This window comes from Polyodon spathula, chromosome 13 (assembly GCF_017654505.1).
Source record: "Polyodon spathula isolate WHYD16114869_AA chromosome 13, ASM1765450v1, whole genome shotgun sequence".
In the NCBI taxonomy this organism is placed as follows: domain Eukaryota; kingdom Metazoa; phylum Chordata; class Actinopteri; order Acipenseriformes; family Polyodontidae; genus Polyodon; species Polyodon spathula.
The window spans coordinates 42,722,660-42,794,185 of NC_054546.1; the positions used below are offsets into that span (position 1 = coordinate 42,722,660).

The 71,526-nt window shown below is 40.6% G+C and overlaps 4 protein-coding genes across 8 annotated transcripts; 2 read left to right on the forward strand and 2 right to left on the reverse strand.

The window, feature by feature from the left end:
- Positions 1-1,058: 1,058 nt before the first annotated feature.
- LOC121326017 (leukotriene B4 receptor 1-like) lies at positions 1,059-3,257 on the reverse strand. The gene has a single exon (XM_041269154.1). It carries the CDS (start codon positions 2,621-2,623, stop codon positions 1,637-1,639), a length of 987 nt encoding a protein of 328 aa, XP_041125088.1. The 5' UTR covers positions 2,624-3,257; the 3' UTR covers positions 1,059-1,636.
- A 744-nt stretch (positions 3,258-4,001) lies between these two features.
- LOC121325796 (E3 ubiquitin-protein ligase AMFR-like) lies at positions 4,002-12,578 on the forward strand. Of its 2 annotated transcripts, none has more exons than XM_041268843.1 (13): positions 4,002-4,955; positions 6,174-6,266; positions 6,420-6,584; positions 6,878-7,030; positions 7,229-7,269; positions 7,563-7,695; positions 8,024-8,157; positions 8,267-8,377; positions 8,528-8,718; positions 9,027-9,130; positions 9,230-9,346; positions 9,658-9,848; positions 10,118-12,578. In XM_041268843.1, the coding sequence occupies exons 1-13, from the start codon at positions 4,710-4,712 to the stop codon at positions 10,287-10,289; spliced, it is 1,851 nt and encodes a 616-aa protein (XP_041124777.1). In that variant the 5' UTR covers positions 4,002-4,709; the 3' UTR covers positions 10,290-12,578. The 2 variants fall into 2 exon arrangements, with proteins under 2 accessions (XP_041124777.1, XP_041124776.1); XM_041268842.1 differs by having other exon boundaries at positions 4,003-4,955; positions 9,230-9,364.
- A 3,344-nt stretch (positions 12,579-15,922) lies between these two features.
- LOC121326190 (dipeptidase 2-like) lies at positions 15,923-25,036 on the forward strand. The gene is made up of 11 exons (XM_041269390.1): positions 15,923-16,126; positions 18,657-18,849; positions 19,374-19,500; positions 20,586-20,715; positions 21,021-21,162; positions 21,531-21,597; positions 22,729-22,905; positions 23,505-23,589; positions 23,915-23,990; positions 24,475-24,610; positions 24,794-25,036. Exons 1-11 carry the CDS (start codon positions 16,018-16,020, stop codon positions 24,977-24,979), a joined length of 1,428 nt encoding a protein of 475 aa, XP_041125324.1. The 5' UTR covers positions 15,923-16,017; the 3' UTR covers positions 24,980-25,036.
- A 310-nt stretch (positions 25,037-25,346) lies between these two features.
- On the reverse strand, positions 25,347-51,175 carry LOC121326188 (solute carrier family 12 member 4-like). 4 transcript variants are annotated; one of them, XM_041269385.1, is made up of 24 exons: positions 50,930-51,172; positions 42,044-42,138; positions 41,228-41,356; positions 39,485-39,631; positions 38,602-38,656; positions 38,210-38,340; positions 37,541-37,782; positions 37,002-37,216; positions 36,481-36,645; positions 35,359-35,457; positions 34,743-34,800; positions 33,252-33,426; positions 32,714-32,832; positions 32,083-32,181; positions 31,640-31,759; positions 31,457-31,561; positions 31,003-31,171; positions 30,640-30,835; positions 29,844-30,013; positions 29,432-29,563; positions 29,185-29,292; positions 28,719-28,906; positions 28,022-28,155; positions 25,347-26,415 (listed from the first exon to the last, which is right to left on the reverse strand). In XM_041269385.1, the coding sequence occupies exons 1-24, from the start codon at positions 51,063-51,065 to the stop codon at positions 26,324-26,326; spliced, it is 3,279 nt and encodes a 1,092-aa protein (XP_041125319.1). In that variant the 5' UTR covers positions 51,066-51,172; the 3' UTR covers positions 25,347-26,323. The 4 variants fall into 4 exon arrangements, with proteins under 4 accessions (XP_041125319.1, XP_041125320.1, XP_041125321.1 ...); XM_041269386.1 differs by lacking the exon at positions 50,930-51,172 and adding an exon at positions 44,492-44,647; XM_041269387.1 differs by lacking the exon at positions 39,485-39,631.
- Between the last annotated feature and the right edge of the window lie 20,351 nt (positions 51,176-71,526).

Genomic DNA, 71,526 nt, shown 5'->3' on the forward strand with positions numbered 1-71,526 from the left:
AGTCTGTAGCTCTTGCAAAATTGCCATTGGCCTCTTGGTAGCCTCTCTGATCATTGGAGGGACAGCTTGATCTAGGCAGGGTCTTGGTGGTGCCATACACCTTCTACTTCTTAATAATTGTCTTGACCATGCTCCAAGGGATATTCAAGGCCTTTGACATTTATTAATACCCATCCCCTGATCAGTGCCTTTCAGCAACTTTGTCCCAGTGTTCTTTTGAAAGCGCCTTGGTGCTCATGGTTGAGTCTTTGCTTTGAAATGCACTACCCAGCGGACGGAACCTACAGGAACTGCTGAATCACACAATTTAACACAGGTGGAGGCCACTTAACTTGGTGCGTGATTTTGAAGGCGATTGGTTACACCTGAGCTAATTTAGGATTGCTATTACAAGGGGGGTGGACATTTATCCAACCACGCTATTTCAGTTTTTATTTTTAATTAATGTTCTACAAATTTCTAGAATATTTTTTTCATTTGGAAGTTGTGGGGTAGGATGTGTAGATAAATTAAAAAAAAATATATATTTTAATGCGTTTTAATTCCAGGCTATAAGGCAAAAAAAGGTGAGAATTTTGAAAGGGGGTGTAGACTTTCTATAGGCACTGTATGTATGTGTATATATATATATATATATATATATATACACACACACACACACACACACACAGTGTATATATATATATATATATATATATATATATACACACATACAGTGCCTATAGAAAGTCTACACCCCCTTTCAGTCCCCCCCTACAGTCCCTTGTTGACTCATTTCAATACAAAGAAGAGAAAGATGCTGCCAGCATAGTTTGAAACAGAGAGGAAGAGTTGAGCAATAGCTTTCTTTTGTAATTACTGAGAACTTCATACATGCGACACAATTCTTAGTACAGTGCAGGGAAAATACCACAAACACAGCAACTGTATTGTCAAAGTACTGGAACTTATTTACAAGGTTAGTACAGGCTTCAGTAATCCATGAAAAAATACAACAACAATAATAATAATAATAATAATAATAATAATAATAATAATAATAATAATAATAACGCACACACACACATAACAAAAAAGCAGAATGGTCAATTTACCATTGTACCTACAAACTAGAGAAAGTGCATTTCCATAAAAAAGAAAATCTGCACATTTCCCTACGCAATGCATTTTTAAACTTGTTACAGCATTAATAGATCATGTGGCAATTCTGAAAAAGGCACTGGGTATACATTTATATACAGAGATAAGAGGCTGATTTCTACACTCCAAGTCTTTCTCTGTCTGTCTATAATTCCATGTATGCTCCTAGAACCCCCTTCTCTCAGCACTTTTTAAAACTGTCACTAATTTTGGGATGTCCATTTACCCACTAACTTGAACAGCTGGTAATTGCATTATGTTGTCTATCGTGCACAATATAACAGTTTGGAGTACTGTCTCACCTTCATTGCTAAAATGTCGGATTCTACATTTGGAAAATCTCAAAAAAAAAAACAAAACAAAAAAAAACCCAAAACATGATGTTATGCATATAAAGGGATTTTACAGTATATATGACATTACTGCATGCACTCTAATACATACAATGTTACCCAGTTAAGCATAGTACCTAGTGGTCGGTTTGATAAATTTGTTCTCATGATATAACTGACATTTCGTTTGTCCTTTCGGGTGAGGTGGAGGTGGAGATGTGATGAAAGAGCTTCCTGAATCCTGATTCGCTCAGGCTGCTTCGGAACCGGCGCGCAGCGAAGGCGTACAGCAAGGGGTTAATGCTGCTGCTGATGAAGGCTAAGGCTCCAGCGACCAATGCCCCAGTCTTGGCCACTTCATCAACCCTGTCTGCTGCTTCTGGGTATGACTTTCTTATCAGCACAGATACCACCGTCATCAGGTTGAATATGTGGTAAGGGAACCAGCACAGGGCAAAGGCGATCACCACACTGGCAATCAGCGTAGTCGATTTCTGTTTGGTCTTGAAAGTCATTTGCTTTATACGTCTCCCCATGCAGGCGTAGCAAATAGACAAGGTAGAGAAGGGAATGACAAAACCTACCAAGGTTTCCAGCAGCAGGCAAACGACAACCTGCATGTCTGAAGTGTACTCCTTGTCAGTGCACTGTAGCTTCCTGTCCACATAGTCAACCTTCCGTGGCAGAATAGCAGGGATGCTAAAGAGGGAAGCCAGGATCCAGACGACAGCCAACATCTTGAATAAGAAACCTTTCTTCTTCCATTTCTGCAAGGTGAAAGGGTAGATGATTGCTACAAAGCGATCTACGCTCATCAACGTGATCAGGAACACGCTGCCGTACATGCTGGAGTAGATTACGTACACCATTGCCTTGCAGAACGTCTCCCCAAAGACCCAGGCATCAGCCAGAGAGTAGATCCAAACAGGCAGAGTGATGAGGACCATAAAGTCACAAACAGCCAGGTTGAGGATCAGCACCACGGTGTGGGATCTGTGCTTGATGTGGCGCAGAATGATCACAATGACCAACAGGTTTCCAGGGACCCCAATGAGGAAAGACAAGCCAAGGATCACACAGGCCAGGGGACTTTCTATGTCCCAGAACTCGGAGCTTGATTCATTGCCACCATAGATATGTGAGTTGTTCATCTTGACGGCTGCCAGCACACACTGTCACACAGCTTTTCTCTAGTTCCCTATATAAGACTGAAAACCACAGAGGAAAATGACACTTTCAACAGATTCCGAGTAATACCGTAGGCACGCCTATAGGAGCAACAGAGGTTAATAAAAAAAAAGGCTTACAAGTGACATGCTGGTGGCAGCACCATAAAACAGTGCAAAAAATGAATTTCATGGATAATTATAGAAAGTGTATGAATGGCCCCAACTCCACTTCTTTTGAAGCAGACACCCCTTTTTTTCTTTATTAAAAGTATTGCAACAGATGGGAAAAAATATTTGCTGAGTTCTTGTTCCAGCATCTGTTAACGTTCACTATGGATTGAGCATGTTTACTAAACTCAGCCACCTCCATAATGTCCTGGTTATTTTCAGACTTAAGAAGAAGCAGTCACCTTTAACAAAGAGAGATAGAAATGCAGGCAGATACACAGATGACCAGCCACTCCCCAATCACTGTACAATTGATTTGCTATGGTCCTAACAGTTATTTTCCAGTGTGGGAGCTCTGGTTAGTTTGAGAAGTTGCAGTAATGATGTGCACTCAATTGTATCCCTGTGTTGGAGAAATACAAATAATAACTATATATCAAGAAGTAAATAAAATCACTTTTTTATTTAACACAAAATAAAACTCAGACTGGTAACTTTTTAATATTCTAGCTTTTTTCAAACTGTCACAGACATAAGAATCCTTCATCAGCTAGAGTCCAGTGAATCACTGGGGTTTTCAAAAGACTGAGGACAACCATTAGGCATAAGAGCTGAACCACAGCATACCTTTAGCCGTTAGGAGGTATCAGCGACGTTTTACCAGTTTGAGAGTTTGAGGAATGGACACTGGACTGCCTTACGATAACATCAGGCAGGCCAAGACTAGTGCTCATCATTAGTACTACTGCATCCAGTGCAGGCAACTCCAGATCAGTCTAGGTGAGGTCAGAAGCAACTAGACACTGATGGGGGGCTGTTACAGAGAGTGTTGTGAACGCGGAGTCTGCAGGTGACGGTTTTGTCGCAGATTTCTGTAGATTCGTGCAGATCTGCATGATTATGTGCAGCCTAGCGTTTGTCACAGCCAGTTGAAAGACGTCACACGCAGCCCAAGCAAGCTGACTGTAGAAATATTACAGCCCCGACAGCTCAGCTTTTAAAAGTAGCTGCCTGCGACAGCACAGCTTAAAGAAACGTATTTGATGTCTACTACGACAGCACACACTTGACTGATGCAAAGTGTAGCACTTGCAGCAAGCTTGTCGTTCACCTCACTGCAGGAAGCGCCAAGCGGACTGCAGCCGAAGCCAGCCGGGGCAGCTCGCTCTCATTCTTCAGATCTGAGGAATCTACAAACGATTTAAAACTCTGTGGCACGCTAACCGGAAGCGGGCCTTCAGTGACGCAAGAGTCTAGCCGGAAGAGATGGAGGTAGTTACAAACTGTGAAAGAGAAAACAAATCGAATTGTTCGTAATAGGGACTTCGAGAGAGAGGGGGCAAAAAACAGCAAAACCGGGAAACCTAGTGAGATTAAAAATCCGGTTATATAAAGGGAGCAACGATATAGAGCTAAGAATGATAAACAATAAGGCCAGGCTCTCTGGCCATTGCAGTACATGCAGCACAAAGACATTGAAATAGCCAGTAAGTTTAACTGTGCAAGTGTGGAGTACCAAGCGGAGTTTAATTACGATCAAAAGCTATTGGCGAGTTTGTAATTTATTAACCGCACATTGTACGCGAGAAAGGCAGACCAAAAAACTTCACACACCCACTGTCAATAAAAATAATCTAACTGCCACATTCCGACTGTACTCAGAACTACACGCTTAACATAGAGAAATATGATTGTATTATAAATAGTGTGTCGTACTGTTTTCAAAGTGACAGCGGTATTGTTGCTTTGCTCGTGTAGTTTGTCGGTTATGTTAAGAATACATAGCATTCTTTATTAATAAACTGAGCCTGTGCGTGGTTGGCGTTGATTTTATATTGCTGTTATTAATATTGGCACATAGGCAGTTGTTATTTGGGGTAACCGCATTGCCAGTGGTAGGATGCCGCTACTTTTCTTAGAACGGTGCCCTTCGCCCAGTTTGCAAACCTACACTGGTCTTAGTGCGGTGTTGCTGGTTGGCAGTGTACTCAGCGCCTATCACACAGTGACCGAGCCAGTCCAGGAAGATCTCGGTACCGAAGACAACTCTAAAATTCTGCCCAGTCCGACCACACAGCAAGACTTCGATAGCGGGGTGGCTACAAAGATATTCTGGCACCTCGTTTCAGACAGTTTCTTTGTATGGGTAAGTTTTTAGTTTAAATATATATATATATATATATATATATATATATATATATATATATATATATATATATATATATATATATATACAAAACAAACATAAAATATGCGTGTGTGTACTTTTTTTATTTATTTCTTTTTTTTAATTTTAAATTGAAAGTTCAAATGTTTTGTTAAAGTAAGGCATTAAACACAGGAGTCATCAATCCCTCTACACAGGTTTTGGTTATTATAGCGTAGTGTGAGATGCATTGATTTATTTATTTTGTGGTGTAATTAGATTAGAGGTGTCCATCACCATAGACACTAATTACACGAGGTGGCTGTATAGCTTGGTTTTACTTGTAACCAGTGCGGTGTTCATGGCTATCCTTGTTAACTCTTTGTGCTTTGCACTGTGGCTTATGTGCATGGTTATAAAAAAACAAAACAAAACATGACCATCAAAATGGGAGTACATGTGTGAATATTGGTAGATCTAAGATTTTAATATGTGTGCTTTTTAGCAAATTAGTAGCCAGGTAGGACATGCTTAAACATGTTATATTGGTTTACTGAATGTAATCTAGACTGTTGGCAAATTATATGTTGCACGCTGCAGATGCATCTTCCCCTTTTTAGTTTGAACCAGGCTTGTCAAACTCAGCTCCTGGAGGGCCGAGGTGTCTTCTGGTTTTCATTCCACCTGAGCTCTGTTACTAAATTGGTCTAGTAAGCTGCTTGATGAGATTCTGGGAAAAATAAGCTACTAACAACCAAACGAGCAAGATGGGCCGAGTGGCCCCCTCTCATTTGTAAACTTTATGTTCTTAAATCACTTGTGTATCTATGTAATGTAGCCTCTTCTATACAGTGCATTTACAGAAGTACAAAGTGGCATGAGATATTAAAGGTTTGTACTATGCGTTCATATATTGCATCAGTTCAGGCAAAGGGGTTAATTATATGATTAACCTATACCCCTCTGGGGTAAGCCACAGTATGTAGAGCATTTTACAGCACTGCATCAACCAAGCTGTCAGAAACTACCTTCTGTTTAAGAAACTGACTACAAAGACTCGATACATACTTACACTGAGGGCTTTAATGAATAACATGACCTTGGTAAGCTTTTGGAAAGGAGGCTTTTTTTTCACCCCTTATTTCAAAGTAATAATGTGCAATGAATAATATACGTATGCTTGAGCTATGTCATCTTATTTTGTTTCTCTTCTGACAGGTTCTTGTAAACACAGCCTGTTGTTTCCTGATGCTAATTGCTACAATTATCCAATGCATGGTGTTTGGCCCCTTGCGGGTCAGTGAGAGGCAGGTAAGGATGAAAAATAAAATCACAATTCATTGTCACAAATTCTGTCACTAGGCCATTTATTAAAAAAAAAAAAAAAAAAAAAACACAAGTAGGATACCAGTCAAACGGAACAAAGACGAATCACAAAAAAAATATCCTTCTGTTTGTTTGCAGCACCTGAAGGACAAATTCTGGAACTTCATCTTCTACAAGTTTATATTTATCTTCGGGGTCCTGAATGTCCAGTCTGTGGAGGAGGTTGTGATGTGGTGCCTCTGGTTTGCAGTTTTGGTTTTCTTGCACCTCATGGTCCAGCTCTGCAAAGATCGCTTTGAATATGTAAGTAACACTATTGTAGAAAAAAAAAAAAAAAAAAAAAAATCTGATTGAATGCTTAGCAATCACATTCTTATGAAGAATCTTGGGACTCTTGTAAGTCTGGTTTTGCAAGCCTGGAGACTGGATGTTGCTACATTTGAAATGTAATGCTCAAAATCAAGTTGAGTTGTAGGTAGCTGTTTATAAATTATTTTTATTAGGAGTAAATGCATGGTTGGCAGGTATGTTTTCCAGTCACAGAAATAATCCTTCAATGCTTTAACCCAAACATCACAATCATTTTTTGTATCTAGCTGTCTTTCTCCCCCACCACCCCGATGAGTAGTCACGTCCGAGTCCTGTCCCTGCTGGTGTCAATGCTGCTTTCCTGCTGTGGGTTGGCTGTAGTGAGTGGGGTGGCTGGCTATATCTATGGAATGCACACTTTTGCTTTCACGGCTGCAGAGGTAAGGATATTTTCTTATGGTTGTTTTAGATATGTGGAACTGTAGCTGAAAACACCTGCTTTTAATGTTGTTTTGTTTCTAATAAAAATATGAGTTGGTGCCTTAGGTACTTTCTGAATTCAGAGAAGGACTGTAGAGTTTTATATTATCTGTAATTAAACTGGAACTGATTTTTTTCTTTCTTTTTGTATACTGTAGTGTCTGCTAGTCACAGTCCGAACAGGTCATGTCATCATGCGGTAAGTACTGAATAAACTTTCAGAAATAGCTTGTCTGGAAGTCATTTTTTCCCATTGTATTTGTAACCTTCATATATGTCTTTAACACTCAACACTTGGAAAACACGCTGAACCAGTCAATATGTACAGATGTCTCTTTACAGTATAAAACTGTGATCAGCAAGAAGAAAGCAAGTGTGTTTTATAGGGATTTGTAACACACCTGTACCCAAGTCATTTTACATGAATGAAACCACACTTCTGTATGTCTTGTCTTCATTGTGGATCCTGATTCTTGCTGTTTCTCACTCCAGCTACACTATCCACCTGTGGGACCTCAATCATGAAGGCACCTGGGAGAGCAAGGGTACCTATGTGTACTACACAGACTTCTGCATGGAAGTGTCCTTGCTCTCCTTGGACCTGACGCATCACATCCACATGTTGGTAAGCATAAGGCTGTGTTTTCACAATCAATATATATTGATTTATTCATGATGTTCTGTAACTGTGTTAGGATGCGTGCTGTCTCGTTAATGAAGGGGACCTAAACAGAGCATGCTGAACATGTGATTGATCCATTGTTAAAGTAGCAAGTTTGTTGTGTATTGTAGAATCATGCAGTTATTTGATTTCATTCAAAGCATGTAGTCTTGTAGTATTTCTTTCAGTTTGTCCATGCATTTATTTGACTGGTTCCTGTACCAAACCCTATAGTAGAGTGTTTGTTACAGTCCTCAATCCGTTATTTGTTTTTTGTCTCCCCTTTCTCCAGCTCTTTGGTAATATCTGGCTCTCCATGGCCAGCCTGGTTATTTTCATGCAGCTTCGGTACCTCTTCTATGAAGTTCAGCGCAGGATTCAACGTCACAAAAATTACCTTCGAGTGGTTGGAAACATGGAGGCAAGGTGGGTACAGAAAACTTGGGAGGTTTTGAAGGAATGTCAACTACAGCTGCTAAACTATATAGGAGTGAATGTGGTTTAACTCCTCTCTTGTGTTTATATCTGCTGTCAGGTTTGCCATAGCCACTTCTGAAGAACTGGCTGCCAACAGCGATGACTGTGCAATATGCTGGGATTCAATGCAGGCCGCTCGTAAACTGCCATGTGGACATCTTTTCCACAAGCAAGTATCATATACATGTGCTAAAAATGTTTTGTGTTTAGGGAAACTTCCTCCATTCTGTGTTTACAAATCAAAGTTGTAAAAATTCACATAGAAACAAGTGGATTTCCACGGCTGGCTCTGACTCTGGCTTTTCTTTCGAACCCCTAGCTCCTGCCTGCGTTCCTGGCTAGAACAGGATACCTCCTGCCCTACATGTCGCATGTCCCTGAATATCAATGAGAACAGCAGAGCCAGAGAAGACAGGCAGAGGGAGAACTTGGGAGAAAACATCGGGCCAGTGCCGGGAGCCGAGGCCAGGCCTCACATCAACCACCACAACCACTTCTTTCATTTCGATGGTGGGTTTTATAAAAGGATACTCTAAAGCAAGTCGTTCTCAACTCCGTTCCATAGTCCAGTCTTTTGTTCTAAATCTGTATTGTTTTTCAGTGCACATAGAGGCCATTCACAGACAACATCAAAGACCTGAACTAGTCATTTTTACTGTAATTGTTCTCTGTATTCTTCACATTGTCCATAAGGAAACTGGTTAAGACAAAAACCTGGTCTGCCTAGGGCCCCACAAGACTTGATTTGACAACAGCGGGTGTCATATCTAGTGGTTTGCCTAGAAGCATTGTTTGACTGAATATCTTGTCCCTTGTAGGCTCCCGGATTGCAAGCTGGCTGCCCAGTTTCTCAGTAGAGGTGATGCACACAACTAACATCCTTGGTATTACACAGGCTAACAACTCCCAGCTCAATGCTATGGTGAGTATGGGTGTTGGAAAACGGTGATGTTATAAAATGCATGTAGTTTTATATTGTTGTGCTGAGCTTTACAAAGTCGCATTGTCTTCTGTATTGCAGGCACACCAAATCCAGGAAATGTTTCCCCAAATCCCTTACCACCTAGTGCTCCAGGACCTGCAGTTAACAAGTTCAGTAGAAATTACCACTGACAACATTCTGGAGGGGAGAATCCAGGTGCCTTTCCCCACACAAGCAAGTATTATACCTAAAATGAGCCTTGCATTGAAGTTAAAGGCATTGTTAAAGTTAACAACCTTTTTTACAAACTTTTTATGACAGCGAAAGGTGGTATGTCTGCCCAAACACTGACAGTTTGCAGGCAGTGCTTTCTGAATGCAAGTTGGTATTTTGTTTCTTGTGTTTATCTGTATCTTCTCTTGCTGATGACATTCTTGTTTTAAACTCTGCTGGATATGTTTCTCTTGTTTATTACACTGGGTCCTGTTACCTTTTATATAGGTAACAATGTTGAATTGTTTTTGCAGCCAAGTGAGCAGATACCCCTGGAGCTCAGTCCAGGCACTGATGAGGCTGCTGGAGCCAGTGGAAGCTCTGAGAGTGTACCCAATGAGACAGAGGACCTTGAAGCCAGGGGGAGTCGCTTCTCCAAGTCCGCTGAGGAGAGACAGAGAATGCTTCTGCAGAGGAAGGATGAGCTTTTACAGCATGCACGCAGGTATGGAGCAGTCATGTTAGGATGTGTCTGTATGTATGTATACATGTAACTCTGTTAGAGAACTGCTTATTCAGTTGTGACGAAACTTAGTTATTAAGAGTGTCAGAATCTGAGGATATACCCATACAAATGTGGTAAGGTATGCATCTTACCAACATCTTTGTGTGTAAATAAATCAATCCTGCTTAGACTGTACAAACCTGGGTTTCTCTGGATTCAGTCTGAAATTTTAGTTTCTAAATGTTGTTTTCTGTTCATGTGTACTGTAGGAGATATCTTAGTAAAAGCCCTGATCAGGAGGAAGAGGAGGAAGAGGATGAAGAAAGTATCCTCTTCTCAGGGCGGAGTTCCCCTAATACTGACTCTCTCACAGTGCGGCGCAGAATGCTGGCAGCTGCTGCAGAAAAGAGAATGGAGAGGCAGCAGGACCCTCTGCTATAAGGACTTCTGGAGGGAGATACCATGATGCTAGATCTTTATACCAGCAGCGGCAAGTTCTTCTTGAGTAAACTAACTGGAGCAGTGTCACAGTTAAAAGGGGAAAAAAAAGAAGCTAAAACAACAAAAAAAAGGCAAAAAAGAAGCGCTTATTTTTTTCACATCTCACTGACAAAATAGTTTTTTTTTTTAATGTGAGCATGACACTTTGCCTAAATTGCTTGGCTGTTTTTAGGTTGCTTTAGAAAGACAGACCTTTGTGGGACATATCAAAGACTGTTGCTGTTAACAAAGCCAAATACTGTAGCATTTAGCTTTAAAATCTACATATATATTTTTAGACACAAGCACAGATAAAAAGACAAGGTATATGACATTTGGTTTATCAAATGCAAAGTGATTTAATTGGTTAAAGTCCTTTGCCTGTTTACAGTAAGAGTTAAATTAGCCATCATTTGTCTAAATGATTTAAAACAGAGAAAGGACTTGTGCCTGTTTTTCTAGAGATGCTGGCACTTGTTCTGAGAATCTAGCAGCAGATCAAGTTGCAGATTCAGGAATCACACACCCTTTTAGTATTTGAAAAGATTTTGTACTTGGGAGTGGCAAAACTGTGACCTGTACTGCAGAGAAGCAATGGGGAGAAAGTTCTATCATTCTTTCTGTTTGCCATATATAGTATCGCTTCTAAAGCCTGATTTAATGTTTAACAGATTAGTTTCCAAAATGCGTATTTATACAGCAACATGTTAAACCATCAAAGGAATAGATAACCCAAATTGTCTGTTTACAGCTTTGTCAAAAATGGTATGAGGATGTGAAAAACAACCAAGTTTTACTGAGAAGAAAATCTTGAAGCTGCAGGCGGAAAGCATAACTTTTCATTTATAGTATTTATAATTTTAACATTTTTAATAGTCTGAATAAGCTTGTTTTTGAGTAAAAGATTAAAAGCATTATATTGAGAGCTGCCAATTCAAATTTAGAAGTTGCTTCTGAGGGCCAAGTTTTGATATGTATTCAAGATCAAATAGCATGCCCACAATTTAAAATAGCACTCTGTAATATCAGTCAGTCTAGGTAAAGCAAGAGGCTAATCGAAAGCTTATCATAACAGAATTACTCAAAGAAATAAATGAAATTACAAATGTTTCCATTTTTTCAGTACCTCCTTTTCAGAGACATTGAAGAGACTTGTGGATGAAATGTTTTTCTAACTTCAGCACTATTGAATGTTTAATAGTTCTGGGTGATTCATCCTGAAGACTGTAAGCATTTATCCAAGTCTGTGCTTTTAGCTCCGCTATGATGCTTTACAGACTTTAAAGCAGTGCTAATGCATGGGGATCAGATCTCAAAACAATCATCTACAAGAGAACAATTTTCCCAGATTTATTTATTTATTTATTTATTTATTTATTACTTGTAATAATTTGGCTACAACACCTGAAGTACATTTGTTTTTTTGTAAATTAAATGTTGGGAACCCATGTACTCCAACTAATCAATACCATTAGAGCCACAACATTTAGTAGCACGCCGATGAAATCCAAGTATTACCAAGGTTTTGTTGAGATTGTGTTTGATTCCCTTGGAGGGTGCACTAGCATTTACATTTCCCCTATGTCATAAACGCTGCTTTTTAAAAAAAAGCAAAGCTTCCTATGTAAGAAGCATTTCAGTGTTCCAGACGTCGGTGGAGGTTGAAATGTCACTGTGTTATTTAGTCCTGTTGCACACAAATATCTTTGTAGCAAAAGTTTTGAAGGTATTTGCTAATCTGAACTACAGCTGTGTTACATGTATATTTCTACCATCCCAAAGTATAATATTTTATATTGTCAAGCAATACGCTTCTGTCGTCCATGTTGAGACTTCTACAGATGGCTTTACTAATTGAGAACGTGTTTTATGAAACTGAAAAGGCATAACCTATTTGATGGTTTTTGATAACCCCCAAAGCATTTGTGCCTAAGTAAAAAGAGGACTACAGCATATACATAAATCTGTAGAAGCTGTTTTTGTAATTATTTTTTTAATGACAAAAGACTGATTTTTATTAAACATTTTGCTCGCCCTGCAAAAGGAAACGTAGCTGCAGAGCTACAATAGAAGCCTTTAACCAAACCTAACTTAATTTTCTTCTGTGCAGAGAGCTCCAAAGAGCCTTAAAGTGATGCATTTATTTTACTATTTAAAAAAAAAAAAAGGTTCCATTCATCTAGACTTCAGATTGTCTGCTGTTTTGTTTGAGCTTTTAATTCTTCAATAAATAAACTGCCATTACCCGTTTTTGTGAGTAACACGTTTTATTGTGCAACATATTGATTAGAAGACTTCGGATATTGTGCACGCTTTCACACATGTAGATTTAAGATCCTGTAAAGCACAACTTTGTTTCAACAAAACAAAGTGATGTTTTGAAGAACAAGGATGATACACACTGCAGAGAAGCAAAGAAGCTGAATATATGCAGAAAAAGATCAAGTGTTGTGTGCACGTGGTGGTGTTCCGTGAAACGGTTCTCAAACGCTGCAACACATTAGTACACGCTGTGATGCACCGGTTGGCATTGGACTTTCCACTGGCATTATTAGGTAGTTTAAGATCAGTGTTAATAGGGGTTTGAAAAATCAGACAATAATGAGGTTTCATTGTAATTGTGGCTACTACCCCTGATTTATATTGTTTGACAAGTTTGGAAATCATATGATTTAGGAAGCAAAAAGATACATCTGTTGAATTTAATATTGCCAAGCACGGATCAAGCGAGGACTCGCAAAAGTGACAATTTTCACAGATAAAACATTGTCCATTGTGAATTATAATTTAGCTGTATATTTGTTCAAGAATAAAGAGGTAGATGAGAGGACTGTTACATTCAAAGCATTTATAGAATGCTGTCATACTTCACATTGGTAATAGCCGTAATTGAAAATGGGCTTTTTCATACAAATTACATAAAAATGCAACAGTGTTTACAGTTCTGGTAATGATAATATTGGGATACAACTGTATTTCCCTTTGCGAACAGCAGAGGGCAGAAGATCGTAACTCTGATACTGCTGCACTCATTATAAACATCAGGCGCCGGTTTAGGGCCAGAAAGTGGTACAAGTGTACCGGTTTAACGCCAGAAAATGGTACGCTGTCAATGCTGTGATTAACTACTGCACAAATCACTACGAACAAGACAAACTAGTTCACCAACAAAATCGTATATCTTTACAATTGTAGCTAACCGCATGTGTTGCTCATCAGTTAACGTTACATACATTTGCTGAATTGTGAAAACAAATTATATTAAAAATAACTTTAAGGGCAAACTCAGTACATCGGGCCCTGTCCACACTGCCTTTAAACCGGCTTTAAAAGTGCCAAATGCAGCGTTTAACACCGTACTCGAGAGCACCTCAGAGGGCAGCCTGGAGTCCGGTTCTAAATCAGATCGCATCAGGTAGTGCGCTTTGACACAAGTGTGGACTCTGTAATGGCGAACTGCATTTCCTGTGTATCCTGCAATATCCCCAAATGCTTTGTGGTGTTTGGCAAAATAATAATAATAATCTTTATTTTTTATAGCGAAATTCATACAGCATATCTCAAAGCGCTTTACAGTTTAAAACAATACACATTGATATTAAAAATGGACAGGAAGCAGGTTACACACTAAAACAAGAACAGTATTTGAATCTTTTATTTTCTGTGGGAGAGCACTCCAGAGCTGGGTGCGTAGTAACTGAAGGCCCTATCTCCCATTGACTGAAGCCTAGATTTTGGCACTGTTAAGAGCCCAGTGTCTGCACATCTCAGGTTTCGCACAGGAGAATATACAATTAACAAATCTGAGATATAACGAGGAGCCAGACCTTTCAAGGCCTTATATGGTAACAGTAGACATTTATACTCACCTGTAGTGGTACTATTGGACATTATGGGACTAAAAAGGTTTTAAAGAAACCCTAAAGGATATTTTATAGGACTTGACCAATTTGCTATAGGACTTTCTATAGGTTATTTTTGTAAGGGAATGCAGAGATACCAGGACAGGTGTAATATGTACAAAAGATTTAGACCTTGTTAGGACTCGAGCAGCCGAGTTGTGAACATATTGTAGCCCATTAATAACACGTTTAGAGGCTCCAGCAAACAATGCATTACAATAGTCGAGTCGGGAGGAGACGAAGGCATGCAGGAGTCTGCATCAGGTAGCGAGAGAACAGGTCTTAAGCGGGCTGTGTTACACAGATGGAAAAAAAGACAGCTTTGTAACATTTCGAGCTTGAGCTTCGAAATTTAGGCGAGGATCAAAAATAACACTGAGATTTCTCATTTCGGAACTCGCTCTAATTTCAAACTCATCAATAGCCAAGCTGAAGTTCCCCACGTTACTCAACTGACATGGAGAACCCAGCAGCATAACCCCTGTCTTTGCAATTTAACTGCAGAAAATATTCTTGCTTCCATAATTTGATTTCCATCAAACAGTGTGAGAGTACAGAAACAGCTACTGAGGTATTAGGTTTAGTGTGAAGATAAATCTGAGTGTCATCTGCATAAGAATGAAAACTAACTCCATGGAGCCAGATTATCTGGCCCAAATACTCAAGAGCAGGCGCCTGAAGGACTTGCTATCAGAATACACTGCTAGAGGCGCCCTTCAGGAAGTAATTAATTGGTTAAGTTACGAACTGTATGGTTAATTTATTTTCAAGATGATTAATTTATAAACAGTACGGTTGGGACATTAAATGGCACTGTGAAGAACACCCTCGGGGTCTTTACTGTCATACCCTATACAGAGATTTTGGAGGTTCTGCTATGGCGCTACGTTGAAGGTGTATTATACTGCAATTTTTAATACCATGTGTATTTACCTTTCTATTTTTAATGAATTATTTGTTCTTAATGTATTTTGCTGGCAGTTTATTGTGACATTATAACTGGCATACTAAAAGAGCTGAGCTGGGTTGCTTAGCAACTGATTTAGGGGTCCTTTAGAAACCGCGGTGCAAAATGTTTGAAAACATTTGATGTCTTCTTGCCAGCCTTGGTTGCGTTCCCGTATCCCAGTGCGGAGCTTGCTGCGCCGGCTGTTTGTGGCTGCTGCTGTCTGTCTGATTTCACACGCAGCTTCCACAGAAGCAGACATTTTTGAACGTCCTATATTTACATGAAACAAAAAATGTCACTGTCCACCACCTAAATGATCGTGGCTGGTTTGTCAGAAATATCATAGAAAAGCCGAGTGTCTGAATCTCACATCTACTGTGAATAGTGCCGGACAGACTTCTCTATGAAACATGCGCAGCGTTAGCTCAGCCTTCAGCTGCCAAGTTTCTGAAACGGCAATAGCCCACTTCCAGCAGTTAATTGCAAGAGAACTCACAACAACTCGAAAGAGAAGCGCTAAAGACTGAATCACAACTGGAAAAGGTTACTGGTTACACTCACTGACGTCTCCGCGCATTGATTATTTATTACCTTTTATCGGCAGCTTTAATAAAAAATGCTCAGCGAATACATGACAAGCAGGCATATCCCAAAAGGTGCAGATAAAAGTAATCTCGTTCACAAAAATAAAGGATTACAAAACTCGCATCACTTTTATCCAGATTGCTTTTTTTTTTTTTCTTTTTCAAAACTTGCAGTCTGAGCATTATTAGTATATTTCTTATTTCTGATGTCTCTCTATGTGGATTTACGTATATTTCCATATTTAGATTAACCTATGTTTAATTTATGTAAACTCTGGGTGGAGCAACTGCAAGCAATTTTTTCTCCCCAGCTGGGTTTAGTTGTGGAAGGGCGTCAGAAGTGTGAAGAGCGCCAGAACGACAGTAAGTTTCTTTCTCGTAAAATAGTTGTTATATTGGCCTTACTGTTCCCGAAATAAATCATGTTAATACCATTTACTGGCTGTAAGTGTTTACCTTTTTTTTTTCCTCGCCACATAGGTACATGAAAGAATGTTAAAATTGCATTTGAGAGAAGCACCAGTGGATTGCAGACATACGTGTTGCAATTACATTTTAATAAATGATTTCATAAAGTCTGAATGCATGCTTGTATTTAAGTTAATCAAATGTACAAATAGCGGAACGTGAAATATCTGTATTGGAATATAGGAACAATTGTATGAGTTTGCTTCACCGTGCCTTTTAGTTTTATTACTGTTTCTATCGAGTGAAATACTTGGGCACCGCAGTGCATTATTAGAAACCCTTTAATATAGTCATTTCTATCATCAGTTACTTGTAATTTGCTTCTTATATTTGTATTACTGTAAAATATACTTGTATGCTCTTATTACAGTGCATGTTGATATGATATTATTTATTCATACAATCTTTCCAAGGAATGGGGAGTTCTTTGCAGAACAAGTTTGGTAACATTGAAACTGTGAACTTCATTTTCAGCACTAGTCAGTAAGGGACTGGAGGCAGGTAGTGGACTGTAAAGCTTGTTTAGCATTAGAGCTCTGCAATGTAGATTCTGTATCTGTATCTACCCTCTGCAATGTAGAGTCTGTATCTGTAGCTACCCTCTGCAATGTAGAGTCTGTATCTGTAGCTACCCTCTGCAATGTAGAGTCTGTATCTGTAGCTGGGCTCTGCAATGTAGAGTCTGTATCTGTAGCTGGGCTCTGCAATGTAGAGTCTGTATCTGTAGCTGGGCTCTGCAATGTAGAGTCTGTATCTGTAGCTGCCCTCTGCAATGTAGAGTCTGTATCTGTAGCTGCGCTCTGCAATGTAGAGTCTGTATCTGTAGCTGCCCTCTGCAATGTAGAGTCTGTATCTGTAGCTGGGCTCTGCAATGTAGAATCTGTATCTTTAGCTGGGCTCTGCAATGTAGAGTCTGTATCTGTAGCTGGGCTCTGCAATGTAGAGTCTGTATCTGTAGCTGGGCTCTGCAATGTAGAGTCTGTATCTGTAGCTGGGCTCTGCAATGTAGAGTCTGTATCTGTAGCTGCCCTCTGCAATGTAGAGTCTGTATCTGTAGCTACCCTCTGCAATGTAGAGTCTGTATCTGTAGCTACCCTCTGCAATGTAGAGTCTGTATCTGTAGCTACCCTCTGCAATGTAGAGTCTGTATCTGTATCTCTGCAATGTAGAGTCTGTATCTGTAGCTCTCTGCAATGTAGAGTCTGTATCTGTAGCTACCCTCTGCAATGTAGAGTCTGTATCTGTAGCTACCCTCTGCAATGTAGAGTCTGTATCTGTAGCTGGGCTCTGCAATGTAGAGTCTGTATCTGTAGCTACCCTCTGCAATGTAGAGTCTGTATCTGTAGCTACCCTCTGCAATGTAGAGTCTGTATCTGTAGCTACTGCAATGTAGAGTCTGTATCTGTAGCTACCCTCTGCAATGTAGAGTCTGTATCTGTAGCTACCCTCTGCAATGTAGAGTCTGTATCTGTAGCTGGGCTCTGCAATGTAGAGTCTGTATCTGTAGCTACCCTCTGCAATGTAGAGTCTGTATCTGTAGCTACCCTCTGCAATGTAGAGTCTGTATCTGTAGCTGGGCTCTGCAATGTAGAGTCTGTATCTGTAGCTGGGCTCTGCAATGTAGAGTCTGTATCTGTAGCTACCCTCTGCAATGTAGAGTCTGTATCTGTAGCTACCCTCTGCAATGTAGAGTCTGTATCTGTAGCTACCCTCTGCAATGTAGAGTCTGTATCTGTAGCTACCCTCTGCAATGTAGAGTCTGTATCTGTAGCTACCCTCTGCAATGTAGAGTCTGTATCTGTAGCTACCTCTCTGCATGTAGAGTCTGTATCTGTAGCTACCCTCTGCAATGTAGAGTCTGTATCTGTAGCTACCCTCTGCAATGTAGAGTCTGTATCTGTAGCTGGGCTCTGCAATGTAGAGTCTGTATCTGTAGCTGGGCTCTGCAATGTAGAGTCTGTATCTGTAGCTGGGCTCTGCAATGTAGAGTCTGTATCTGTAGCTGGGCTCTGCAATGTAGAGTCTGTATCTGTAGCTGGGCTCTGCAATGTAGAGTCTGTATCTGTAGCTGGGCTCTGCAATGTAGAGTCTGTATCTGTAGCTGGGCTCTGCAATGTAGAGTCTGTATCTGTAGCTGGGCTCTGCAATGTAGAGTCTGTATCTGTAGCTACCCTCTGCAATGTAGAGTCTGTATCTGTATCTACCCTCTGCAATGTAGAGTCTGTATCTGTAGCTACCCTCTGCAATGTAGAGTCTGTATCTGTAGCTACCCTCTGCAATGTAGAGTCTGTATCTGTAGCTGGGCTCTGCAATGTAGAGTCTGTATCTGTAGCTGGGCTTTGCAATGTCATCACCACTATACAGTATAACACACTGCAGTTCCTGTCTGCCTGTATTTGTGTGTGTGTTTTTTTTTCTTTTCCAGGCAGACTTGCAGAGGTCCTCGCTTCTCTGTCCATGTTGCTCTGGAACCCCCTTCAGTCGCTGTGGACTGCATGGCAATCTCAAGGATGCACAGTGACATCACTCCTCGCCATTGTGCTTCTAGCATGGTCTTCAAGCACCAACGTGGAACAAAAGACCTTGGATTTAATGAGGAGAGAGCCTCTTATTGATGGGTAACTGTCTACATCATGTTTGGTACAAGAAACGTGTATTTAATTAATACAAAATATCAAGAAACTACACAGCATAACACAGTAATATGTGGCATGAAATTACTTGTTAATGATTAGAAGAGTGACAGAAGTTAACATTGTTCTGCGCGCTCAATTCACAATAAGAACTAGTGTCAATGTGTGCAAAAACGGGATATGATAAACCATAGACATGCATGGGGTAAATGATCAAATCTGTTCTAAAAGGGGAAGCACATTCTTTCTGTTTCCATATTTCCAACAAGCAAGTGTTTTTTCTGGTGTTCAAGTCCAGCTATACTGTACAGTATGACGTTTCCCTCAGAGTTTTGAACACATTTGGACAGTTTACAGTTTACTTTCAGTGTCTTGACTGAGCTGGAAACTCTTGGCTTCGAGAAAGCAGTTTGGATTAGAAATATGTAATGACTAATTATTTTTTGAGCATGAAATAACAAATACAATGTTGTCCCATCCCACTTCTTCCTCTCCCCCCGTCTCTGTAGACACAACGATCTTGCCCTGCAATTGCGAATCAACTACAACAACAGGCTGAGCACCATTAACTTACACAACCTCTCAAAAACCCACACTGACATTGAGAGACTGAAAGCAGGGCATGTGGGAGCACAGGTAATCCACACAGGAAGGGATTGTTAATGCAGCCACAAAGTGATTTATCATATTATACCAGCCATGGCAGTAATTCTGAAAGAGTTAAACATGCAGGCTTCCATTCATTAAGGAATAGAACTCGGGTAGAGGCCGCCTACCAAGGTAATGCCCAACAGTCGGGGAGATAGTGTAAGGGGCTGCAGTGGAGCTGTCTCACTTACTTAAATAGAGCACTGTCACGAAACTCACAATGCAAAGTGTGCCATTTTCATTTCTATAGCTCAAGTACTCATCTTGAAATTACAGAAGCTGGTCTTTAAAAACACTGTCGGAATAGAATTCCATGGTAGAACCACACCCTGCTGTATTCACTTCTCAGAATACACTTTCAGCACTTCTTCTGCTACAGGCAGCAACAAATGTCACTTTCTCTGCAAGTCTGTGAATCAGGCTACATCATGTGAGTACAATACAGGGTGCCCCACTTGAGTAGCCCTGTAAATATTTCAGTTAGATGGCATTCAGTCCATGTTCACGTTGGGAGTGACGTTCATGTATAAAGCACGTTTGTAATAGCGAGTCTGTGCTGCTCCATCATGGGATTGTTTATGTATTATTTATTTGTTCGTTGTAATACTTGTACTACTTACAGAGGGCTACTCTCAGTGAGACACCCTGTATAAACAATGCTGTTGCAAAGTGCATAGCTACTCACTTTTATTTCAATAACCACATCTATTTAAAAAGGTATTGTTTACAATTAAGGAACATGTAACCATTACTCAGTGAATGCTTTGTTTTATTTAGATATTTTAAGATATAAAAAATAATTTAATACCCTTTTTAAAGGAAACTAATAAGAAAATATATAGTTTAATTTGAAATGCAGTAAGGTTTTTTTTAAATTGTTAATAATAGTAGTAATAATATCAGTAATAAAACCAATTTGAATGAGATGGATGCAATAGTTACATTAATTAAATATGCAATTAAAACCAAGATTAAATGAGATTTACATTTTTTAATCATGAGTATTATTATTTTTATTATTTTTTTGTCGTTGGACAGCCCTAATATATCTGAGTATATGATGTTGTTTGCAGATGTGGTCAGCCTATGTGGTGTGCAGCTCTCAGGACAGGGACGCGGTGAGGTTGACTCTGGAGCAGATTGATGTGATCAAACGCATGTGCAGCAGCTATGAGGAGCTGGAGCTGGTCACCTCCTCCACAGGTACAGATTCAGGAATGATACCTTACTGTGGAGTCTGTGGGACGTGCCTATATCAACACTGAGGATCCAAACAGTTAAACAGCAGAGCAAAAAAACAACAAAACAAACAACGTTTGTCATGCGTCTGTGTTCTGTAATTACTTTTCAGGGAAACCCTTGTTTTTTTCTATGCTATTATGCCATTAAGTTTAATTGGCATAATGTTTTCAACATGTTTAGCTGTAGGCATTTAGTACTGCAGTTCTGAAACTGTTTTGTAAGTGCAGTTTTGTAGTTTTATGCAGTGTTGATTGTGTGTTTTTCAGCTGTCAGGGAAACAAAGAAGATTGGCTGCCTCATTGCGATAGAAGGAGGCCACTCCATTGACAGCAGCCTGCCAGCCCTCCGCATGTTCTATGACCTGGGCGTTCGCTCTCTCGCTTTAACCCACACGTGCAACACTCCTTGGTAATGGGTCGTTACTTTGAGTACCTTAAGCGCCCGTCTTTAACAAGGTCTAAAACAAAGCAGAAAGCAGTCTCACACTGCTGCTTATTTCCATGATTGAACCTGGTAGCTAACCACTAGTTTCAGATTCCATCGAGAGTCAAGGTCAAGTGAATAAAAAAAAAAAACTGTTTAACTGTGCAAAGGTTTAACTCGTGCAGTGTTGAAGTGAATTATTAAATATTGAGTTTTCAGTTTATTAATTATAATACACACACACACACACACACACACACACACACACACACACACACACCCCTTTGCAAATAAATGGTTTCTTTGCAGACTAGCAGACCCCAGGAGATGTTAACTATTTCTTCCTTTTTTAGGGCAGAAACATCATCCACCAGTCACAGGGTTTACCAGAGGGATACCAGCTTGACTGAATTTGGCAAGGTAATATGCTTCAATTGTGTAGCTATGTATAATAGAAATTATGTTCTTCAGATTTGACAAGGTTGATTTTGTTTATGCAGCTTGCGCAAAAATTGTTAGGCAAACATTTAAATGGAAATTTAAAAACCAAACAAAAAAAAAAAGTTCCAGTATACTCGATAGGGCTGACATTTTCAACTGTCAAATCGAAATAATTAAGAACATTATATTTGGCAGAACTAGATTGGGGCCCCGTGGAGGAGCTATGAGCTTATCACTGGTTTCCTGCTGCAACGGTCATTTAGATAATCTTTGTAGTTTCTGTAAACACAGTGTCTATGCAGTGTACGTATTTTTGCTACAGTATTTACCGGAACATGTTGCTTTGCAGTTGTGTAAGTGAGGTAGTGGTTTGGCGACTGGTTCTCTTTGACATGTTATGGAGATGATATAACTGAAAGCATTTTAAGAGTATGACACTAGTGAGAAACTCACCACTAAATTGGAAAGGGTGTGGTTTCATTCCTGTCAGAAAGTGCTTAAAAAAAGCATCCCTTTACTTAGATCAGGGATGGACAACTCTGGTCCTTCCAGACCTGCTCTTCATTCAAACCGTGTTCTTAATTGTTTAATTGAACCAAATCAACCTCCATCCAGCTCTCAAAGCTATCAATTATTTCATTGAAGCTGAGTAGAATGGCCTTCCAGGACTGGAGATGCCCATCCCAGACCTACACCCTTTCCACACCACCTACATAACACAAGATCAGCATGCACTGAAGCCACAAGATTGCCGTTCACTTCTCTTGACCATCATGCATGATGTAGTTAGCGTCGATAGCATATTAGACTGTGCAGGTATGTTACGAGCAGTTTATGCACTAGGGCAGGGGTGGCCAACCCTGGTCCTAGAGAGCCTCAGGGTGTCCTGGCTTTTGTTTTACCCGAGCCTCTTAGTGATGTAATTGACTTAATGATTGGGCTTACTTTGTCAGAATTACTGTTTGTACCAGGTACAGTATATAGCAATTGATGATTTACAGCTACATACAAAACATGCAGGATTGAGGCTATCCAGGAACATGGGTTGACCACTCCTGCATTAGGGTGATGCTGGCTGGCGTGTGCCTGACCGACGGTCCTGTTTTCTAGGAGGTTGTAAAGGAGATGAATCGTCTGGGGATGATGATTGACCTGTCCCACTCCTCCGTGTCCACAGCCAGAGCTGTGCTCCTCATCTCCCGGGCGCCTGTTATCTTCAGCCACTCTTCTGCCTCCGCTGTCTGCAACAGCCCCAGAAATGTGCCTGATGACCTGCTGCAGCTGCTGGTAAGCAATGAATCAACACTAACACATATACATAATGCATAGAGACTGGGCATGCCTTATTTAAAACACTAGACCAAATACAGCAGATCAAAATGAACACAACTCCACATATTCTCAGTGCGACACGCAGCTCAGAGGTACATTCTGTATAGCGTCAGTCAGCTGCTTCTCCTTTAACTTCACATTTATCTGTGCTGTTTGGTGCAGAGTTCCTATTTAACAAAGAGCCTTTACAGTGTGTCACATTTCTGTCTGAATCTTCTGCAAATATTAAAGTAATTACTATGTAAACTATGGTGGCAAAGAGAGCACCAGTGTTTTATGTATTTAAAAAAAATATGTAAAGCTCTTAATGCACAGTCACCTCACCCTTGGACAGTGACTTCTACCACAGCTCGACCTGACAGTAACTGGTATTGTGACAGAAAGTGTGACTGCTATAGTCCTAATTCGTCCAAGTGTTTCATCTCATTTTTAAATGTAAAACCTCATGGCCCTCAACAGTGCACGTGACCTCTTTCTTTCTTTAATACATCGCTTTCTGCAGCTTCCCTCTCGCTGCTGTCATTTTAAAAGTGTTGCTTGTGTTTTATTCTCAGAAAGATAACGGGGGCATTGTGATGGTGAACCTGTACAGCCAGTTTGTGGCCTGTGGGAAGAAAGCCAACATCGCCACAGTAGCAGGTCCAGCAGCTTTGTTTTGTTCTTGTTTATTTGAATATATGTAAAGTGCTAGTATAAAGTGAAAGTGTTCACGCAAGCCACACTGATGCAGCATTTATCAAGAGCAATGTGGTCCTTTACTCAGCCCTGCAGACACAGTAGAAGTGTGGATTCTCTACTGTTACGCATTTGACAAATGAACCACATAAAACAAAAGAAGTGTTTGCTTTTAAACTGCATGGAGTATTGGTGAATATAATGTGTCATATACTTTACAATAATACTTATTAATGAAAATGAGTAACTGAACTGAAGCTCTTATTGTGCAATATTAATATCTTTCCAGATCATTTCGACCACATCAAGAAGATTGCTGGTCCGGAATCAGTTGGAATCGGGGGTGACTATGATGGAGCTAGGGGGTTTGTAGAGCATTTTTATTTATTAAAAATATAAAAGACCAGAGTTCAGCTAAAGGCTAGCACTAATGAGTGCCTATCTTAAATATATTGGCTAACTGTGTATGAAGCTGAACTTTGTGAACTCTGCTGACACTCTGTTTTTCTAACAATCTATAAACAGTGTCAATTTCATGGCAAGTTACAATGTCGTTCCAGACACAGAACGTTTATCTTTTCTGCACTCGATAAAAAGTACCCCACTTTATCAGTTCCTTATTCCTCTGTACACTGGCTTGGTTAAGTTAAAACATCCTCCCACCTTGCAGCTGTGCTTGAGCACAGTGTTCTCTCTCCAGTGTGCTCACAATATTTGTTTAACATTTGCTGAGCCCTGCATCATAGACGCAGGCACACTTGTTTTCAAATTCCCAAAAAAAAAAAAAAGTTAAAATGTGGATTCCTTGTGCATGTAAAGCTAGCAGTTCATTATAGTGACTGATCGTAGGTTTCCAGAAGGCCTTGAAGATGTTTCCAAGTACCCTGCTTTGATCCAAGAGCTTCTGCAAAGGGACTGGACTGAGCAAGAGCTGGCCGGAGTTCTGAGAGGGAACTTCCTCCGTGTGTTTGAACAAGTGGAACGGGTGAGTCAAAGGGATGAATTTGATCTGCAGCATTTGGAAATGGCTGGGAGCACTGAAGAATGTTGGTGGGTTTGGGGTGTACAAAAGGCAGAGAGCAGGATCAGGGACTGACTTGGTTCAAAAGAAACTGGAAGCACTTAAATCACTTTGTTGATTAATTAAGGGAAAGGTTTTCTTTTTCAGGTGAGAGATGAGCTTCAAGCACAGCCAGCAAGCGAAAAGGAGATTTCACTGAAAGAAGTAGACAACCCATGTCGTTTAAACCTCAGGACATTACCCCCCAGCTCCGGCTCTTGTGGCCAACGTCACCCTTCTGCTTCTTTACCTCTTCCTTTATTATTTGCCATGTTTTTTCTTATCGTTGTTTGAGAGATTATGCATGTTTTAATATGTTGTTTGTTTGCACAGTAAAACCCACGAAATGAATGAGGTCATTTCTTTTTGTTTACTTATTGTCATATTGTTGGAAATGCATTCATATATTCACAAATATACAATTTTTTTGCAAGACAAAAGTCTATTGCAAATGTAACAAGGGCTCATTGGAAGAATGTATTGGATTATAAACAACCTTCACCTGTGTCAATGAGAATGATACGTTTGGAATGTTACTTCCAAAAAGTGCCATTGGTCATTTCATTGGTCTGTTGTTGCTTCAATATTGGAGATGTATTCAATAAACTTTCCTTGTACTGTATATAAAACAAATTGGTTTTGAGAGGAAAGAAAGACAAAATTGTCTATAATGCTTTATTGGGTAAAAAGAATCTGCTTGTTTTTCTATATTTGGTGCAATTTAAAGTATAAGCCTATCCAAGTCAACAATAATGTAACTCAATGAATTCTAGAATTAAAAGCTGTAGATACAAAAGCAGATTTCAGTTCTACCTTGGCTGAATGGACAATCCACCATTATACTCTACAGAAGCCACATACTGACTAAACCAAGCATTACCTGGAAATGCTGTCCAAACACTCACTCACCCCTACTGAAAAACAAACACACCAGATCATCTCTGCTCATTACCAAGACAACTGGTATTTTATCCAACTTTGTTTTGGGAGTTTTTAGCAAATAAATAATAAAATCAGATTTTTTTGTAGCTTGCAGAAAGACGGCAAACCCCACCTTAACAGTTTAGCTTCTCGGCTAGCATAATAAACCATGATTACTATGAAAACATAAATGGTCTTTTCTAATAAAACTGTTAAAAACAAACCCATACCAAGAAAAGTGACATTCAGCAGTATAAGAAACATGTACTGCCATGAGGGGACTCACGTAAAGTTAGTGTCGATCTTGGAAACACTTGATGGGACTCGTTCTGGTCTGCAGTGTTTTAGCTGTGCATAAATATAAAAGCACTCCCTTAATCACATTACACAGCTCTGTACTGCAACTCCTTCCCACCAACAATATCTTCAGTTTCAGCTGCTACATCTTGAAATCTGCCAGAGATGACCATTCTTCTCAACAGTCGATCTAAGGATATGTATTCTGTACTCAGGATAGAATAGAGGCAATAAAGTCATTCAAAGAAAGCTATGAGCTTGACCAATCACACTTCTAATGTATTGGCAAATTTAAAAAAAAAGTTTGTTAAATTTCTCCTTTTTTTCTGTCCTAATTTGGAATGTCTTCAATTCTACTGGCAAAAAAAAAGTGCAGTGGGTCTCCCAGCCTGGGGTGTGTGTAATAATAATGCTGGTGTTTCAGGAGTAGATGGTGATGACTTCTCTGCCCCCTCCTCGCACCAGCAGCACTCGCTCCAGACCCTCTGTCAACACCTCCAGGAATTCCATATCTGTGCGGAAGAATCAAGGAGAACGCTGGACCAGGTTCAGGGAATAAAGAATGCCACTGTGCATCATTCAATCTCAACAATTTATAGGAGGCAGTGTGGTCCAGTAGTTAAATTCCAGGGGCTTGTAACCAAAAGGTCAACGGTTCAAATCCTACCTCTGCCACTAGCTGACTCACTGTGTGACCTGTACATCTCATTATCCCACTAGATTTAAACATCACAAAATCAAGATCCAGTCTAAAACAAATTTCAACACACACAAAAAAAAATACCAATATAAAATGGATATTCGGCTCGAGTCTGTGACCTAGCAGGTAATGGCCACTGCATTGGACAGTAATACTAAATGGAAGAAAATTCCAACAGCTGAAAGAATGGCTTTAGAGTCAGAATCAATCAAGTTAAAACAGATTTAACACTTCTGACAGAACATTAACATTTCTCGATGAGAAAACAAGTATAAAAGCTTGGGTTCAGGGAATAAAGAATGCCACTGTGCATCAATGCAGAAGAGTTTTTAACTACTTAATTTCCATTTTCAATATAGCATGACTTTCCTTAATACTTATTTTCAAATATACTTGTGTGAAGAATGTTTTGTTATTAGATGAAAGTCTGTGCATGTTTAATGTTATCCCTGGTGTGTATCTGTTGATTCAGCACTGTAAGCTCCAAGTGTATTTTTAAAATTTAGCTCCAGTGGAATGAATCTTGTCTGGACTCTCTTCAATTCAAAGATCCTTATTTAGACATATTGTAACTATTTTATTTATGTTGCCATGAGTTCCCAGTAAAAGGCAGGGTAAATGTTCCTTTAACGACTTTAAATCTGCAAGCTTCAACTCCTACGCACATCTGCCCTGCGTGGTGCAACAAAGGGGCTGGCCTAGCCTGGGAAATGTTCCACTTCCACTTTTCCTGCTCGTTGACTTCTACAGAAACTGTCTCACATAAACTCCTGTGTGTTTTTAGACTGTTCAGGCTATTTCACATTCTCCCCTTATAGCAAAATCTGCACACACAGTTGATATCAGGGAAGGAGGGGGCAGATTAACCATGTTGCGGAAAAGAAGCCAGACAATCTGATCTGTACTTGACCAAATTGGCCGAGCGCTGCCCGGGGAAGGAGAGCTAGGTCAGCCAGGGTGTCCTCAGCTCACGGCGCACCAGTCTGGCCGGGCGCCTGCGAGCTTGCCTGTAAGTTGCCCAGAGCTGCGTTGTCCTCCGACGCTGTAGCTCTGGGTGGCTGCATGGTGAGTCTGCAGTGTGTAAAGATGCGGACGGCTGACGGCACACGCTTCAGAGGACAGCATGTGTTCATCTTCAATCCTCCCGAGTCAGCGCATGGGTGGTAGTGGTGAGCCGATCCCAAAAATAATTGGACACTACTAAACTGGGGAGAAAATAATAAAAATAATAATTGGCGGAGACTTAAAAAAAAAAAAAAAAAATCTGTGTTAGCATATTTTATATATATATATATTATTAAAAAATATTATTAAAAAAAATCTGGTTTAGGTGCAATATTTAACCAGATTATCGTGTAGAAATAAATTCAGTACAGGTGAAAGCTTGCATCATAGCCCTGACAATTCGTCAAGGATACAGTTTTCATCTCCATCCGAGTTCCTTGGCGGCCCGGGCATGTTGAGCAGCACCAGTTTGGCATCGTGGGATCTATTGACTATCACTTCGTTGAGCTTCACCGCTGTGTGCATCCTGCGCACGTTCGACTGGTCCCTGCAGATCACAAGCAGTGTCTCAGACTGGATAAATTACACGTGTACTTTCGAAAAGAGCAGCTGAGAAAAGGAAAAAGAAAAAAGTCCTGCACAGAAACTTACAGGTTTTCCCACTCCTCTTCCAGCGTGAACGCATACAGAGGAAAGAAAATAATTACTGTGTGAAGAGAAAGACATATTGCAGCACAGGCCCTCACCACATAAAACATGCTAGAGCCGTTTACTAAACAAGCAGAAACTTACAAACAAGTCTCGACTGATACAGAAGGAAACAACATGCACAAAGATCACTGTATTCTAGAATGTAATCTCAACGGAATGTTTGCTTTACCTCTGGTCAGAGGAAACGTCTGGGTTTATTAACACTGACCTCAGTGACCACAGAGTAGATAAAAGAAAGAATACTCTCTTGGCTGTCCAAGTGAGAAACTTTGAAAGAATAAAAAGATGCAACTGTTTGACAAACGGATTCACAGTACCAGGGACCTTGTATTGCAGTAGTTGTCCAGCACAGACTTCTGTTCTTCAGTCAGTGTAATTTGCGAAAGTCTTTGCACTCACGGTTTAATACTGATCAGTTCTCGGAAGTTCTGCGGGGCGCTGTGCCTGTTCCTCCTCTCGGCATCGTACTTGTCCTTTGTCCAGGTCATCTGAATCTTCTCAGGAACGCTCTCCACCACCTCCTCCTCTTCATCGGAGTACAGACTCCCCATGCGGACCAAAGAGTGCCGGTCCTTCACCAGCTGAGCCTGCAGGGACAGCCACAGTTACAGCTGTGTGAGTGGGCAGCTATTCAACACTGCTAACCCCAGGAAGAGCTCCGTGAGTGGGCAGGCTCCCAGCAGTGCAGCTATTCAGCACCGCTAACCCCATTTCAAATTAAAGGAAAACAATATCACATTACAAGGGGGTGTTGGTTTTAACTAGGGATGAAGTTTAGCAGCTATTCAAGCACCAAGTAAAAGAAATGCTACCAGTTTAGCAGAGTACGATTCCAAGGCCTTAGTAAGTCAGAGAAAAAGGGTACCTCTCTGTCCCTCTCTGCATTGGATAAGCGCATCTGCTGTAACATCTGGGACCTCTGTTCCATCATCAGGGTCCGTTCGTACGTGTACGCTGAGATATCACTGTTGTGCTAGAGCAGGGGAAAAAAAAAAAAATCAGATCACAAATTCAACTGAAAGACAAAGAACACTGCTCTTGTTATTATTTTAACACTGTGTACCTGTGCAGGAAGATTACCCTTCCCTCCCTCCCTTCAAATGCTTCCTTACCATCTCCACCACCTCGACCTGCGCCTCTATTCGGAGTTGGTAGAGGAACGTGGCAAGATCCTTTTTCATCTGAATGCTGTTGTCATCCATTTGCGCGACAGTGAAAATACGCATCTTACATTTTCTCCACACCTACAAAACACACAAAAAAACCAAACAAAAGAAACCACACTGCAATTGGGGGTGCAACGTACAGATCCAAAGGGCTTGTCATGCAACCTTTGAGGACTAAATACGATATACTGTACACATTACATACTGTACTGATTCTGGACAGTATTAAGGAGATCTGTCGAGTTTTACTTTTATCTGTGGGAATACAGTATCGCCACATATTCCCATCATCAGAGGACTAGAAATCTTTTGAATGCTGCACATAGTTCCTGATTTTCAGCTGCAGCTCAGGACCCACCTTGTGCTGTTTCAGCAGGAATGGCAGCAGCATTAGCATGCCCCCGTCGTGCACGATCCACCACACGTCCATGTGGCCCTCAGTGAAGCGCTCATGGTTGCTCGGGTAGAAGGAGACGTTCTTCGGCACCATCAAAGCCAAGTGAGCTGCCGTAGTGCAACGAATTGTGTCTGTGGAGAAAAACAAAGCAGGGCATGAACTGATGAATGACGCCTTGAAGAGACATGATATGCTTCCCAGATATTGAAAGCAGGGTCTTTTTGTTGGATGTTGGTTAAAAACAGGTGTTTCTACTATTCAACCATTTGCTCAGTTTATTTATAAAAATCTTTAGGTCTTTCTGTTGATGGCTATGTGGCTATTAGGATTTACTGCCCTAAAGTATGCTTTAGGAGTTTATGTGTTGATGCAACCTGCTAAAATAAAACAGCACAGAGCTGTTCCCTACTGCAACAAAATACTGTAAAACTGTCCCACGAGCAGGGACAAACTGAACTCTAAACATGAGGCACAACACCTAGCATGGTGGCATGGTCATTATCGATGTAAACTAATGTATTGCTGTTTTTTTTTTCAAGAAGGGGAAGTTAAAGATCTAAGTGCACATACAAACCAAAAATCTGTGTGAAGCAGACCTTGCTGGCTGATAGATAAGGGATACGCATGGACAGGGTTTCCTCTAACACAGCGAAAACCCAAACCCAGCTAGCGTCTACCAGGGAAAGAACGTTTGCTGTACTAAAATTGGCTCATGAAGGTGGCAGAAATACTATTGCTAGTGAAGTTAACATCTTACTGATGAATGTTTTCCAGGCTCGTGGGTCCTCGCTCTGCCTCCATCCGTAGGGCCAGCCCATCACCACTGTGTTGTGTTTCATGCCGCCCAGTCCACAGGACTGAATCAAATGAGCGATCCCGTCACGCACCTTATTGGCTACGATCACTTGACAAAAGCCTTTCACCTTTTCAATCTCCATCATGTTCTTAATGGCCTAACAAACAACTGAAGGTAATATTAAACACATCTACTGTACAGGACATATGTTTAACAATTTGGAAAAATTCACAACTTTACAAAAGTTACGTGATTGTAAAAAATCTAAAAACAACAGCACTTTCTGAAAGTTTATCAGAAAAAGCAAACTCAGACTGTCGCTACCTGTTCTGAAGCCTGCGCCTCTCCAAAGGTCTCCAGGTAATTGCCTTGGATCACTGATCCCACAATTGTGAGGCCTTTCCCGGCTTTCAGCTGGGATGCAAACGTCAGCAGTCGGGGGTATTTTACATGCAGGTCCTCATCTAACTTCAGCAGCACAAGCAGCTGGGGCCTGTCAAAACACACAAGCATGGCTTGACCCAACACTCTCACATTCACTGCATTCTAGAATTCTTGTAGAGCGGTTCAGCTGCTGCTTCTCTTCGATACCTAAAACATACATCAATCCCCCTTTAAAATACACCATAACATCTACAAGAAGTACTTTTAGTGTTAAACTTAAACTGCATTGTTTTCCAGTGTGCACAGGAAATGTCAATCCCCATGCAAGTCAGGCAGCAACAACAGCATTGATATACATTCAGGGACAAACCCCCTGCACTGGCCAGTTACTTGCCTCCAGTTCTTTGTATGAGGAGGGCCATCTTCCAATCTCAGCAAGGCATAGCGGGCTGCACTTAAAGACAAGCCTCTGATACCATCACCCCATTCCTTCTCCGCTCTGGGGGGAAAAAAGGATTATGCTGGTTTATAAAAATAAAAACAACAATAATAATAATAATAATAAATCCAGACCTACCCCTGGTATTCAATGTACTTGTAGATCATGCCAGCGATCACCATTGCCACTAATGCGTAGTACCAGGACGAGATGAACATGAGTGCCAGACAGAGGCTCATCCCCAGGAAGGACAGAGCCCTGAGGGAGGAAGCACAGCACCTCGTTCAGAACCATCGTGCAGCTTCACATGGGCTTGGACACAACAGGAGGGCATGTGATGGTTCAGACCATGGGCTGCATTGCTCACACGCCAGGAAAGCCCACAAACAATACATTGTCATATTTGACTTTCATATTCCTTTTATTGTACGTGAAAGAAAACAGACTTCTGCAACTTGACAATCAATGCAGTACCAGCCTCGACAAAGTCACTGTTGCAGAAAGTCACATGGTAATTCCAGCTGATTAAGCAAGAAGGACTGGCCATTTCTCTAGGGTACAGCATGCACTTCTCTTCTTACCAGTGGTAGTATTTGAACCGGGGTCTCCAGTTGGGGGTTCTCAGCAGAGTCTGCACAGCACACGCCAAGTTAACAAAAAGATAGCACATCAGGAAGAACCTGAAGAGAGGATTCAAACAAACACAAATTCTTCTTTCTAAACAGCAGAGGGTGGGTCAGTCAGGCTTGGCTCTGATCCACTATTATTATTATTATTATTATTGCATTGCTGAATGCATTTGTGTACTATGGTAATGTGTTTACATGTAGAGCAGATGGCAGTGTAGCTAGTAGGGGGTTACTTTGTTCATTCATGTTTAGGCCTAGATGACCATTAACTGTATTTACCATCCATGGTTAAATGAATATATTTAATTAAGCCTGTTATCAAGTAGTGCACCTGGTAATCCAGTTTACACATGCCTCAAGGTAGTTTAAGGGGTGTAGTAATACACAAACAAACAGAGCGGAAACGGGCCCACCAATCAAAACCATGCCAATTACAGTGTGATGGCAAATCATTAATACATTCGTAAACCCTGCAAGAATCTCGGGTCTGAACAAATCCTGGGTTATCAGATCCTGAAAAGCAAGACCTATTGCCAATTCTGTTTGACGTGCACATATTTCTGAAACAGTGTGGGCTGCTCACATGGAGAGAATAGGAGCCACCATGTCTAGGGAAGCGATGAGGATCCCGAGCTCGGCGATGAGGCCGGTCAAGAGCAGCGCCCAGGTCGGCTCCCCATTGGCCTTCCCATGACCAAACACCTGTCCAACAAACAAACAAACAAAGCAAATGTATTAAAATGAGGTCTAAAGTGCACCCATCTCACACTGCTATAAAAACAGAAGCCAAGTTCAAACAAGTGTAAACATAACACATTAACATTAACACATTTTTAAATACTGTACAGCAGTATTTAAAAACAACAACAACTGGGGGGGGTATCAAAATATAAATGTGTTCTGGCATAAAGTCCACAGGTGGATTCATTAAACGCTCAGTAACAAAAGAGGAACTAAAACAAATAAAAACACCCAAAAACAACTACTGCCACCAAACAGCAGCAACCTGGTGCTGGATGGTCTATTACTATAGAGTTCCGAGCCAGCACAGAGCGGCCAGGGCAGGGCAGGTCAGAACAGTCTATTCATTTGCAGAGGGCAACGGGAGGGGTGGTACGAACCCGCAGGAAGGGGATGATGTTGTCCTTGGAGATGGCCTGCAGGAGCCGAGGCGCCCCGGTCAGGCTCTGCAGGCCGGCCCCGCAGGTGGAGAAGAAGGAGCCAATGACAATGACCCAGGGGGAGGGCCAGGACAGTGTTCCCACCACCAGGGTCTTCTTCACAGCATCCCCGAATCTGAGGGGAGGGGAGCAGCAGCCAGGTTGGGGATGTGCACATAAAGACATCTCACATTATTTTTTATTGGTTTGTACTTATTTTATGATTTAAAAAAAAAAAAAAAAAAGTTTTAATGTATTACACTTTTTGATTTTGTGTACTCAATGCTCAAGTTAGTCTGCATCCTAGTTAGTCTGCCTCCCCTCACAGCTTTGCGAGACCTCGCCCCTCAATCCTGACCACTGGGTTACAGTTACCTGCCTGTCCTACAACCATGACAAGCACAGACTGCCAACTATAACCGCAAAATAAATATCAGATTCCACTTCCCTTCACGTCAGAGATCAATACTGAACATAAGAACATAAGAAAGTTTACAAACGAGAGGAGGCCATTCGGCCCATCTTGCTCGTTTGGTTGTTAGTAGCTTATTGATCCCAAAATCTCATCAAGCAGCTTCTTGAAGGATCCCAGGGTGTCAGCTTCAACAGCATTACTGGGGAGTTGATTCCAGACCCTCACAATTCTCTGTGTAAAAAAGTGTCTCCTATTTTCTGTTCTGAATGCCCCTTTTTCTAAACTCCATTTGTGACCCCTGGTTCTTGTTTCTTTTTTCAGGCTGAAAAAGTCCCTTGGGTCGACACTGTCAATACCTTTTAGAATTTTGAATGCTTGAATTAGGTCGCCACGTAGTCTTCTTTGTTCAAGACTGAACAGATTCAATTCTTTTAGCCTGTCTACATATGACATGCCTTTTAAGCCCGGAATAATTCTGGTCGCTCTTCTTTGCACTCTTTCTAGAGCAGCAATATCTTTTTTATAGCGAGGTGACCAGAACTGCACACAATATTCAAGATGAGGTCTTACTAGTGCATTGTACAGTTTTAACATTACTTCCCTTGATTTAAATTCAACACTTTTCACAATGTATCCGAGCATCTTGTTAGCCTTTTTTATAGCTTCCCCACATTGTCTAGATGAAGACATTTCTGAGTCAACAAAAACTCCTAGGTCTTTTTCATAGATTCCTTCTCCAATTTCAATATCTCCCATATGATATTTATAATGTACATTTTTGAAGCTGGAGTGACTGATGTTACAGATGAAAAACTTTCTCCAAAACACGTAACAGTGTTTGCTTAGGATACAGTCAAACCTGTTTTAAAAGACAACAGTGCCTGGACTACATCCCACTCTCAAATCGAGCCTGGCTGGATTGAGATGAAGCACTTCTGAAACGACAGTGTTCAAGTACTGAGCAGATGAAACTGCTCTTGAGAACAGGAACAGAAGATACCCCCCAGACCAGAGGAAACTTTTACTAACGCACTTACTTATCTCGTAGGACCACCCCTTCAAGGCAAGCTCCGAACAACACCACAGAACTGAAGTCTGAGTTGTGCGGTCAAGGAATTCAAAACACACATGCCGTGAGAAACTGCACTGCATGGATTAATCACATTTCACATCAAAATAAAACACTAGAAAATATACATATCGCATTTCAGAGCTTATATGTACAAGTAACTTATCCTTAGCAATATCAATATCATGTATGGCTAAGTGGCAAATCTTGTGGTAGATTAATATTAAAAGATTACAGAATACCAAAACAAAAAATTCTAGTAACAGTGGTTGAAATGCTAGTCTGGTAGAAGTTTGAGTTTTACTTACAAGCTCAACACACAGTATCTAAACTATACCGTTGTCTTATCCAAAGTAAAGGCCTCAGCTTCTGCATGCTAAAGCAGCAGCTGTCCACAACACACTGGCAACAAGATTTTAGACAGGATGTACCTGTTTTCCCAAGTGTTATGTATCTCCATTTTGTAGCAATTAAGTTAATTAGATACCAGCGGAAATGCTTTGACCTACAGAACAGGAAATGTTTGTGTCACAGGGGACGGTAGCAACAGACAATCTGGTCGCCTTCATGCCACGAAAGGATACAAACTAGTGATGTTGTGATGATAGCCAGGATTGTCCCAACAGGGATGGATTTCTGTGCGTCTTTGAGATCTCCGGATCTATTGGAACCAGCCATAATTCCTGAGCAAGGCAAGAAGATTCTTTAAAAGCACTTCACTGTACATACAAGCCCAACTCTGTCAATTAAACAATGGTTTCAATTAAAGAATATTTCTTGCGTCAGAAAATAAAGATTGGAATTTGCTGTCAAAGAACTAGTCGACAGAGATATACAAACTTTTTTTATTTATTTTTTTAATACAACATCCAGGAAAGCCTCCACTTAAATATTTCAGCTCTATTTGCACTCGGAATTATCCAACAGTGATTGACAGTGCCCAGCTCCACATTTCTGTGCCACATTTCTTTAAGATTATAACTCTCAAGTGCCTTTATCACTGCCCTATGATGATTACATGTCAATTAAATTTCTGTGTCTGAAACAAAACTGTACAAAGATATACCATAGCTTTATTGATTCGTTTAGCGGTCTGTCCGGTGCTATTGGAGAGGATTCGTTTAGTGGTCTGTCCAGTGATAGTGTATCGATTCGTTTAGCGGTCTGTCCAGTGATAGTGTATCGATTCGTTTAGCGGTCTGTCCGGTGCTATTGGAGAGGATTCGTTTAGTGGTCTGTCCAGTGATACTGTATCGATTCGTTTAGTGGTCTGTCCAGTGATACTGTATCGATTCGTTTAGTGGTCTGTCCAGTGATACTGTATCGATTTGTTTAGTGGTCTGTCCAGTGATACTGTATCGATTCGTTTAGTGGTCTGTCCAGTGATACTGTATCGATTTGTTTAGCGGTCTGTCCGGTGCTATTGGAGAGGATTCGTTTAGTGGTCTGTCCAGTGATACTGTATCGATTCGTTTAGTGGTCTGTCCAGTGATACTGTATCGATTTGTTTAGTGGTCTGTCCAGTGATACTGTATCGATTCGTTTAGTGGTCTGTCCAGTGATACTGTATCGATTTGTTTAGCGGTCTGTCCGGTGCTATTGGAGAGGATTCGTTTAGCGGTCTGTCCGGTGATACTGGAGTGCAGTGCACTTTTAGACCCGCATACAGGTTTGCAGTGTATAATGAGATCCCCTGCCCAGCTCACCGGTCACGGAGGGGAAGAAGATGCCCACGAGCACAGTGAAGGAGGTGGCGATGTCAGAGGACACATACAGGTACAGGTTACTCAGAGATCCGTGCACATCTGCGGAGGGCAAGCCAGGCTTCTCCAAGATCTCACCTTTCTCCATGTAGCTGGCCCACAGGTTGCCTGAAAGAATCAATCCCCGCAAATTATAATGGATCTGTGCCTTCTTGAAAACACCACATGCATTTATACACTTCAAAGATCGATAAAGGATGGGGCATTTTTGGTTGAAAATTGTTGAAAAACAATGTTTGGAATCTTTTCGGTTGTTAGTTTTATATCAATTCAGGATATGCAGTTTGCAAATGCAATGCTATAGATACTATACTGCTGTTGATCTGATGGGTGCTAGACCACTGGAGTGAGTCTGAACTACAACACTAACCCCATGTAGCCAACTCCAAGTACTACACTGGTCTCACCAGGCATATCTTTGTAAATGTACAGGACAGTTCTAAAGCCTCATTTCCACGCAGTACCTCTTATGATACCACTGGCCAGACCGGGGATCCCCTGTATTTCAGTGACATTGTTGTGTGCGAAATATTCATCACATGTTTCCACCGTCATGTTTGCAGTGCTGCAGAAATTCTCCCACAGCTTGCTTGCGACAGTCACGTTGTTTTCCACCACCGTCTTTGCACAGACGTCAAACAAGTCTCTAGAGAGCGTCCTGTTGCCCAACATGCAGATCCTGATTGAAAAAACATACAAGCATACGAGCCAGGAGGTGACTCTCCGAACCACAGCCGCAAAACATACAATGCACCACTTCAAGACATTGGTTTAGCCCTTTGTAACAATAAACATTAATTAAGATTTCATTATCAGGGACTGCAACCTTTCTATGCTTTTACCATTGTTTAACAAAATAATGTTTAACAGCAGTGATCATTGAAGAGGCGTGTCAGGATACATGTCGTTACAGTATGTCTACAGGGAAGGGTCTTAATCATTACTTCAATGCTGTACAGTATGTGACTTAACTTTAAAGATATGACTACGCACGCACACTTACGGAAACTCCAGAGGGAGAAAAATGGATTTGACTGCCCCAGCATATATTGACAAAATGGATATTATCACGCAAGCCAAGAAGAGAGAGGCGAACTTGTTGACATATTTCACCCCCACAAAGACAACCAGAGCCATGAAGCTGAGGAAAAGGGTCCCATAGACTCTCATATTGTTCAGCATGGCACTGTCCATGTCGTTCACGTCGCTGCTGTGGAATATTGCTGCCTCGGGAACGATGTATTTCTGAGCAAAAACAAATCAAACTGGAGGTCAAAGCCATGACTGGAGGAATGTCTAAGGAGGCGTACAGAAGCGATGAACAGGTACTGGAATAATCTGCCCTTTTCCTGCCCGGCAGCACTAAAACACACTTTGCTAGCTGTTTGAAATAAACTTCACCATACATACTTTTTCTTGCAAGACGATGTAGTACTCTGTGCATGATCTTTTTTTCTTGGAAAGTCAACAATTAAATCATGACATGTTTGTTCTGAATCACCTACGTAATTCCCCTTTGCCATTTAACCTTACCATAACTAACTCTAACCCTTTCCCTTACCATAACTAACTAACTAACTAACTCTAACCCTATCCTTTACTATAACCAACTCTTTCCCTAACCCTAAGCATAACTAACTCTAAGCCTAACTCTATCCCCTGCATTACTTACTAGTAATATTTCAACTGCACCCAGAATATACATGGCTGCTGCGAAGGTGGTCCCCAAGTAAAAACACAGGCCCACTGCGCCCCCAAACTCAGGGCCCAGCGACCTGGAGATCATGAAATAGGCACCTCCAGCTGCAAGACAAAACACAACTCAGGCTTGCATTTTAATAAAGGGACATAAACCTGCACTTCAAGGAACCTTTCCCATAACAGCCTCAGAACACCTGATTGCAATTGTAAATGAGTAATTGTTATAATATGCAAAAAGAGGAAAATTAAAAAGAAAAAAAAAGACAGTGAGATATATATGTGCTAAATAAGGGTTACACCACTGGCACATGATACAATCTTAACATAGCAGAAGATGTTTGCATGGAATTTGAGATGCTATACCTGGAACCACACCATTCGTAGCAATGGCACTCATTGATATGGCTGTTAACATTGTCTAAAGAGAAAGAAAAAGAATATTAGATGCATTCAGACTTTAGCTTATCCTTAAGTTATAAATCTTGTGTGAAGGAAAATGCAAAAATGCACTTAAAAGTATCACCAAGTGGTTCTTTCATTGCATTTATTTATTTATTTTTATTTTAAGAAAAATAAGTTTGGGCAGTATCTTCTGAAACCTGCACTACTGTATCTATTGTACCAGAGACAAAAGATCACTTAGAACTAGTGAACTCGGATTGAAGCCCAGGACAGCCAACACGTAACTTCAAGAGCCCTAACACCTTGAAACAAAACAAACAAGACAACAGCCACATTGTCGTCAGCAGAGTGCTGAGTTTAGCATGAAGACAGAGCGCTCTTCTGAATGCAGAGTCCCACTCACACAGCAGAGTGCTGAGTTTAGCATGAAGACAGAGCGCTCTTCTGAATGCAGAGCCCCACTCACACAGCAGAGTGCTGAGTTTAGCATGAAGACAGAGCGCTCTTCTGAATGCAGAGCCCCACTCACACAGCAGAGTGCTGAGTTTAGCATGAAGACAGAGCGCTCTTCTGAATGCAGAGCCCCACTCACACAGCAGAGTGCTGAGTTTAGCATGAAGACAGAGCGCTCTTCTGAATGCAGAGCCCCACTCACACAGCAGAGTGCTGAGTTTAGCATGAAGACAGAGCGCTCTTCTGAATGCAGAGCCCCACTCACACAGCAGAGTGCTGAGTTTAGCATGAAGACAGAGCGCTCTTCTGAATGCAGAGCCCCACTCACACAGCAAAGTGCTGAGTTTAGCATGAAGACAGAGCGCTCTTCTGAATGCAGAGTCCTACTCACACAGCAGCAGCATATTAAAACTATCAGGAGAGACTGCATGATCCCTGCCGTGCCTACGATCCAGGTCATGCGCAGGAACAGGATCACCCCGAAGATATTCTGCAGGCATGGCAGGTACACCCCCATCAGGGTGCCCATGCTGGGGGCCTGGGGGCAAAACAAAAACCAGCAGACTCTGTGAATCACACTCGTGGACAAATACCAGCTCGGGACGTTTACAACAATGCGTCGTTTACTTTGTGTATTTGAAATCTGATTATTCACCCAAAGTCTTGTTTGTGGGTTAGGGCGTCCACTTAGTGTTTTTCATGCCATACCTCTGTATAAACACACCAAAGTGTGTTTTTTTTTTTTTTTTGTCTTTTGTTATCAATGCCAAAGCCTTTTCTTATTGGTTACCATAACGAAACATACATATTCAATGTCAGTATTTTTATTTTTTTTGTTAGAGAGATACTGTAATTAAAAATAATAAGACAAAATGGAACAATTTAAAAAAAAAAAAAAACAGCGCCATCTTATGGCTCTTCTATGTTAATTTGACAGTAATAAAGTAAATAAGAAGTTAAACACTCCCATTTATTTTTACTTAGACGTGAATTAGATAATCCGTTTCTATCGGACAGACTTTGAAATATATCTATAGGGAAGTTGGTATGTACACTGCAAAGAACCCCTATTTTATTCCATTAAAAACATGCATGACTTGCTTACAATCTGTTCACCGACAGCCAGACCGGTACTCTCGGTTAAATATATTACCCGAGGGCCTGTAATTAGAACACAACAGCAAATATTTCAACTTGTTTTGTGAACAAACAGCACATATTACATGCTGTTCCACGCGATACACCAAAGCAACATTTCTCTGCACATGTGAATGGAAAAGCTATTGATTAAAGGCACTGAACAGGACTCTGAAGGTCACAGCAGCCCCTCTCTGCAGCATGCCAGGGCAGCAGGGCTGCAGGAGCAGAGGCAGAGCTTTGATTGGTGACTGCAGACACAGCGGTTCACACACAGCAGTCCCCCATCTGCAGAGCTTTGATGGGTGACTGCAGACAGCTGTTCACACACAGCAGCCTCCCATCTGCAGAGCAGAGGCAGGTCTTCTGGCTTTTACTGGATTCAAACCTGTAGAGGAGGAATATTCTTTCCTGGGTGTGGTCAGTCTGCACTATGTTTTCAAACAGAACAGCAGCACAGGGCTTCTGTTTTGGAAGCTTAAGGCTTTGGCAGAGAGAGCAATTAGGGCTTCCATTGCCAACAGTAAGCAGACAGCTGTGTATTTTTTTATGTAGTTCAGAGGACTCAAAACTACTGTTTGTGCAGCAAAGTGGAAACAAAGGTGGGATGCAGGACATGGCCCTGTACTGCACTCTTGAACTTCCCCCTGGGACCTGATTTGCATCTGGTCATGATAGATATGGTTTTCACATGGGCAGAAATACACATGGACAGGTCAGGTCTCAATTGTCTTGTCACTTGTCAGACACTTATCAGGAACCGTAGGCATAACTGTTAATATTGGCTGACTCACTATTTCTTTATAGTCAACAGGTTGTGGTTTCCCGATTTAACAGAGAACACCTAATTGGTGTAATATATCATATAGCCTGATGACCGAGTTCTGGCCACGCTGTATAGCAGGTGTACAAGGTCTTGATGTCTTCTGTGCAAGTGGAACGAGTGCCCAGTTATTACCCACCCTGTCCCACAGCTGTGTGCAGTGGCTAGGCTCACCTTTGGGATCTTCTTGGAGCCCTCTGCACTCTCTGCCTCCTCGTGCTCCTTGGCTCCCTGGGTGATGATGGTGTAGTTGACCAGCCGGTTGAGGAGGGAGGACACCTTGGGGCGAATGTCCAGCTCCTCCTGCACACAACAGAATGAAAAACCTGCTCATTTACATGCAGCACAGACTTTCATTGCATAGCAGCTTGACCTATTAGTGGTTTTACTATGAGTTTAATAAGACACACCTGAGCTTGTGACCTGTACACTGTGGCTAATCAAGCTTGTAGTAAAACCTGGAATGAGTCAAACTGCTATGCAAAAGGAATCTTCTATGCATTTACATCCCTGTCATCACAAACATATCCTCTACATGGAAGCATAAAATGTGTGTGTATGGGTTAGCATAACCTACATTCACAGTATGAGGAATAACCTCTTCAAAATTCAGTTCATCAACCCAGCCAGAGGGCAGAACTCCTGTGACTTATATTTCCATACCCTCAAAAACCTGTGCTAAGAAATGCCACATTTAAATTGGATGAGCCTCAACATCCTGCCAAGATTCCCCTGACAATGACTTGAAACAGAAGTCCTTTACGGACACTGGATTCTATCAACTGATCTAAAAAAACAGGAGACAGATGTTCATACCCCACTGTTTCAATACTCAATTACAAACCTGCAATTTTACTTACTTTTGAAAGACAAATAAAATCACATTACACTCAGTTAGATTCAGTCTGCACTTAGATCCACTTGATTCAGCAGCTGCATCACCCTAGATCTAAAGCACATGAGAAACGGCACTGTGTGAATACACGGTACCTCAAACAAGGCCAAGTTCTTGTCATAGTAGTCATTTCCATTTGCCGTGTCAGCGCTATTCAGAAAAGGGCTATTTTCTTTATGTTGGCCGTGACCTGGAAGAGAAAACACAAGCAGCTATTTCAATACAGCAACATAACGGGGCACTGTACAATAGCAAGTGAGGTGTACTGACACAAGAGCCTTTACACAGCTTTACGAAATCTGGCAATGGCCAGGGCTTTCATAAGCTCCCACAGTTTATTAAACAGGGCACCCAGTGAGACATGGCTGGAATCAGGCAGTAATGTTGACTGGAGTTGTGTTTAGGTTAGACTAGGAGGCAATACAGTGGCTGTGCTCATCCTGGCTTAGAGCCCTGTACAGTACTGGAGGGCTTGTGATTTCAGAATAGAAATTAGTGCCAGAAATACATTGATGCAGGTGGGATGTAAAAACAGTGCACCTGCATGTTGAGGGGTGCTTGCAATCTTAACCATGTCTGGGTCAGAAAGGGGTATAAATGATTCAAAATATCTTCAAATTTAAAGAAAATGGGGAAGTGCAATTAACTCTAATAATTAGATTAGCGTGATCCTTTCTGCAGCATTCAAGACCATTTTCTATTTAGGACTGAGTAACCCCAACACAAACACATTAGTCTCATGCAATCCTACCAAACCGCAGCGAGCATTATTAAATTACATTTCAAATCACATCAATACACACCTGCATTAATATCCATGAAAAAAAGCTTAATCTTAAAATTGGATTTAACGACCATAGAAGAATTACTTGGAGCCAATGCATGGCATAAATATTTCCGTACCATAGCACAAAGGGAATGCAATACCACTCTTGTAAGAATGTGTACTCTTTTAAATGCAGAGCAAAACTAGTCTCATATGATTTTATTGTAGATCGCTGCATTTATTCAGACAGAAAACACACATGCTTGGTTGCGAAACTCCTGCATTCAAGCTTACCATAAGCTCTGGATGAAAATCTGCTATTTGTGCTTCAGCGTATAACACTGTGAGCTTGTGTGCCTAATTTAACATGCAGGCTCTTTAAATTACTGCTGTCAGAGTTTTTCAATTAGAAGGCATACCGGCAGATCTTTTGTTTTAGTAACACTGCAGCTCCTGTTTGCGTTCCAGACAAATCTTTTATTGTAGTGGTCCAGAGAGTTTCTTGTTTTTCAAAGCCTGTTTTTACACATCTTTCAGTGGCTCAAAAGCAAGAAGAGACCATGAAGTCGTTATTTGAATGAACTAGTCTTGATGTTCCCAGTAGTTCGGAGCAAGTCCATTCACAATGTACCGTACTATCTCTTTCAAAATATTAAGGTGACAGTTCTTCACAACTCTGTGTTCTACAGTACCGCAGGCTCAGCCAAATGACAAGGTCTTTAAACTTTGTCTGCAGAGAGTCCTTAGAGGAATATACTTGGCTCCATTGTTAGAGCTACAGTACTGTATCTACAGGTGCAAGGTCAGTGCTTCCTTTGAGGTGTCGTATACAGCAGAAAACACGAAAAACTTAGCAAAACCCTGAAGTCTGAACAAATTTGAAAAAAACACCAAACACACAAAAAACATCAGGTAATTCTAATTTACACAATACACAGTTCCAATCACTTTCTAACAGACTGTGTTCTAACTTGGAAAGTGTTACAATTATTTAAACTGATCTCGTCATCCCTTGAAAGAAGTATTTTTAACTTACCATTGTACTATGAATCACAATAAATCAGTTAGGTTTTAATCCCAAAATCCATTAACCTTTGAGGAGCGTGAAGCAAAACGCATTCGTTTTTCAGGAATTACACACACATTATAAGTTGCTTTTAAAAGCACAGTGCTGCTCAGTCCTGTATTTAGTGTAAACACTGCTGCCACGGTGCAAGCAGGTTAACTAGAGAAAGGCAACAACACAGGGTTCTAAAAAGTGATTGGTTTAAACTTTTCCCAGCACATTCTACATCTGGTTTTCTACATTGTACAGTAAACCACCCATCTGTGACCTGTTCCATATAAAAGACCAGCTCATTATTAATATCTAGTATCAGAACCCAAACTAATCTGGATTTACACAGGGCTGCAATGAAGCATGTCCACTGTATTACAGTGTATAAGCGGATACGAAGATGAAAATGGTCAATATCAAATTTCATATAATTAATAACAAAGATCCAAATTACCATGTTCTTTAGTACCATTTCCTAACTAAGATCTCATGTCTTTGGTTACACCTTAATTATCCAAGTGCATCTCGGCAGTGAGAAAAAAACAAACACTTAGGCTGTTTCCAACACACACCAGGATAACTGCACAGCACACTATGCCAGCTGCTTTCCCAGTCCCCTCACAACAAACCCTGCACACTTCGGTCGCACTGGTGACACTGCAATGCTAATGCTCCATGCTCCAGCATGCTAAGTTATGCGCAAAAGGGCCATGCACCCACCTGTTTTGTACACTACATTTCCATTTTCAGTAACCTGGTTTACCATTCTTCTCACACAGTGGCCCTCATTCAGTACACATTCCAGCTGGAGCTTGAGAAAGCCCTACTGCAAAGGGTATGGTGTCCCAGTGGGGCTGTCCTGTGTTGACGAATAACTGCATGCATCATCAGGCATCCAGCAGTATTACGTTAGTTCTGGGACCAATAGGGATCCTCCAGGGGGAGGACTGTGGGTGCCCACTGAAATCCTACTGGAGTGGATGGCACAGGGTTTACTTTTTGCACAATACATGTAAGTACACAAATGTATCAGAAAAGGGTTAGGGTTAAGGTTATCTTTAGGCACTATATAACTTTGTACAAGTACACATGTAGTTACTAAGTAATTAATAAAAAGTAATTAGAGACACAATGTAAAGTGTAGCCAAACTGACATTAATAAAGCATTAAATTGGGGGGTAGTTTTCAAATCAACCACAACTTCACAGCAAAAAGGTGAAACTGTAAGAAACTAGGTCACAAAGACAAACGTTGGGTAGTTCCTCTTCCTCTTCCTCCAAGAGTACACTATATGGTTTATTTTATCTTATTCTCAAATTAAGCAATTTCTGTATATAGATATATAAATGAGTACCAAATGAAAAGCCTTTAAATCCAACTGAAGTATTTATTTCTAGTTTAAAATATTCAATATATTTTAAATAATTAATATTTAAATATCTGTATGGGTTACTAGATTTAACAAAAAATGGAAGCTTGCAAAAAATTCCTTTCCACTCACTGCTGTTGACCTTTCAGTTCCCATGGCAACAAGTAATGTGCACAGGCCGTTCCCAAAACTCTCAGACGTCCACTCCAGATCAAAAAAGCTGATTCAGCTTCATTTCTGGGTATTACATGCATGCGGATGCACTAGTAGAACTAGACCTTGCCTCCAAAGTTTGCACCGTTAATGTTTCAAAACTGCTTTTTTTTTTTTAAACGTTGCATAATCACCTATAAAAAAACTAATTATTCACATTTCTGTGTTGCCCTGATCTGCTGAAAGAACCAGGTTTCTTCTTGACTTCTGACGCATAATCAAGCTCACAGGCAATGATCAGAAAGGTTACTGTACAGAATTCAATAAGCCAGTCCAAGGAGGAAAGGTACCTTGTTCAGTGCAGAGCACGCTCTAGGATCTGATGCTTTGCCTGTACAGTCCTCTGGAGTTCTCTCCATCTCCATACTCTCTACAGTGCCAGGATGCTTAATGTTACTGGGGGGGTGAAAGCCAAGAACATTTGGGGATCCCTGTAATAGACCACTGATGGTCTCCAAGACAAACAGTGATAGTTCTGCCCAATGCTGCCCTCTTTCCTCTTCAGTGCCAACCCTGCATCACTTATCACTTGAGACTAATATGAGCGACTTCAGCCCCATGCAAAGTGTGCACAGATCGAACTCATTAAATAAACAGGGGAATGCAAAATAACTCTGTACACATGGGACTAGTGGACGTGGCTTGATTACCTGATGTCTGGACATTGGAATCGCATAATAAATAATGGTTTCGTTAAGAAATGAGATAAAATAAAAGTTCTGTAGTCTTATTTATAACTGGAATAGGTACCGTACATAAGCATTGGTAATCCTATACTTTATAAAATCTAGATGCTATGAACGCAGTACCCTTCTGATAAATGTGTTTTTTTAACAGCTCCCAATTAAAAAAATCCTAAATGGATTACCGCTTACTAGGATATTAAAGTCGCTTTGTGGTCCCCCCCCCCCAGCCCTGCTCAAAAGAAAACAACAGCTTTGCATGACAAGCCTGAACAAGTTCAGCTACATGAGGAATGATTTCCAGCTGGTAGATCAAAGAATGTCAAAAAATGATTATATTCTGCCAAGCCTCTCTGCTATCATGCGTGACAGAAGTTAAGAATTACTTAGCATCATATACGTCACGTTTTTCAACTCTCTGTTGTAGGGTTTTGCCCTGACCTACTGAAAGAACCAGGATTCTTCTTGACTTCCGATGCATACTCAAGTTCACAGCCGACGTTCAGAAAGGTTACTGTATAGAATTCAATAATAAGCCAAGCCAAAGAGAAAAGATAGCTTGTTCAGTGCAGAGCACACTCTGGAATGTGATGCTTCACCGGTACATTCCTCTGGAGTTCTCTCCCTATAAATAACTGACAAACCAGGGAGCACCTCAGTATCACTGGGGCAGGCTTTAGACTCAAAGAATACAAAAAGCTACCACAGACGGAATCCACTGCGCTGTTGTAAATGCTTCCTTCCTGCGAGTCACATCACAAGCAGAACTCTGTACAGTGTGCCGCTGACCTGAGACAACAAACCACCAAGCTGACGTCAACAGAATTTAAAATAAAATTAATTTATACAAACTCAAATAACATTACAGTCACACAGTACAAGCAGGAAGGTAACCAGCAGAAGAGTGGCAAAAGAAACTTGGAAATCTGGTATCTTAATGAGACATAAAAACAGGCTTTTCATTAAGAAAAGCCTAGCCCTGAGGGGATCACTTTTTTGCATGCTACAGGAAGGGTGCATTTAACACAGGGATTTCAATTGGATAATAAGCATAACTTTGTTGGTGGAGGACACAAATGGCTTGATATTTAAAAAATGAACTCCCTTACAAGCTGCTATTCAAGCCAAACGCATTTCCATTCCTGTTAAAGCTATGCTTAGTTTGCAAAGTTTTCATTTAAATCCACCACCGTTCAAACAAATATCGTCCTTTTTACATCTCCAAAAACATGCAGAGCATTAATGTATTAAATTGGACGGTGTTTCTATTAATAACACATGCAATGGTCGTTCGTGTACAGTCTGTGCTACCTTTTCCTTAAGCAATATCTGCTCAGGAAACAACAGCGGCTGTGATGCACACGTTTCTCTGAGAGCACTGAACGACTGCAGCCTATCTAGGAGATTGATATGCACACGCTGTAAATTCAAATTCATCTTTATTAAAATTAGGTTATTGGCATTTGAAGTACACCACAGCATATTCAGAATGAGATTTCAGGCTACACAGCAGAACAGAGATGAGGCATCAAGCAGCGTAGGTATTCAATCACATCTCTGGACCCTCTATAAGGAATGTAAATATCCCTTCAGTGCCACAGTGCGCCACCCGTTTTTTTGCTTTGTTTTTTATATAAACACATTATTTGCTCAGACTATCTTCTTGTAGATTTCAAAGGAATCAAAACTGTATTTGGTGGACTACTGGCCGATCCCTCCAGTTGGTTTTCAAGCAGCCACCAGAAATCCTTATCAACCTACAGCAGAATCTGCCCCAGCATTTAACATCAAACCAAACTCATCACACTGAAAAACATTAAGATTACCCTTCTTGCTAACTAACAGTCAAATTCCTTGCATTGAAGCAAACATGACTATGCATGTGCTTCAGCTTGCAACAGGGGTTTGAGAGGATTGAAAGATGCAATTGCAGGTACATGATGGGTTCAAATGGAATATTGTTCTTCCGTTTGGACAGGACTACACTGTCTGTACAGCCAGTAGATCAAATTAACAAAAAGGCATTTGTCAAAACTTAATCAATAAAAAAAAAAATATATATATATATATTACACATACAATAGTCCAAGTTGATGGTCACAGCAAACTCTTAGTATTCATTATATTATCCACAGTATCAAATAAAACGCAAACAAAATTACAAGCACAACATATAAGAAACTATGTCACGTTTCTTTAAATGGCTCCTTAAAATTCCAAAGCCTAGGAGTTTCAATGGTTAGGTCTTCCTTTCTTTCTTTTTTTTTTTTTTTTTTAAATTAACTTTTAAAAGATAGAATTAAACAGCACTAAGTACCATTAATTCAGCTAAGCTTGCTTCATGTTTGATTGCATCCCGGGCCATAACGTTAATCTTTCATTTTACTTGAGACATGCTTTGATTTGACATTTTTTGGGGGAGATTAATTCTTAATCCTTTAATTCAAAATGTAACAGAAAAAAATGCCACAAACTTCACAGGACCAATAAATGCAGTGTTGCCATGATTGCAATTCATTCACGCTACAGCGAACCCCAACAAGCTGTCCAGGACCAGTTCACTTCACATCCACTCAAGCACGCACAGGTAATGTGTTTGTTTCAGTCTTAATAACCAAGAACATGTCCACTGTTTACAAACATTAATGGATTTAAAAAAAAAAAAAAAGAGAGTTTGCTTTTAATGAAACTTTTCCAGACTAATGCTGACATACTGAACAGCAGACGAGAAACGTCAATTAACTTTTTTAAATGAACAATAATAAAAAGCAGTCAGGGTAAGGTTTGGTGAACAGTCTGGAATACAACATGCTTATTCACATTATCGGAATACTCTTTGACATTATGCCTGTACCACATCATAGTTTGCTTAACCCGGTTCAGCCTAGACAAAAAATGATTTTCTTCAAACCTCTGGTCTTTAATTCCCTCCCAAGAGCACCTGTTGAAATCTAGAACCGCAGAAACGACTCTTTAGCACTGTCTCGCAGGTCGCTCGTTTAACAGTTTTGTAACATTAACTACAATAATAATCAGCATTTGTTAATATTCCCAATGGTTCTGCAAGCTATTTGCAGTTCTGTTCATTGCTGCAGGACTCATGTGACCTGACAGCTTTCCTGGGCCACAAACACAAAGCTCTGCCTGCTTTTTTCTTTAACCTTTAACATGCAGTTATTTTTCAGCCCTGTGTAGGGTTAAGGTTTCACTTTTATGGAGTCATCATCGTCTATTTATTATCAGGTAAAGAAACTAGCACAAGAAAATATTATTTGCAGCATGCTCCAAACACAGGCAGTATCAAAGGAACATGCTTTCAATGCGTGTGTCTTTCTGAGCTGTGGCTCCTGTGGTTGTCAATGTGTTGCAGTGCGAGGGACCTCACTGCACTCTACAGGATAAATCAACGGTGTCTCAAAAGGTAATTTAGTGTAACTTCCAATGAAGTGTTTGGGGAGCAAGCTGTTAAACAAGGGCCATAGGACATATGCCTTACCTCCAACACCCCCTACCCCTTCAGCTGCATGCAATGTGCTGCACATCACATTATCACAGCTTCAGAAGGGTGCAACCTGGAAGGTGCTTAAGACATTTAAAAAAAAAAAAAAAAAAAAATCAACAAAACAAACCTTTAAAAAGACAGAACTAGCCAATAATAAAAGTCAATGGAGAAAGTTCACCTGGTGGTTTAAACATCAAAGCGTTTATTTAAGCAAACAGGAAGCTGACAGCATTAAAGAAAGCATTCTAAACGTCCCACTAAACTGATGAATGTCTGTCACTTCTGTCAACACACAAATAAACAAACAAATAAATATATAAATAGAAGCTGCAGGCCGGTGTTCAATGAACTGAAAAAAAAAACCCTTCACACCACTTCTGATGGAGATCCCTACAGTGGTGGCACTTTTATTAGAAGACCGAATGTGGTCCAGTCTTGTTACCAGCACCCCAGCAGACAGTTACCCAAGACAAAAGCATTTAATACAGCCCTACTGAAGCATGGGAATGTTCCCGGGCACAGGGCCCAGTGCAGTCAACAGACAGCACCCATTCATAGACCAGCATGCTGCAACTAATTTAGTGACACAATTAAGACTTTTCTGCATTGCTAGCAATTTAATGCAGGACAAAACAAAAACAAGACATAATTCAATAGATTAAAAGCTGGATAAAGTGTGTTTATCACCGGTAAATGGTAATCCAGCCCTTCAGCTATTTTTTTATGGCTGATAAAAACTTTGCAAATGAATATGTCTAGTCTGTGGCAAGTTGTTTTACTTTACATTTTCAACTTGAAAACTTCCAGAAATACAGACTGAAGGAAAAAGGAGCGTTTAACTGTGGTTAAAAGGAAACATTGGCTCCCATTTTCTTCCTGTCCTGCAGTTGTATGCATGGACCAATCACAACAAAGGCTCCGGCTGTCTCTTCTCAGGATCTAGGAGGAACTTTGCCATCTGTTTGCATGAGAAAGGAAAACTCTGTTGTCATTGTCTGTTATTAGACATCAGTCCAGCCCACACACCAGTGAAAGCTTCTTCACTGAAGGGTAAAACAGCAACAGTTTTCTTCTTAATTAAACCAAATATATAAATAAACACTAAAAAAAGAGCTATAACTCTATGCAATTACATGGTACTGAATTGATAAATCAATTCCATTTAGCATAGGATAAAATCCATGCACTCCAGAAGTATTGCACTTACAGACAAAAGCTCCCTTTTCAAACTTTAACACAGCAAAAAGTGCTCAACAGTCTCACCAAACAAGATGTTCAGCTACAGCTGCACGATGAATAAAGGGACTGTATAAATCACAGCAGACAGGGAATCAGTTTCTGGAAAGTGTTACACAAAAAAAAAAAAAAAAAAAAAAATGTTCATGACTTACCATCAGAGCTTACTGTGTCATTGTGGTCTCTCGAACCCGGCCCTGCATCTCTGTAATCAACCCAGTTGATGCCCTCCAAACTGTCATAGTTCGAAGTACGATTGTCTTCCACCGGCACCACTGTGAAGTGGGGCATTTTTCTACAGCAAGACGTGTTTGCTTTTGTTGCCCCTAGCTCGAGACCAGCCTGTTACACAGCAGCCACTGCCAAACTCCCAAACTCAGAACTGCATTCCAGCTGAGTTTGGTCACTTCCTCCAAATGAGATTTACCATCCTCCCCCTCCCTCCTGCTCCACCCATTGACTGGGCTCAAAGGCACTCTGTGGAACAGCATGCACAGACACAGCATCATTTACGTCTCAAAAGCTTTCCAGGCGCCCCAACCAGAACTACTGAACAACAACGACGGGGCAAGATATTCAGTAGCCATTACAATAAGGAAAGACCAGCAAGTGACAACAAGGCTACAAAATGGGAATTCCACTGCTAACTAGGAAATGTACTGCACTGCCACAAAAAGTACAACAACTCAAAGAAAGAATCGCAGAATTTGCATAGCATTGTTTTCTCTTTTGTTTTTCACTCTAGGGAGCTGTAAGAACTCCTCTTTCCGGCTGGCTATAAAAAGCACATACCCTGGGATGGGCGGATTTAGTTTTCCTCTATAAACAGTTGTTTTTTCTGGTTGGCACTCAAATCAAAAGAGGTTTTTATTGTGCTCAACACAAAAGCCCACTGCTTTATTCCACTATTTCCAACTTCTAAACTAAGGAATATGAAATAAAGCAATTACAAAAGACATCAGATGCTGTGTTAAGTGCAGATTTCAATGGTGCCACCGCTCAGTATAGCTGGGTCAGAGGTCCATCTTGTGTTAATGATCTACATGTGGCAGGATTCCGATCTTGTACAGTTTTGCTCATTGAAATAGCCTCTCATCTCAAAGCACTAAGGAATCCGAGGGTGTGGAAATGTTTTCCACAATCCCTCCGTGCCTTTCTGTATAAAGTACTTGAGCGAGCCCAGCTGATTCTATATATGGCAATCCCTGCAGAGAACAATGAAGCAGTGAGATGTTGTAGCAGCATTTTGTACCCTTGCCATTTTTACTCACAGGTTTGTTATTTACAGAGTCATAACTTGTACAGTGCGTTAGTTTGTACACTACAAGTGTGAACCATCATTTTCTCTTGAAATTCAGCGTGTGCTGCATTCATTCCAAATGATTCCTGGAATCTCCAAGAGTTCTATATCTGCACATTCCATTTGTTTTATTCTTGGTGCCCATTAAAAACACAGTGTTGACTAGCTAAATGGGACTCAAAGTAAACAGAGCTGCAGCACGCTTAAAAACAAGTATGAACCCAACGCAACGCATGCTCCATGATCATGGCTATTATGGGTTGTTGACTGTCCCGAGAGAAAAAAACACAGCACACTAATGAACTGGCATCTCAGCCCATTGAATTGAATACAAAGGCTGGACCTGAACCACAAAGATGAACATGTCACCATTCAACTAAAGAGCAAGCACTGTACTTGACAGGCAAGAAGCGTCCCAAAAAAACCAAAAAGAAACACGTTTTACTTTTTATTTAAAAATGTATACGTGACATGAAGTTATGCAGAAGGCGCAGGCTGATTCTATGGCAGTATTAAAGCAGGTTGATTCTCTGGCAGTATTGAAGCAGGTTGATTCTATGGCAGTATTAAAACAGGCTGATTCTATGGCAGTATTAAAGCAGGTTGATTCTATGGCAGTATTAAAGCAGGTTGATTCTATGGTAGTATTGAAGAAGGTTGATTCTATGGCAGTATTAAAGCAGGCTTATTCTATGGCAGTATTAAAGCAGGCTGATTCTATGGTCATATTAAAGCAGGTTGATTCTATAGCAGTATTGAAGCAGGCTGGTTCTATGGTAACATACCCTCCCCCCAAAAAAAAGGTGCAAAATGTCTAAGACTTTTGCACAGCAGTGTTTGTCTCCGAGTCCAGACAGACACAGCATAGAATATATTAAAAAAAAGATCATGACAGTAAGTGTTTAATGCTGCAATTCCTAACAGATTCCCTCAATGGACTTACAGAGCAGTGTTATAATCCAGCGCCTATACCTGACCTATGTTGGCATGGCATGAAGTTTTTATTACTGGACAGACAAGGTTCCTTCAAAAAGAGATAATTGCTGATGGACCAACCAAACTAAAATTGCCATTCCAGTACAAAGATCAATGCGGTCACTGCTCACTGAATGGAGCTACATTTACACTCTCAGTACCGCCACACACAATGGCATGGACTCTGCAATGGAACGGAGCTCCACTGACCATTTCAAACAACCAGTAACCAGCAGGCGCAGCGCCCCCTGGAATCACACTGGGACATTGCTTGAGCTCTAGCCCTAAGGGACGAGCCCCCCCACTGGGCCAGCACACTCAGGTTGACTGCGGACAATTTGGTTAATACTTCGGGACCCAATTAATGCACAACGTCAGAAGTTAAAAGCACAAACAATGACGTTTTCAAAACTTTATTTATGGGTGATTTCGGGGTGGGGTGGTTCCTGCGCATTGCAATACTGCATGCTTTCACTGGAAACGCTACACAACCATTAGTGGAAGACAGGTGGGGGCCTTTTTCTCTTCCTATTTCACGGGTGGGTGACCAGGGGGTTCTGCAGCAGGAAGGGGGATAAAGCAAGTATGAGTTTAGAATCACTTGGAAAAACTGTCAGACCCTTTAAACTTGTGCTGAGATCAGCAAACTGGCACAAAGCAAGGAAATCCCTTTTGTTCCGGTACACAAAAATGAAGCTCCTCTCACTGTGATCACAGCGGAGTTGAGACTGCTGTGTGGTAACACTGGGGCACTGGGACATGGTAGATCTGGATTAGAAGCCCCAGGTTTGTTTTAAAGGTCCTTCTTAGCACTAACAACAAACTTAATAATAATAATAATAATAATAATAATAATAATAATAATAAATGTGTTAGTTTTATTATCTATAGTGGGTTTATGAATTCACACATTTGGTGCCAGCTTTAATAAGATCCAGCAGGTTACTGCTGTTAACAATCCCTATACTCCATTGACATAGAAGGTACTGTATATATCTTAGTTCACAAATGTATAGTTAATTTCTATAATGCAAAACAACACTTCAAAAAGGAGATGTTTAAATGGCTGTACATTAAAACAAATAAATTAGCACATGATTGTATGTTGCCAAAACAGGCTACAATTGTGTAAATAAAACACAGACATTTATGTTAACCTTAAATCTTTGACAGGTCATGTCCACTTAATTATGGGATGTATAACATTAGCGTTTCTGCACTGTACAAGTACTAACACTTTCATACAATTACAGCACACGTTCCAATAGCTTTACCGAGTTTACAACACTAACCTTTTTTCTGTTCTTCAGTCAAAAGTATCAAGGGCTGGACCACGAACCTTGACCCTCTGTCAGTTACTGAAACACTACATTGGTGTTCGCAACTGTTCGTACTTGAGACTATCATTCTGCAAAACCTCAGAGCACAACCCGAACCTGATGTCTTTATAACCTACAATACAATCCGCGCGTCATCAGAACATTCAAGAAAGAAACAAAATGCTCAATTAGTCAAATGACTCGACCAATAACAAGCAATTAATATTCGCAAATCAACCGCCTCCCTGAGGTTTCCGTTCGTACCTGCATTCTAAATTCAGTGTGTCGTAAACTAGTTGCAGGCGGGCCGGTTGAATACAGGTACCGCCACACACATGCTACTAAACAACACCGAGGCTCATCTACCACACAAATCACAGGACCACCTGGCTCAACAACGCGCCAGCCTGTCTTCCAGTAGTTTGTAGTTCTTTTGTACGACTCCCAAATTTTGAAGACGATCACAAACTACAACTACCACAACTCTGTGGATCACGTGCTTATTCGAAGCTGTTTGAACCTGTCCCGTATTTTAAGTTGCAACGTATTGTGTAGTACAGGTTGTGCCCAACTTTGTCTGTACTGTACTCTCTCTCTCTGTTTATATATACGTTTCACACATATCCGTTATATACAGTATAAATGTAGTAATTTATTTTTTTGAAAAATATATTCATAAAATACACCAAAATTGTATATTTTCTTATTGAATTAAATCAATGCACCCTGTGTTTGTCTAATGAAATCCCTTGTAATGAAGACCCCACCACACACACACACAAAAGTCAGTTTAAGCTTGTACCGAGGCGTTGCCAGTAACATATTCATGGCGACTATAGCCTCGCAGTTTTGTTATTCCAGTGCTCTGTTTAAGTGGTTGTATTATATTGGTTTGCAAAAGCATTATTAACCTTTAATTTGCAAATCTGTTTCCCATTGGATCTAAACGTGCTGGAGCCCAGGCCCAGCGATCTCAAGTATTACACACTGGAATTGGCTCCACAGTATTTACCGGACAGCACAATCCTTTCAATACACTTAGGTAGCCAACCTCTAAATAGCAACAACCCAGGATGTAAAACACAATCTGTTTCCCCTCCTCAGCATAACAACTCGCCCCAGCCTGCATTGCACCCCTTCTGTGCGGTTTGAATTGTAGGTACTATAAGGTCTGGTGCTTACCATTATACAGGCACAGCTGTGTCTCCAGCAGGCAACTGTAACTAAAGGGAGTCTCCCTTTAGTATATATTATCAAAAACACATTCTTCATTCCACCCCCCCTTTGTGGCGTGGCGTATTGTTTCTAAAAAGAAGAAACAGCACCTGTGAGCTTGTATTCTTTAGCTACCAATACTAAGGGGGATTCACTATTCCTGATTGGGACAGGTTTGCGATTTTGTTTTAAATGGATGCAATTACCCACGTTGCTGTTCTTTCTAGTCACCTCGGTAAGGTTCTCACAGCTTCCAGAAATGCTAGCCTGTTATTTCTGCCCGTCTACTGCAGGAAACGTGTGTCAATACAGGCTTTACTGTGAAAGACATGCAATGAAAGTGCTAACCATTAGAGGTCACTATGCACCCAGCTTTTTATTTCTGTTCTTGAAAAGTCAAGTTTACGACACTACAAAAAAACACAGGTGAATAACTGGACTGGTAATGTGTGTGTGTGTGTGTGTGTATATATATCGGAGTCCCTCGGTTACCCTTCGAGCTGAGTGGGGTTCTCTTGTTTACATACTAGTCTAAGACTCTGATGCACATCGTAAGTATTGTAGCCGGTTATGTATTATGTGGTAAGAGGAAGAGGAAGATGTGTATGTGGCCCCGCGGAGGATTAATACAAGTTGTTCGCTGTTGTTGGTTTCACCTCGCCAGACTCTCTCCCTTTGGTTTTGTTTTATTCCATCAGTAGGTTATTTTCGGCTCCAGCGCTACAGTATGTTTTCAACTTCGAATTCAGCTTCACCCCCAACACTGTGAGTCTAATCATGAAGTCTGTGTACAGCGATGCAACTCCCGCACTTTTCATAGCAAATGACCGCTCTTTCTTCTGAACCGGGGCTGGTCAACTGCATCATTTATATATGTACGGTACATATAAACAAAAACACATAGTAGTTCATTTTTTTTATCGTCATCCGTGACTAGTTTATTTAAAGAGTTAGCTCATTTTATATCTATGCTCATAATCGAACAGGCTTCATTCATTATTATTATTATTATTATTATTATTATTATTATTATTATTATTATTATTATTATACGCCATTCTGTCTTCTTCTAAATCTGAAAATAGAGATAGAAAGAACTTAGAACTGATAAAATTATGTTAAATGAGTTTGTAATGAACCAAAGCGATCTATATAAATCATTGGGTTTTGAGTCAGAAATCAATTTGCCCTCCACAGTGTATTTGTATTAATGTCAGAGGCTCACTTACCTGTATGCATTTATTTATGACTGCTGTTAGTGGAGTACTGGGGCCAGATGGCTTATGAACGTGACAGTAAGGATGTGATTTAAACAAATTGCCACCTAATGCATTTGAGTCCTGGGTAATTTGCTTTTGCTGTCTTTTCTGAAAACATCTGCATTATGTACAGTAAACTGAGTTACTCAGATACAGTGTCTTTTCAGTTGATTGATTTGAAGAGGTCAGTCAAGCGAAGCCTCACCTTTGGCATAGTTTATTCAATGTCAATGCTTCCGTGAATACAAGCTGGATTAATAGGAAACTTTCTAGACCGTATTTCCGCATTTCACAGAGGTAACTTCTACCGATCTGTAAGCTGGAGAGATCGAGTCGTGCCAGTCCGCAACCCTCCTATCTGGGGCTAACAGACAGAACGATCTGCAGCTGATGGAAAGGAATGCGTCTGATTTCAAATCACTTTCAAATCCGGTAGAAACGTAGTAGGAAGTCTCCCTGAACCACTTTCATTGTAATAGGGGAATCTCAAGGTTAGGGTTACTATGTGACTCAGTGTACACTAGGACAGCTTGGGACAGTTTTCAACTCACATCACAATGCATTCTGGTAAGTTTTACTTGTCTCAGGTACCTTTCACAGCAGGACTACACTTACCAGAATGCATTGCGGTGTGAGTTGAAATGCCTGAACTGTCCCAAACGGCACAAGTGTACATGGAGTCATGTGCTAACCCTACTCAAGGTGTACATTTCTCGCTGCAATAAACTTTAATCAAATCAAACCTCTTGTACTTGAAGAGAATACAAAGGAATCAGCTTGAGAACTGGCTCACAGAGAGGAAACCTAGCACGCACACAAGAAACCAAATCCGGGGTTCTCAAGTGGCGCATCACTTGAATACTTTAATTTAAGGTAACGTTTGGTAGTCATAGATTAGTGCGAATCAGGGTCTTTGAACCAGACCACCTTGCGAATGAGACCACACTGTTTTTAGTATACAAAAACATTTTGCGCATCAATAGATTTTTTTGTGTGATCTAACTATGCCATGCTGTGTGCAAGGTCATGCTTGTTTTCTGCACCAGTTTTGTAAGATTATTGTGTAGCAGCATATTTTCAAACATTCTGCTTTCACCTCGACAGCACGGGACAGGCTGGCCATTGATCCACACAGAAACACAAACCACTGTCCAGCTGAAACACTGAGAAACCACTTTTATTCTGGCTTGTGTCTGTCTTGGTTTGATCAATTATTACAAATGGCTGCACTTAAACTGATACACTGCAGAAAGCTGCTTAATATGAAGCTCCCAGAAAGCCTGATTGTAGATGGGGCTGATTGGGTCAATGTGCATGTTTTTCTGTTTGACAGAGTGCAGCAGAAATGTATTACTAGCACACAATTTCATTTGATTTCAGGCTTTTCCCCCCTGTTGCATCCAGAGGTCAGGCTTGTTTTTTCTTATTTCTTTAACAGGTTAAATGAATTCATGGCAGGTTTTTGTGCTTATGCTGGTGTGGCAGGACAGTAGCCCGGCCCAGGTAAGTAATGTGTGTGTGGGAATGTAAGGTTGGCAGGGATGGGGAGAAATCTATCCCTGCCAGAAATCACAGCTGTGGCCATTCCCCAATCAGGTAATTGGTGCTAATCAAGGAGTGGCTACATGTATATAAGGATTGAGAAATCTTTCTTCAGGTGGAGGGAGTTTGGTATCTGTGTGTTGCTGGTTGTGTAGAGGGCGAGGGCGAGGGCGAGGGCGAGGGCGAGGGCGAGGGCGAGGGTGAGGGTGAGAGTGAGAGTGAAGGCGAAGGCGAATTCCCAGCTTGCCAGCAGTTTTATGGTGTATTTTGTTTAAACCTTTTGTTTTGGCCCTTGTGCTTGTTTATTTATTCCTTTCTTTTGTTTAATAAATGTGTGCACCAGCGCTTAACTGCAGCTTCTGTCTTTCAGTCTCTCTTCCTGGTGGTAACAGCTTGGGCTGTGACACTATCCTGTCACAGCTGGATAACAATTGTCCCCCAGACAGTAGAAATGACTTGCACATCTTACTGTAGCCCGCTGCCTGTCTTTACCTTTTAATGTTTGCATTACAATATCATGATGCAGAATGCTGTACTACCCAGATTTAGATTCAGACTGTTTGCACAACCATACTACAACACTAGAGTTTTAATCTTTACAAGCTGTTCTGCATTTGGAACCAAATTGTACTGGACAAAAGTTTATACATTTAGGTAATCTGTTCTGGATGCAGATAATGAAATCCCCAAAAGACAATGGAAGCTGAAATAGTGTTGCTATATTTTAAAACCTGAAAGACATTACTAGGTAATAGGTAGTGATACTTCACTAGCCAAGCTGATGTTTCCACTACCTGCACAGGGGGTGATAATAGCGCTACCAAATTTGAGATTTATATGCAAATGATTTTTAAGGCAGTAATCTCACAAACAGATTGAAACTGTCGAAGCACCTACCCTGAAAATGAAAATGTTCTTCTCTTTAATTAATTAAGCCAGGTTGCATTTTGGTAAATTACTCAGTTTTATAATCTGATTGTGAAAAACCTATATGAAAACAGGTAATGAATCATTTAAGGGAAATTGCACTGAGAGACTTAATTGCTTTTTAATGATATCATTTTATCTACAGACTAGGTGCACCTCTTCTTAGCCTGTGAGATTGGAATCCGTGTTGCAATGGCTGGAGTGTCCCTGGAGAGGGTCACCTGATAAAAGCACTACCGCTTGGTGTGCAAGGAGAGTCCTAGAGGCAAGAGAGCGTCATGGCTGTGCATGGTATGCAGGGGGGTATTGATACGCAAAAAAAAAAAAAAAAAAAAAAAAAATATATATATATATATATATATATATATATATATATATATATATATACTGTGTGTGTATATATACTGTGTTTATATATAGGGATGAACGTTACAATCTATTGGCGTCCATTTATATACTTTAAACAGCAGGTGCATCTTAAGCTTGCCAGGTTTCCACTGTACACGATATTTCGTAATGACAAATAGGGCTCCGTAAGTCCCCCATGCTGTGAGAATAGAATATATCTGTTAAGATCATTGAAATAGAGATATCTGACTTTGTTTAATGTTGTTACTTAAAGATTACATTTTAGCGGATTTCACTGGAGAAGACTCAAGACATCTGTTTGATATAACACAAATCCGGTAATCGGGGCATATGGCAATGTGTCTGATGTCTTTTTGACGTGTGGTCAGCATAAGATTAGTTTGTAAGAGTTTCCATTGTAAAAAGAGAAACTAAGCAGGTGTTGCTCGGGGGTATTCCATGCCATCTGTACCAGCTTCCTCCTGTCACAAGACGTGGCACTAATGGGTATCACCTCAATTAGGGCAATCATTTTGATCCATTACTTTAATGAAGTTAACCTCAATACTGAGGCGGGTCACACAGGGTAAATAGCAGACTTTTTCTTCTGTCCAGTGGGAAACTATTTCAAAAGCTACAGGTTTCTTTGTTTATTGATAAGAATGTATGGATCTAAATAGCACTGCTGTTTAACTATATTAATCCTTCCAGGATATACTGATATACTGTATTGACAATAATAATACAATGAAAATAGGTCAGCCGATAATCAGGTTTATGTGTTTCAACACAGAGGTATTAAGATCTGCCACTGTTTAGATAATTAAGATAGACCCCTGAATGTACCTCACATACAACAGGAAGTACAGCACATTGGCCTCCAGCTAGTACTGGAACAGTTTACTTTGCTGTGGGTAACATGGTCTAGTTGCAGTGAGACCGTTTGAACTACGACACATCAAGTGATCAGGTACCAGGTAGTGTCAGAATCTTGCCGTCACGGCATTGTTTTTGAAGTGTGTGCACATTGCAAACTGAAGTATAAAATACATGCAAAGAACCAAAAGAGCGACCAGTGATAGTATTGCCAGTGCTAATGAGAGGAAAGAAAATTGTTTTTAAAACGTTGGTTAGCATTCCTTCAAGATCAAGGTGCTTGTTTATAAAGTTATAGGGCTGTTTGTAATGACATGATTTCAATGTTATAGCTTAGCTGGCTGAGGAATAAAAGAGCCTGTGTGACTGTTTAAAGCTGAAAGAAGATTAGCAAGATGCTGCACAGTAATCTTACTGAACACAAGAGGCTATGCAGTGAGAACTGTTCTCTTTGCACAGAGCTATCAGGGTGTGAAATCAAATGGGGAGGCGCACAATTTCATAAAAAAACCCCAAGCAAACAAAAAAGGAAAGGAGAAATGTCCTCCAGTCCTAATCCTCTTGAGTGTCTATGCTTGCCACAATATCTGTTACAGGAGTTGCAACCTATGTTTAGTCAATGCTAGCCTGTCTGCAGTGCCTAGATGCCGATGAAGGTCTTTTACAACCAAGGAGTTTAGTTGCCATAGACATGCAGAGACAGTCAACATGGTGTGCTGTTGTAGCAAGGCAGAGGCTGAACGTGAACCGGTGACCTAACATACAGAAGACAAGCGTCTTAACCACTATGCAAAAGAGCCGGGCTCATCTACATTCATGGATATATAGCTTCTAACCTCATGGCATCGCATCAGCAGGGGACAGAATCTGTAACAGCAGTGCATCACACGACACTGCCCGTCATACTAGGCTAAGAATACACAGTGTAACGCAACGTGTTTCAACAAAGGGGTCTTGCTGTTATCTTGCGTCTCGTGCTTCGGTGTCTAGAGTGTCCAGAAGAGACCTCTGCACTCTGCTTGTATGGTTGGAGGCAGGTCACCAGCAGCTGGTGCATATTCTTTTTTTTTTTTTTTTTGCAGAAATAGCATCTGAAGCTCAGCACATTCCCTTTCTTGCCTTTCCGTTTGTAATGATACAGTACTTCTTTATTTTCACTGCCATAAAGGGGCTTTGGACATTTTTTCCAGTTGACTTTTAAGCGTTGCTGGCGGTGTCTGCATTTATTCAGAGCAGTATTTCATACTGTAATAAACTCTTCTTTGTTTTGGCACTAATACCACAAATAGTTTTCCATGTGAACTTGGTTAACAGTTTCGAGTGGGTCAGGAAGCCCTCTTGTTTGCTTTTGCAGAGAAGGTAAATAAAGCTTTAAATTCACACAACAATAAAACACTAATGTTGGGCATAATTAGGAAGACACTCCAATTCAAAAGCTGCTCCAAACAGTCCAAAGCAGTTCTTAATTACGAGTCACAAGGTTCATGAGCGGTCAATAGTTTTATGACGAACCAAGCTTGGTACAAACCAGTACCATACGACAGCAGAATTGTTTAGAATAGAGCTGTCAATCCACATGTCGCCACTGAACAGCCTTCCTCATTCTGTCTAGAGAGGCAGAGAGAGTCAGTAGGGCCAGCAAGTTACATTGCTACATGATTTCAAAGGAATGGCCAAGCCAGTTTGGTGCCGGCAGTTAGGATTCTCCAGCCAACTCAAATCAGGCGCCAAGCCAGGTAAACCAATAGAGAGAAAAATGATAAAGTCTCAACATTGGAGCAACGGGACCCAAGATCACTCAAAATGAACTGTGCCTGAACATTCTTCACGAACCTCAAGGATATTGCTGTGGGGCTGAGCCTGCTGGGGTCAGTATAGTATAAGGTAAAGTATATTGAGGCTCTTAAATGACATTTCCACTCCGGGACTATTGGGTGTTTTGTTTTGGGATGTGCAGATCTGTGTTTATTTCGTGCTTGTTTTATTAGAGTCACAGATAAACAAACGTTACCACACAGGCTTGTTAAATGTCCTTTACCATAGTACTTGTAAGGAGTATGAAAGAACTGCATACATAATGGCACTAGGGGTCACCACATTGAGTGTGCAATAAACTGTGAAAATAAACCTCCCTTTACGTGTATATGTATTAGTGCCAGATCTACTATTACAAAATCAACCGTTTAAGAGATCCCACTTGTCTGAGTTCAACTGATTAGATTAAACATTGTGAGTTGAAGCTGTGCGTTTTACGCTACTTTGCCAAATCATCGAACACAAACCATCATCTCAGTTCCTCTCAAGCTACTAAATTCACATGCTTACAATTTGTAAAAGAAGGGGCTCATTCATCTAGAAAACAATTAACCTTTGGCTTTGAAAGGAACTTTGTCTGTCATCCCATCTCATTGGCTTTATTTTCTCATGCAGATTCTACTGCGATTTGCTTCACCTTACACGTTTGTATAGCTTTTACTGTGGGATACTGCTTTCTCCACATGACAGGTTTAGAGAAAAAGTGACCCTTTTCAAACCACATACCCAAATTAAAAAGCAATACGATGAATACAATGATTTGTTATACAGCTACAGCATATTATTTTGTATCATTATAAATCAAATAAGACAAATCAACCTATCACTGTTTTTCACAATGCAGGCCTGCCATGCAGCTACCTTCAGAGCTACAGTGTTGGAGGACCATGCAGCTGTGGGCAACTTACAGGCTATCCTATCATTGTTAAGGATTTTATCTTTTTATATTAATTTGTCCTTTGTTGGGTGTCTTATAACAGACATCATTACGAGCAGACAGAGACCGCTGTGGTAGTAGCGTAGTGGTCAAGGCTGGCTGGCAGCAGGTACACATTATTTACTAAGTAACTGCTATGTAAATATACAGTAATTATAGTCTCAGTGCAATGTGTTACCAATAAAGACATGCATCATGAAAGCAGATGTTGTCACCTTACAGCACATCTACTTTGTCTGTGGTTTACTTGAAGTCTTTTCCAGGTGATTCTTTTGAGAGAAGAGAAAACTTCTGGTTGGTAATTGCAGATTATACAAGCAGCCCGTGTAATAGCCCTGCCTTCCCTGCCTCATTGACTCTGTGGCTTGCAGCTTCATAGCTCCTGTAAATCAGCAGAGATCTGCCATTACTGTAATGATGCACGCTTTCCTTTCCTTGTTACACTTTCCTCCTTGAAATCCTTCAGGAGCACTTCTGGCTTCCAGGAATTCCTTTTATCGGGAACGCATTTGTCAGACCGATGTTATTTCTGAAACTTTCCCCTTCAGATATCAAGCCACTGTGAGACACACAGGAGAGGCCAGGAACACATGCAAGACCATGTGGAGAGCGTGCATCAGGGCAGCGCATGATGCAACTTCTTTCTTGTAGTTTTACCATCAACAAAGTAGCATTGTTTGAGTTATTAAAGAAACACATCAAAGACCTGCCCAGACTTTTTCACAATGGGGACCCCCCACTCCAATTTTCTTACTGTATATTGTAAACAACTAATCTCATATATATATATATATATATATATATATATATATATATATATATATATATATATATATATCTGAGATCTGAGATTATTGAACTGACCTCATTTCATAGTATATGTTTTTTATACTGATTAATTAAGCATTAATGTCTGATGCAGTTATTATTCCTTGCTGGATAATTGAACATGTCTACAGTTTGTTGTCCCAAGATCAGTTAACTACAGGCAATGAAAATTACAGAGGATATGTGCTATTATAACCCACATTTCTAAATGTGTTTTTAGGTTGTATTTTGGTCTGGGTCGCTTAGGCTGCTTGAAATTCAAGTTGTGGCTTAATGCAAATCCTATCAGCTTTTACCAGGGATCTACCTGTGTCGATAATGACACACTGCAAATCCTGTTAGCTTTCACCAGGGATCTACCTGTGTCGATAATGACACACTGCAAGGCCTGAGATGATGTGCAAGATTTGTATTTCAAGCTGCAGGATCCTTGTCTAAGCTCGCTGGCTCAATCAGAATAACTCAAAGTTCAATATTCAGAAATGTATATGGAGTCCATTTCCAGCAGCTTGTCTTAGCTGCACGTGTCATTTGCAACGGCTGGCAGCCAAGTGTGGTTCTGTGTGCAGGTGTGTGGGGGTATCAGTAACTGCTGTATAAAAACGTGCTGTCAAGTTCCACGTTTCCAAATTAATCAAGCAAATAAGGGATTGAGTGAGAGGAGATGATTGTAGCTGTTATGGTTCCCTTGTGATAATAGCTGTGTTTATGTGGCAGTGATCACAGAGGGGTAATTACAGCATCCTTATCTCTCAGCCCTGCAGAGCACAAGCCCAGTGTGTACTGACGCATGTATTGCAAAACATTGCTGAAATGCAGCTTATCAAAGCACTGTATCTTACTCTTTATTTTTTGTTTAAAAATAGGTCCTATTTTTTGTGCTTTTCTTTCTCATTATATTAACGATGAAAAATACTCTTAGCTTAATGGTGTTAGCAGATTTGGCATCTGTATACACATGGGTATTACGGTGCCTTTCTGAAAAATACTGGTGCAGATGTTGAACAGATTATAATGTAAATGTACTATTCCAGATGTGGAGGCAAGTGCATTCAGTAATTTATCAAGAGGAAGAAAAAGCGCATATGACGGTCTGCGTATTCAGAGATGTAGATATACCTTTACCAGTGATGGGTAAACTGACCAGAATTTAATGTAAACCCATCTGAATTGTATGTTCTTGCCTTGAAAGTAGCCGATTAGCATGTATTTCTGAAAGCTTTTCTGAAGAGTGGATCTAGTTAGCAGTGAAAGAAAGAAGGGACTGTGAGATTTACACAGTTGGGCGCTGGTATTATTTAGCATGTTTTTTTTTCTTTCTCATTTAAAATGGTTTTCTTGAAAAGTTTCAAAATCAGAGTAAAAACTTGCTCAAGAATAAGAAGAAAAAAAAACTTCATATTTTTTTTTTTTTTATAAAACAGTACCCTGGCCTGAGCTCATTACCAAAAAAAGGTAATAATCCATTCCCAAACACAACAAACTCCAGAAACCGAATCCCGAGTTCTCAACCATATCGAAGGGCTTTGCTGTACATGTTTTGGCTCCATTCCATAATGCTTGCCTGATTTTTTTTTTAGTTCAGATAAAACAGGCGCGTGTAAATATGTACCGATAGTCCCTGTTCATATGTGATTTCTGGTGGGGCTCACGTTTCAGTATTTGCACACTGTTTACTTTGTTTCTGAAGGGGGCAGCAGATGCAGAGCACGCAGATGCTGTTGGTTCTGACAAAGCACTGCACCTTCATCCCAGGCAACACAGCATGTTCTATACAGTAAACTTCAAGAGCTGATTTACTGCATCCTCAGATCTGCTCTCATCCTCGACAACATACCAAGAGTACAGACGTTGTCTCAGGTCTTTTCAGAATAAAACCAAACAAAAAATGCTAAGTTTTCTTTTTGTTTTTTTTTGTTTTTTTTTATGCAAGAGAAGATCCAGTTAGCTGAGAGCAGACCGCGTCACATTTATCAGACTCAAAATATTGGCCAGAAATCACTTTTCTGTGAGCTATACCTCTGTTGCAACAAAACGCAGTGAAGTGCACCATGGACTAGGGATGAGATTGAACACAAAATAAGGAGTAGTGTCTCGTGCCCTTGCAGGGTCTATAGGAATTATGGTGCTTTCATGTTTTTTGTTTTATGGGTTAAAAAAACATAAATCTAATTATGCACAATATCAAACATATTCACAAGCGCGAGCCTGGGGGTTCGGAATGGCTGCTGATGTAAAAGTCAGATTTTCAAAGAATAAAGCTTTTAGCTGGGCAGTCACATGGATTAGTGCGCGACAATTGGATTATGAGGGAAAATTCTTGATATCAGGAAGTTCACCAAAACCTCTTTATTCTTCCCAATTGGATTAGTGCACCACTGTCACGGCAATCAGGATGCTGAGTGTGGCTCGCCAGTTTGACTTTTATTAGTTAAACAAATTTAAAGAAAGTTTTGTGGTTTTGCCCTTTTGGCTGCATTGACTGAGTGAGGGTTAGACAGATAAGCATAAAATAAGAACCTGGGGCAGATTTAATGGTGTATTAATTTTAGGAAGGAACAATACAGTGCATTGCGAAGCAAGATTTTATTAGGTATGTGGTATTTAAACAAGTGATTGCATTCTGAAAACTGAGGAAAGATGGTAACCTTGCAGTTTTACACTTCACAATATCTGCCTAGGCTTTCCTATGTTTCCACCGTGCTTTACTACACTTTGGTATGCTGTCTTCATGGTATTCTGGTCTAAACGCTCTTGAATCTCGAAAAAGGCAGTTTCAATATGGAGAATTGCATTTAATTGGGAGGTTAAACCTGCTGTCACATTCAAGTCCACTTCACAGAGGTAAGCATCAAATACGTGGAGGCAGTTCGTAGCAAAGCCCCAGCTGAAAATGAATATGGTACCTCCAGTCCCTCAAAGGGATCAGTAAGCCTGATTTCTGCAAAAAACAAAACAAAAGGTAGGGGAATGTTTAATTGAACAATCACTAGAAAGACAAGCTCAATATCCGCCACTGCAAAGACTAGAGGGGCCCTTCCTGCCTAGGCTGTATTCACCGCTTTGAGACCATCGCTCACTTAGGCAGTCACGCACCACACTGGCTGTGAATTTCATTCATTTCCAACATGTTTAGAACACACAAGTTCACAGCGCCTCACTACAGCTTTTCAACCCACCTGGAGGTCCCAGCGTAGCTCCCAGGGGCTAGGAGGTACTCGATATCCTGTTCAGCACTCACCAGGGGATAGGAGGTACTCGATATCCTGTTCAGCACTCACCAGGGGTTAGGAGGTACTCGATATCCTGTTCAGCACTCACCAGGGGATAGGAGGTACTCGATATCCTGTTCAGCACTCAGCAGGGGATAGGAGGTACTCGATATCCTGTTCAGCACTCACAAGGGGATAGGAGGCACTCGATATCCTGTTCAGCACTCACCAGGGATAGGGGGTACTCGATATCCTGTTCAGCACTCACCAGGGGATAGGAGGTACTCGATATCCTGTTTAGCACTCACCAGGGATAGGGGGTACTCGATATCCTGTTCAGCACTCACCAGGGGGTCATTCTTTTTTTTTGTTGCTTCTCTTCATCTTCTCTCTGCCGGAATGTTCACACACTGCCCATCGGCAGCCTTCTGGACAAAATGGGTGACTTTGCTCTGGCGCAACCCTTTGGTTGCACTTGAGCCAATTCTGAAATTCCTATTGCATGATGTTCTAGATTTCCCGTTGCTTTACCACGCCCAACATCAGAATCGCAGGGTGGATTGCTCTGTTCCATAAGGCAAATGCATATACTGAATACTCACATACACATACTGAAAAGTATTTTCTCACATACAAATATTTAAAGGACTACTTTGTACTCTTTGAATTCGCATAATGTCACATCTGTTTATCTGTTTATGATTCCCATGATATGTGCTCTTGTGATATTTGGCATGTTTAATAAAATCACCAGTATATATCAGCTTCAAGGCAGAGTCTCTGAGCAAACCTGAGCATGGTTCCTGTAATGAGGCCAGTATAAAAACAACAACTAGGGGAGCTCAAGGGAGTTGAGACACAAACAGAAAAAAGAAATCGGTTCAGCCATCGTTATGATTTTCCTATCAAATGTTCCAAGGATGGAAGCGATGCATCAAGTGTCCGAGATAGAAATATTGCAGAGTGATGTTAGACATCCATTGACAAGTGATCTGGCAACAGTGCTGGACTCACAGTACTGATATGCTGTATCAGGACAGGGCTGGAATCACAGTAATAATATGCTGTATCAGGACAGGGCTGGAATCACAGTAATGATATGCTGTATCAGGACAGGGCTGGAAACACAGTAATGATATGCTGTATCAGGACAGGGCTGGAATCACAGTAATAATATGCTGTATCAGGACAGGGCTGGAATCACAGTAATGATATGCTGTATCAGGACAGGGCTGGAAACACAGTAATGATATGCTGTATCAGGACAGGGCTGGAATCACAGTAATGATATGCTGTATCAGGACAGGGCTGGAATCACAGTAATGATATGCTGTATCAGGACAGGGCTGGCCAAACTGTAAACTGCACTTAGGAGGGCATTAGAGCAACTCTGTACACTGCACTGAGGAGGGCATTGAAGTGGCTCTGTACATCTCACTGAGGAGGGCTAGAGGGGCTGTGTACACTCTTAGTGCCTGCACTAATTACTCTATGTATCACTCAGCTTCCACCCAGCTTCTTGGGATCACGTGCCTCTCAAATAATTCAATAGCAAATGCAATTTAGAAAGCAGGTAGCAGTAACAACCATGAGCAAGGCACAGCCATCTCATTACAGAAACCACAACAACAAATTAGCCACAGATTAGGCACATGCTGCACAGATGTAATCTGAGACATTCTAAATCAGAACACACGCTGTATATATGTAACCTGATACATTCTAAATCAGAATACACGCTGTATATATGCAATCTGATACATTCTAAATCAATATTTCACAGATTATTATTTTTTTTTTAATTTTTGGCTACAAATGTCTGCATCCTATTTTCAGTAGAAGAAGATTTCAATTATAATTCCTGTCTATGGTGCCTTTTAGCGAAAGCAAAACTCTTTCTTCTATTTACCAGCACGTCCAAACTCTTCTGCTCACTAAAAACCTGCTTCATAATAACACAACAATAGGGACCCCTGAGGCTGGATCAATTAATGGCATTCTAGGAGCCTCTAATCAAGTTATCTCATAGACTAACCTTTACCCCTTGTTCTGAGCTGTCCGTTTGAAATATAAAACAATATGCCTGAGAACCTAATCAAGAGCTAATTTGTTTTCCTATTAATCAGTCCTGTCCCATCAGTATAAGGCAGAACACAGCTGGGATTGACAGGCTGTTTAATACACCTCAAGTCAAGGCTGAAAGAGCATAGGGCAGCACACATAAAACCAGATCATCCTGCTCTCCAAACAACCTGTTTAAACTCTGTGGACCGTCATGTACTTAATTATCTACTTAATGTACTTAGAATGGGTTTTATCCTCACCCATGATCCAGGGTAACTATATAAATAAAGGGTGGTAAAGCATGGTGAAGGCATAGTATACATGTAGGAAAAGCAGGGTTTACAAACGAGAGGACTGTCTTGCTCGTTTGGTTGTTAAAATGAGGAGCTGAAGATTCATTTTCTGTTCTGAATGCATGGTGTTTGGATTTGCACTTTCTAGGACTTTTTACAGTATATAGCGATACGCTGCCAATGTGTCTCCTTGCATTGTTCTCTCCTGATTTCTGCTGTTTAGGCCATGGCTGCTTCATCAGTGCCAGGACTCTGCTTCTTTCAAAGCCATCTCCCCTTGCTAAATCACTACCTTGAGGAAAGCTTGAGCCTTCGTAAATATTTCTTCCTGCTCTCTGGTTTACAGAAGCCTGCTTCCTAAAGCTATGGCTGCAGTTGACTTCTCCTCCTGTTGCAATGGACTGACTCACATGAACTTCAATAACAGATCCCTTGTATAACCACTCCCAGAGGAGGGGGGGGAGGGCGGGGGTGGGTGGAGATATGACCACTGGAACATCTTATTCAGAGAAATTCAAACAGCAACTTACATAATAATAATATTCCGTATTGTGATTGTCGTGAAGCCAATCAGAGGTCTTCGCAGAATAGTGGTGACCAATCAGAATGCTAGATGGGTTAAAATCCCACCAAAGCTTTGATTGCAAATCGTTATTAGCACATTTTAATCAGAAAAGAAAAGAAAAGAAAAAACACCTGATAAAGTTACCAAACCAGAAATATACCAGTTAGATGTTTCTAAAGGCAATTTGGAATAAAACTCATTTGAGAATGTGGCCCAGTGTTTCCAGGCACATGTTTACAACAGTGATTGCACTGGCCGAGTCTATTGCCATTGATTTAGAGATCCTGAATTTGTCTTTGTGAGTAATCCTCTTTTACATGTTATAAATACAACACTTCAAAGAAAAATCTAATAAAAATGTGCTTTCCACTGCTCTATTCGTTACAGCAGCTGACAGAGGCAAGCAATGCCACTGAAATATTATTGCTATTAAAATAACATAAAGTAATAATACTGACTTATAACTTCCAATAATCAGCTGCATGTCATTTGAATCAATTAAGGAGTTATTAAAGTGATCAGTTAAAGCATTTGCTGCCCCGTTGATAAACACACTGAGTTTGGACATCCTGCTTTAAATGATAACCTTCGCTATTTAAATGACTCCCCTCTCTTAGTGATTAAATGTTTCCGACACACTAAGTGATGCTCCTGCAAGGAAACTGGTGTTTATTTTCTGACCCTTTTATCTTACTTAATTGCTTCCTTAGAAATAAAGGAGAAAGAAAAAAAAAGCATTCAGATTTGGAGGAATACTCTATTAGGGGCAGCTGCCAAGCCACTTCTGATTATTTGGGAAAACTGAACACATTTTAAAAGCCCTCTGGTCATGTAACAAATAACATAATACATTGTGTATAAGATACAATTTCAACATAAACCCCCTCTCCCCTGGGCTTTACTCCATTATTAGTTATATCTATACAAGCTTCCTTAGAGTATTGAAGTACGTATTTAGTGGGGAATTCATGGTCTACTGCAGCAAAGTTTAGTGGAGCTTGGTAGAAATTCTACAAGGGAGCTTTAAACTATAGCAAAACACAAATAAATTCAAGCTGGGGAAGATTATTATTAATCCAACAAGAAAAACAGGTGAATTGTCAAACCCCTACCTTATATCTAGGTGACTGTAATTATCAGTACACATCAAACACCTTCTGCAGCTTTTACCTTACTCTATGGTCTGAGAAACAAATGTCTCAATGTGAAAATGATAAAAAAGCGTATTATACACTGATGTTTGTGTTCTGATTTCTTCACAAACAGTACAACATGAT

Bases quoted from the DNA above. Each gene is read 5' to 3' on its own strand.
- LOC121326017 (XM_041269154.1), bottom strand. From the start codon at position 2,623: ATGAACAACTCACATATCTATGGTGGCAATGAATCAAGCTCCGAGTTC.
- LOC121325796 (XM_041268842.1), top strand. From the start codon at position 4,710: ATGCCGCTACTTTTCTTAGAACGGTGCCCTTCGCCCAGTTTGCAAACC. The intron at 8,719-9,026 runs GTGGGTTTTATA...TGTCCCTTGTAG, and splicing joins CCACTTCTTTCATTTCGATG to GCTCCCGGATTGCAAGCTGG. The intron at 9,365-9,657 runs GCAAGTATTATA...TTGTTTTTGCAG, and splicing joins AGGTGCCTTTCCCCACACAA to CCAAGTGAGCAGATACCCCT.
- LOC121326190 (XM_041269390.1), top strand. From the start codon at position 16,018: ATGTTTAATTTATGTAAACTCTGGGTGGAGCAACTGCAAGCAATTTTT. The intron at 18,850-19,373 runs GTAACTGTCTAC...CCGTCTCTGTAG, and splicing joins AGAGAGCCTCTTATTGATGG to ACACAACGATCTTGCCCTGC. The intron at 23,991-24,474 runs GTTTGTAGAGCA...GACTGATCGTAG, and splicing joins GACTATGATGGAGCTAGGGG to GTTTCCAGAAGGCCTTGAAG.
- LOC121326188 (XM_041269385.1), bottom strand. From the start codon at position 51,065: ATGCCCCACTTCACAGTGGTGCCGGTGGAAGACAATCGTACTTCGAAC. The intron at 32,833-33,251 runs GTTCGTACCACC...TTTGTTGGACAG, and splicing joins ACATCATCCCCTTCCTGCGG to GTGTTTGGTCATGGGAAGGC. The intron at 31,760-32,082 runs GTAAGAAGAGAA...TTCCTCCCTCAG, and splicing joins CGGTTCAAATACTACCACTG to GGCTCTGTCCTTCCTGGGGA.